Source organism: Lissotriton vulgaris, chromosome 8 (assembly GCF_964263255.1).
Source record: "Lissotriton vulgaris chromosome 8, aLisVul1.2, whole genome shotgun sequence".
Taxonomy (NCBI): Eukaryota; Metazoa; Chordata; class Amphibia; order Caudata; family Salamandridae; genus Lissotriton; species Lissotriton vulgaris.
Genome location: NC_141696.1, coordinates 885,163,920 through 885,236,008, shown reverse-complemented (window position 1 = coordinate 885,236,008; position 72,089 = coordinate 885,163,920).

Here is a 72,089-nt window from a genome sequence, read left to right as displayed (position 1 = left end):
CTTGCGAATGAATTTGTAGCCTTCCGGGATGGCTATGGCGATTTTGGGTGCTGAGGAGGAGTTCAGCCAGGTCTCGATCAGGAATGCGATGTCAGGGGTGTGAGTGTCGAGTAGGTCCCTGGGTTCGACGGCGTGTTTCATGGGGGAGCGGGGGTTTAGGAGGATGCAGTGAAGGTGTTTGGATTGATTGGAGGATGGGTTGGCGGGCTGGTGCTGGTGTAGCTGCAGTTATGGCAGGTGAAGGATCCGTGGGTGTGTTTCGGGGCGGCCAGGTAGCAGGTGCTTGATCGTCCGGTGTTGAGTGCTTGGAGGGTTCCGGTGGCGTAGTGGAGACGGGTGTTGTGGCGGTCGCGGGCCAGGGGCTCTGGTGCTGGGCGCGGTCCAGGAGTGTGTGGGCGCAGACGGGCTTGCCTTAGGCGCGCCTTCGGTGCACCAGCGGCGCGGCCGCTGCGTGGCCGCTTCTCGGTCTGCATAAGAGCATTGATGGTAGTGAGGAGCAGCTGGGTGGCGGGAGCGGGGCAGCGAATGGGCTGTCAGGGGGGCAGGGTCGCAGGGAGGCATGGCACGAAGAGTGCAGCGAAGGTGACCGGCTCAGCAGCAGCTGGAACCGGGGGCAGGCAGAGACAGCAAGTGGGCAGGCCAAGTCAACTGGCAGCAGGAGACAGCAGCAGGAGACCAGGGTGAGCAGGCGGCAGCGGGATGGGGGCGACCTAACCTGTAGGCAGTGTCAGAGGTCACCCGATGGTCGGTCCAGGAGAGTTCAGTGGTGTGGCTGTAGTTGATGTTCCCGCTGGCAGAGAAGGTGGTTCGAGCATGTCCGGCTGTGTGGTTCGGTGCAGTAACCAGCTGCTCAAGTCCAATGTTGACTAGGTTCTCCATGAGGGAGGCAGTGTTCTGGCACTGGGGTTGCCCAAGTGGAAGTTGAGTTTTCCGAGTAGGATGTAGTCAGTGGATGCCAGAGCCTGGGGTGCAATAAGGTCTATGATGGTGGTCAGGGGGCCTGTAGATGAGGGGGCCGCGGAGGGTGGTGTTGGGGTGGGTTTGGATCTGGATATGGAAGTGGAGGTGTTTCATGGTTGCCGTTGAGTTGTTAGAGTACCCATTTCAATCTACCCCACTCTACTCTACTCCAAACTACCCCACTCCTATCAATCTCGTTCAAATCTACTCTACCCCAATTACATCCAATCTACTCAAATTCATTCCAATTTACCATACCATAATCAATCCAAGCTATACCATTCTAATCTACCCCACTCCACCCTATTCTACCCTACTCCACTGCAATTTACCACCATCCATTCCTATCTACCCAACTCTACTCAAATCTACCCACTCCAATCTATCCCACTCTACTCCAAACTACCCCAATTCATGGCACTCCACTCTTCCCCAGTCTTCCCCACTCCACTCCAACCTAACCCAATTTATCCCACTCCACTCTACCCTGATTTACCCCACTCCAATCTACCTCACACCACCCCAATCTACTCCACTTCACCCCAATCTACCCCAATTGAATCTTTGCCAATTCTTGTTCAAAATACATTTGATCAAAAGACTCAAAACAGTAAATATGGGACCTGCAAACAGGAAGTCCCAGACAAATGCATCACTTGCTGATGTAGACATTCCTGGTATGAGTTCATTAATTTCAAATTTCAGTCCACAGAGTCAAAAAGTTGTGAAGAAACTAAAAGTGTCTTTAGTTAAGACCATCAATATTCTCAGATTCAACAATTATTTCCTGTTGATAGAAAAAAGATCCTGCCTTTGTGGATTGATACCATTGTGCTTTCAGGACGGAAAACTACAACATGTCACTGAGAGCTACCTTGGCTGAATTTGACCAGCAGGAGAACGTTGAGGCAGGAAAGAAGACAGTACGCACAGTAGAGACCTCAGTGTCAGAAACCAAAATATTTGTTGATATTAACATTGAGCACAGTTCAGAATATCAACCATCCAAGGAGTCATATATATGGAAATATCTCACCACTCCACTCAGAGAGAATGTGAATACTTACAGGGTGAGTAGTCAATTATGTAAACAACCTTTAAATTGGGGTCGTTTAGGTCACTAAGCATTTAGCATAACAAACCTGTTGGGCAACTTCTATCTATCTATCTATCTATCTATCTATCTATCTATCTATCTATCTATCTATCTATCTATCTATCTATCTATCTATCTCTCTCTCTCTCTCTCTCTCCATCCATCCATCCATCCATCCATCCATCCATCCATCCATCCATCCATCCATCCATCCATCCATCCATCCATCCATCCATCCATCCATCCATCCATCTATCTATCTATCTATCTATCTATCTATCTATCTATCTATCTATCTATCTATCTATCTATCTATCTATATATCTATCTATCTATCTATCTGTCTATCTATCGCTTCCAGATGTACTTAGTGCATCTGCTTAGATAACATTTCTTTTGTTCTTATACTATTGTATTTATTACTATTGTGTGTGGATGAGTCATGACTAACGAGAGGCAAATCATTGAGTGGAATATTATGCCCTTCCCCTCCCTCAACAATAGTAATAAATATAATATTGCACTCACATATGGGTTATGTCATGGTTATTTATTTGAACAAAAGGTATTTGGCCAAAATTAGGATTCAACTGGTTTAATTGGTACAGAAAAGTAAAATCACGCAGATGAAGCCTTCTGAGTATTAATAGAGCTGTTTCCTTATATAAAGCAATAGTTTAATGTCACTGTGAGTCAGTAAACAGTTTTTTTTTTAATATTGATGCTTCTGTACCCTGGTAAGAAACTGGAATTTGACATTTGCAAGGCAGTAATGCATGTGAAAATGAACGCTTATTAGTACAGTTACTCCAAATATCACGAGTTATTAGTCCACATGCAGTTCCACTAGAGAGAGAGAGAGAGTGTGTGTGTGTGTGGGGGGATGTCGGAGGTGTGGGGTGTATGGGTGTGTGGGCACGAGTGTGTGTGTGCGTTGAAAAGTAAAATGCTAAAATGAAATTATGGCTAGGTTTAGTATTTAGATATAACACACTAAAATTAGAAAAACACAGTGAAAATTATGGCTGTGAAATACACCACTGAAATCCACAAGTTATGGTCAGGGCCACTTGTCATGGCCAGCAGCAAGGCCCTAACTCTCAACTCACCATAAATGCAAAATTCATGATGTGCACACTCTTTGGTTCTCCTTCTGGCTGCCTTTTTTTCCTCTGCCTCTCTCTTTCTTCCTATCACTGTTTCACATAGTCCCTCTGTCTTTTCCCCTTTAAAAAAGATTTGAATCATAAGCTTTTTGTGATTTGTTTAATCAAATCCGTTACTTAACATGGTAGCTTGTGCAATCATGTTTTGACTAGCGAATCACATATTGTCGGGTTCCCATTGCTATGTCATGAGGGTGGAAAAAAATTCGAGAGAACCCACACTAACCAACCATATTTGTCTGAAAATCAAAATTTCATTGGCAAGAATAGTAAACCACTGAATCACTATATGAAGAGGCAGAAATTTGTAAAAGGGTTAATTAACCCTTTCAGCCCGCTTAGCAACTTGCAATGCATAAATGACCCATTTGCGAATGACACTGGAAAAAGGTGATCAAGAAGGGTTAAACATGATGGGCAACATAAGTTGCATCATGTATCATATAAGCTGCCAACCACAGCTCGCAAATTTTATGTTTGAGCCAGAACTAATTGAGTTTTTAACAGTATTTTTCTGGGAATTATTTTTATAATGAAAATATTTTTTAACTTCCGTGCCTCATGGCCAAATGCAATTAGGGTTGGGCTCATAGCATGCACTGCAACAAAGGCCCTTTGTCTAACTCACAGTTGGGCAGCATAAGGTCATGGACTGCATCCAGACTTGTGCTCAAAGTGTGATGGGTGCTAGCCCTCGAGTTGATTCACCTCACAATTTTTGAGAATACAAACAAGGGAGAACCTTTTGTTTGTATGGGTTATTTTATTTAAACCCTTTTTATAATTTTTTGATCATTTTTAGAAACATTTTTTCATGGGTGAGAAAAAACACTAATTACAAACATTTACAATATTTACAACTATCATACATACAGCTATCATACAATTAACCAACAACTGACATATATAGATATGAATCCACATTTATATACAAGCTTCTTTTACAAGGAAAATTAAGTAACAATTCGACCACCACAAATGACGCGTTTCGAATCTGGATACAATCTCAGATTCTCCTCAGGGCTCTTTCAATGTGGTACTCTTCTTATATGGATAACGCGGTCCCGCGGTCCATTTATTCAAGTGGAAATAGGGCTTTTGTTTTGGCAGTGGTTCTTGAGTTGTAAAAAACGGGGACGCTACTGTTTTCTTTCACGCTGTAAATTCTCTGCTCACAGGGCGGTATCACAACAGCCTGGGAATTTTTGGTTTAGGAGCAGGGGCGGGTGCTCTTGCGCCGAACCCGAAGGTCCTTTGCTGTCGAGCGGGGCGAAAAGCTGAAAGCTCCTCCACAGCGTGCCACAAGACGTGCTTCAATTGCGCTGATTTCTACAAGAATTTTTTTTTATATATTACCTAAAAAAAAAAAAAAACAATTCTTGTAGAAATCAGCGCAATTGAAGCACGTCTTGTGGCACGCTGCGGAGGAGCTTTCAGCTTTTCGCCCCGCTCGACAGCAAAGGACCTTCGGGTTCGGCGCAAGAGCACCCGCCCCTGCTCCTAAACCAAAAATTCCCAGGCTGTTGTGATACCGCCCTGTGAGCAGAGAATTTACAGCGTGAAAGAAAACAGTAGCGTCCCCGTTTTTTACAACTCAAGAACCACTGCCAAAACAAAAGCCCTATTTCCACTTGAATAAATGGACCGCGGGACCGCGTTATCCATCTAAGAAGAGTACCACATTGAAAGAGCCCTGAGGAGAATCTGAGATTGTATCCAGATTCGAAACGCGTCATTTGTGGTGGTCGAATTGTTACTTAATTTTCCTTGTAAAAGAAGCTTGTATATAAATGTGGATTCATTTGTATATATGTCAGTTGTTGGTTAATTGTATGATAGCTGTATGTATGATAGTTGTAAATATTGTAAATGTTTGTAATTAGTGTTTTTTCTCAACCATGAAAAAATGTTTCTAAAAATGATCAAAAATTTATAAAAAGGGTTTAAATAAAATAACCCATACAAACAAAAGGTTCTCCCTTGTTTGTATTCTCAAAAATTGTGAGGTGAATCAACTCGAGGGCTAGCACTTCTTCTCTTTTCTAGTTATATTAGGTCCAGCTGCCCCTTTGTCCCAGGACCAGACTCCGTTTTGTATACAAAGTGTGATGGGAGCCCATCCTCTGCATTTGACCCAGTGCAGCCGTGGCTGGGCGCAGGCCCAACCTGTCACAAGTGCACAATCAAAGCTGATTAACAGGGGTTAAGGAAAGGGCCACAAGGGGCAGTGATCCTCTGCTTTTCTAAACTTCAGGTAGGCTTGGATAGCATTGTACCAATCCAGAGATAAAATGCTGTGCTTGGAGTGGTAAAAGGCTTTTGTCATTTTTCAGCTTGGAATGGATGGCACCAACTAATTCTATGATTAAAGACATTGCTGTAAAAATGGCAAAAGGTTTTGCCACTTTCTAACTCAGCATTGATAGCACAGTTCTAAGCATATACTTAAAAACTCAGCTAGAAAAACAGCCATTTGAGGCGAGCAGATTCAGAGGGTCACTGGTATTGTAGGGTGCTCCATGTACACGAGCTGTTCGCTGTCTAAACTTGGGAACTACCCAGAATTCCCTGCTTCCTTTTTGCATCTATAAATAGCTCAGTCACCTATAACTGCTGTATTTCACTGTTGTTTTACTAGTGCAATTTGAGCTTTACTATAATGTCCTGTAACTTTAGTTTTTTTCAGCGAAATCATTGTAGAAATTCACTGGAAAAATGTTTTTTAAGTGAATTTCTAAGGTCTTCTAATTTTTATGTCCTAACTGTAACCTTTGAGAGTGATGTGTGAGTGAGGGCATGAGTATCTCAGTGGGTGTGTGAGTGAGTGCTTGAGCGAGCAAGTGTCTGTGTGGGTCTGGCGTTTTGGTAATGTGATTGTTCCTGGTGCATCTTTATCCAGAAATATGTGATAACATGAATCCTTCTATTGAGAAGATAGCGAGACTACAAAGAGGTAAATCTCCACCAAACAAATGTCTTTCCTTTTAACTATATTCAGTAAGGGATTCTTTTTTTGGTAGACAAGTCCACATATTCCTCGGCATTAACAACTCCTCTTCAAAATCAATGGGAAACGCACTGTGGGGCCACCTGTTAAGCTGTCCAACATCCTAGCAAAAAACAGGAAGACCTTTGCAAACTACTAAGGTGGGCGAAGTCAAACGGGCAAAGCTTCAAAGCGATTTGCACATTTTTATACTTGTTAGGATTTAAAGGGAGAATCATGGACTCTGCTCTCACCAGGCAAGGACAAGAATGAGCCCACTTGTCACAATCACATACAGATTGCGCTTCAATGACGCTTTTACCTCCATGTAGAATTTTAGATCCTTTTCAAGGTGAAATTGCCAAGAAAACGCACTTGCTTTGGGTTCATCAGGCCCAGGATTTACAATCATTTGTCCTTTGCAGAACTGGACCTTCAGCTGGGCCACCTGGTATGGTTATATTTGTAAGTGCCTCCTGTTCAGGTTTAATTTCTGTGAAAAAAGCATTAGAGCCAAAATGGCAGTCCAAAACATAATTGGGTAGGGGGCCACGTGGCACCTTCCCTCGGCCAATTTTGCCCCTGGGGACGGATTCCCTCAGTTGCGGCTGAAATTTAATGGGCGAAGGGGCCCCTCTCTCAGTGCCAATTTCAGCCCCGGGCCCCTGACCTTGGCTGACATTTAATTGGGGGGCAGGAAGCAACCCTCCCTGGGCCGATTTTGCCCCAAGGGACCCAAATTCCAAGGAACCCAAATTCCCTGGGGCCTGGCTATTATTCAATGGAGGCCACATGGCCAACCTACCCAGGCCGATTTTGGCCCCAGGTACCCCATCCTCCAGGGCCCCACCATTATTCAATGGGGAGGGAAGGTCACACGGCCCAACTCCCCAGCCCAAATATGGCTCAAGAACACCATTACCCGGGACCCAGCCATGTTTATCTGGATACCCTGGAGCCTACCCAAGGCACCCAGTGTGCATCTTGAGAACGGGGGGGGCGGAGCTTTAAGGCACTGCGGTCCAAGCAAGATCCCTATCTCCAGCAGGAGCCGGCATTGCTATTGCACACAGGGAGCTGCTGGAAATCCAGCTCCCAGTGTGCAAGATCAGTGGTTTCATCTCTTTACCTGCCCACATGTCTGCAGGCAGGGAAAGAGATGAAAACTCTGCTTTTTAGCAAGTGGGAGGAATTTGTCAGCTCCTGCTTGCCAAAAGTGGAGTGTTTGCTTTTGCTTGGAAAAAGCTGTTAGCTCCCACCAAGCAAAATCCAACAACTATGTTCTTGGGTGTGAGCAACTTGGGACATACCAGGAGCCGGCCCAGAGGGTGGTAGTCCCTAGAGCCATATATGGCTCCAGGAATGAGAACTGTGACCCCCTGCATGGGCTGGCCCAGGGGAGATGGTGGCACCAATAGACATAAATGGCTGGGAGAGGGTCGGTGCAGTCCCTTCCCTCTTTTAAAACCAGTAATTTCCCTGGGGAAGCTGTGGTCCTTGGGGCCCAGGGGTCCATTCGGGCCCCCCAGCCATTTTTTGATTCATAGTCCCAGGGAGGTGGTGATCCCTGTGGCCCATAGGGGTCCACAAGGTTCCCCATTTCCTTTTAGCAAGAGTCCTTGGGAGGTGGCTGTCCCCAGGTCATGAACAAGCCCTTGAAGGGGGCTCTGTGCTCCCCTCACCTTTTTTTTGGCATATAGGCGGTGACTACCAGTAAGTAATATAAATATCAGTGAAGAATTCATCCACAGAATTACTGACGCACCCACTCACACCCCATAGAACCATTCATACACCTACTCCCACACAACTATTCACAAACCCACAACAGTACTTGCACACTCACATACTGATTCATAGAACTAAACACATGTCACTCACTCACCCATACAGCCATTCATACACCCACTGAGTCACTGATACTGTCACTGGCATTTTTACTCACACACCCATGCAGCCACTCATACACTGAGCCAGTTACTTATAGAGCTACTCACACACCTAGTCACTCACCCTTACAGTCAATCACACATCCACTTACTCACCCATGTGGATACACACACACACTTCTTAAATGGATACTAACACATACTAATTCACGTATTGTATTGTATTGTATTGTATTGACATTTTTATAGCGCCTGAATACTCGGGGCATCCCAGCGCTGTTGAGTCACTGGCACAAGCACACACTCACCCATACATCCACTCTCACATAAATCCACTCAACCACTTAGTCACTCATATACTACATCCCTCACCTATACTTCCTTTCATATACACATATACTCACCCATATATCACTGACATCTACTTACTCAGCCACACACACACACTCACTCACCCATACAGACCCTCACACACGCACTCATACGCATACAGCTGATGACTCACCCACTCAGTCCTCCATACAGGCAGTCACACACACCTCATAAAATCACACACTAGGACAACCATACAGGTACACAGACAACCAAGCACTCACTAATACAGCCCCTCACTTACCTACACATACACCCATACATTTAACTGGACACCTAATCACTCACTTATACAGCAAGTCTCAGTTCCACTGAATTCATCATATAGGTACTCATACACCCACTGATTCACTAATATACCTTGGTATATATTTAATATAAGTGGTGTCATTTGAGATGTCATCAGTGATGTCATTAGTGATGTCACTGACCATGCCATGAATGATGTAATATGTGACGTCATCAGCAGTGCATTATGGGGGCGCGAGTTATAGTTAGCTCAACTAACTATAACTGGGGAATTTCTATTGTTTTGTATGAGTGAAATGTCCAACTAACTATAACGTCATTGAAACCTATGGTTTTTTCAGTACATTTCAAAGGTGTTTTTTAAATGCTAATTACTAACTATAACATGCCTGAAACCTATGGTTTTTCAGTGAATTTCAAAGGTTTTTTAAATGCTAATTTGTAACTATAACGTCCCAGAAACCTATGGTTTTTTAAGTGAAGTTCAAAGATTTTTTAAATACTCATTTCTAATTCTTTTCTTCTTTAAACCTATAGTTTTTTCAGTAATTTTAAATTATCACTTTATTGTCAACCTAGTGAAAATTGCCAATATCTCCAGTGTTCCAGCAATAGCTACCACAAAAAAGAATTCGTCATAAATGATAACAACAACTAACGGTAATAATATACAGAGTAGACGTCCCAGTTCAAAAATTAACACAAAAGCACCAGTTCCCGATATTTTCAACGAACAGCCAAATCTGGGGTGCGATCCAAAAACACGGAATAAGCCACGTTTGCAGTAGGAATCTAACATCTGCATTTTACTGGTGTAAACCAGGATGACTACCTACAATGTGAAAGGGATTGTCTCCTAGAATCACATCTGAAACTATTGTAACGCTCTATTCTTAAATGCTCAAGTCCGAGTGACAAATAAGATGCAGTCAATCCAAAATGCAGCCGCACGAATGCTGGCTGGGATCCCCAAGTTTGCACCAGTCACAAACATCATTAGGGATCTCCATTGGCTCCCGATACGCAGCCGTATCAAATTCAAATCGCTGTGTATTGTTTACAAGTCACTCAATAATCAAGGTCCCCACTTTCTCAAACAGAATCTTCTCCATCATGTTCCAACCCGATCTCTTCGTTCCTCTCATCAGAACTTCTTGGCTGTGCCTCGCACTAGAACAGTCACATGGGGCGACAGGCGTTTCCTGGTTGCCGCCCCGAAACTCTGGACATCCCTTCCTGCACATATTCGAGCAAGTCCCTCCCTGTTCATATTCCGCAAACAGCTAAAGACGTGGTTATTTGACCAATAGCCTTGTTGCTGATCTATGCCCTTAATTAGAGCTGAGACGCCCACGGGTATTCGCTGTGCTCTATAAATGTCAATAAATAAATAAATAAATAAATAAGCATAACATATGTCATAGAGCTACAGATCACGGAGCTCAAACACCCATGAAGGCCACAACATGCACTGCCACCAGCCTCAGGATGTACCCCCTGACCCCCCCCTCCCTACTACCACCGAGGCAGCACAGAACAGGACAGCGGACCTTCCACAAACGGCATGGTCCCTCAGTCACACTATACTTGAATGTTGCCAGATATGGCAAGCAAGTATGTGTGAAGGACGAAACTCATCCAATAATAATAATGCACACAATACTAACTGTAGCTATGATGTGCTGGACAGACCTCACTATACAGATCATAAACCTCTCCATCTGTATATATACTACTGGTGCTTGTAGTGTTGTGCACAATAGACGCAACAACGTTATCTCAGGCAGTGGGGAAGATCTCAGACATGTAGCTGTGTTGTCCACCCCTGGAAGCAGAAGTTCAGTGGGCTCATCCCATGTACGACACTCCAGCGTAGGAGTATAAATAAATAAGTTGGGGCTCTGGGTGTGGTTCACTTGTGAACTGTGAAGACCAACGAGTCCGCCAGAGTGGTGGGCCTCACCCTGCCAAGTGGCTGCCGCCATGACTGTGGGTCTCCTCGACACAGGTCCCCTGCGAACCCAGCGGCACAGCACCATAGACTTATGTCTGTACAGACTACTGCCTTCGATCTACACTGCGCACAGCAGGCCTCACAATTCAGATGGAGTAGCGATTGCAGATAAAGCAGTGAAGTACGCAAGACACACTGCTCCCAGTGCGGCCCTCTTGGACCACACATCATCGCAGGGTTCGCACACACAGAGTACTTCAGGTGCCACTAACTCACTGCACCACAAGTCATCGCCACGTGGCCTTATTAAGGCAGAATTCAAAACACATTGGTCTGAGTGCAGTCCCCCGGATCACGTATCATCGCTGGATACATACACGCTCAGTGCCAAAGGTACTACTAACTCAGTGCACCATAACTTATCGTCACATGGTCTTATTAAAGCAGAATTCAATAGACAAAAGACATTGGTCCGAGTGAGGCCCCCCTGGACCACGCATCATCGCAGGGTACGTACATGCTGAGCCCCAAAGGTACTACTAAATCAGTGCACCATAAGTCATCACAAGGAAGAGTGAACAGTTTTATGTCAGCAGTGAGGCATACTATCACTCGAAAACCAAATTGAGGCAGAATTCAATAGACAAAAGACATTGCTCTGAGTGCGGCCCCCGGACCACGCATCATCGCAGGGTATGTACACGCTGAGCGCCAAAGGTACTACTAACTCACTGCACCATAATACGTCGCCACATGGTCGTATTGAAGCAGAATTCAATAGACAAAACATAGCTCCGAGTGCGGCCCCTCTGGACAACGCTTCATCGCAGGATACGTACACGCTCGGTGACAAAGGTACTACTTACTCAGTGCACCATAACTCATCGCCACGTGGCCTTATTAAGGCAGAATTCAATAGACAAAAGACATTGGTCCGAGTGCATCCCCCCCTGGACCACGCATCATCGCAGGGTACGTACACGCTGAGCGCCAAAGGCACTACTAACTAAGTGCACCATAAGTCATCGCAAGGAAGAATGAACAGTTTTATGTCAGCAGTGAGGCATACTACCACTCAAAAATAACCCAAAAATACTTATATAATAAAAAGAACAGAACAATCGAATTACATTAATGATTACAATGTGGTGATTTTAAAGATGTGGATTGCAAATGTGGACATACAATATGTTTCAGATAACTGAATTGCTGTTTCTCGCTATGTCACGTCATATATTACCCAGTCTGAGAAGACAGAATTTAAAGAAATGTGGTAAAAAATTTCAGAGGAGAAGACACTTAGCAAAAAATTGTACAGCTTCAGCTTAAAGATGCTTTCACATCAAGAAAGTAGATCCTACGAATGTTCGCATTGATAGACACCTGCAAGTTTACATTCAAAGTCAAGTGGAATCATCTGGATAAGTCAAGGTCTTGCTGCGGCACGAAATTGAGTTTTAATATAAATCATATAAAATAAGTTTGTGATGATATATAGTTACGTTTATTTGGTAGTCAAGAGACGTACACAGAAAATAACAGTTTGATAAGTGTACATGTTGAAGAAAAAATGGAAGATAATAGTGATATAAAGTTTCAAATGAAAAAAGTTTAAAGTAGTTTCTGGTGAAAATCCCAACTAAGTGTAACGTCCCTCAAATCTACACAATCTCCTTTTAGTATCCTTGCTTCAAGAACTTGTTTTATTTTAGTTATAGCTTTACTACAATGACCAAATTCATCTTGCAAGCCCAAAGGAACATTGAATGGCAGTCTACACTGCAGACAGCAGAGCTCACAATTTGAACTATAACATCCTTGAAACCTACATATTTCAACACTGTATTTCATAAATGTTTCATCTTTTGTTCCATCCACCTACACTGGACATAGCAGGGCTCACAATTCACATTGAGTCACAATAGCAGATGACGCAGTCAAATAGGCAAGAGACATTGCTCCCATTGCGGCCCCCCGGACCACGCATCATCACTGACTGCGCACATGCTCAGTGCTTCTGATGCCCCTACCTCACTGCAGCTCAACTCATGCACCCTTTCTGATACAGTATTTTGTGTCTAATTTCACATCTGCTCTCCTACCTCAGTGTATCACAAGTCATGAACCCTTTACAATAGAATCTTTTCTGTATGTTTTCATTTCTAGTACCCATGCCTTAGTGCAGCACAAATCATTGACCCTTTATGATTGAATTTCTGTGTCTGATCTAATGATTACTGTTGTACTTGTTGCCACCACCAACCATTCACAGAGGGTTGGCTTACACTCACCCCACACTCATCCACCACAGACGTCACTGGACATGTGACCCTGGTAATAAAAAGGAGTTGAGCACACGTACCCGTACCCAATTCCACTATCTATCTGTGTCTGTGTGTTCATTATGTATGCAACATGCTGCCCCTAGGCCATACCACATTACATAGTACTCTGGACAGTGTATGCAACCATCCTACCTTTGACAGTGGGTAAAAACTTTAGTTATGTAATTTTGTCTCAGTCATTGTACAAGTACACATGTAGAGACTCCATCATTAGAGTACTGCAAGGAGAGTGTATACTGAATTTATAAGTGTGTGAGGATCGTCTGAGTGATTGTATAAATACATGTGTTGGCGCAGCCTAACTCCGACAACAACCTTGTCTCTAATTGGCTGCCCTGCTTGTGCCAAAAACTAAAACTTCAACTTTCCATGGCCCTGTATTGCTACAGCTGCAACACTCCACTTAATGTGCAATAAACATTCATATCTACACAGATATCTCATGTTCACCATCTTTCTTGTCTGGAACTATGGATGAATATAGGGTCAGTAATTCCCCGTACCTTCCATTTTGGCCATATTGTGGGACTTGGCTCACAGAGTGACACTTTGGCTTTTGCAACCCAGGTGACGGTAGCACTCCAACACGGACACTCGCATCCGGTGTTGACAGATTTTTTTAGCTTTCTATAGCCCAAAGCCAACTAAAAAGTAGCCCAAACTAGCTCAATATTGCTACTTTAGGGAAGGAGGGGCAGGGACAGCATCAAGCAGGCAGTGAATGCATTTGAATTGATGTTGCAGCTGTATGCCAAGTAAATATTTGTCTAATAAAGCGCTTTACCATACTACTTTGTTGGAGCGTTGTATTAATATTTATAACCTGGCAACTAGCACAAAACAAAAATGTTCCACACAACTGGAAAAATATAGCCAATTGTGCGTGATCTAGCCCAATCTGGCAACACTGATGCCACAGCCACTCCCTCATGGCTCGTATACACCCACACCACACCCATCCAGCACAGGCGTCACAGGACATGTGACCCTACTAATATAAAAAACCAGGCGCACATGCTCTACGCCATTTTAAAGTTTAGAGTGCATGCCCACACTTCTCACTGAGTTAGTAGCACCGGACGCAATGAGCAGTTGTACAACCTGCGATGATGATAGGTGCACTAGTATGTCATCTGCCATGGCGACATCAAGACTCAGTTCCAAATGTGAAACCTGTTACCTTGCAAAATGGAGCTGCATGATGTGGAGAGTGGCGTAACAGCGAAAAGGTGAGCAGTGAGGCCTGGGTGCGCAGCGGCGGCCAGATACCTCTGGGTGGCGGGAGTGTTTGGGGTGCAGCAGCCTGGATGCAGAAAGACGGCAGAGCGATTTAGGTGTATGCACTCCTATGTACTCTGCCACAGCGTCGGATTGGAAGCGCGAGCACTGGTGCTATGCCCAAGGGCCGGTGCTGAGTTCTAACTGTGGGCTGCTTTTTAGAACAGTCTGAGGGGCAGATTTGGGCAGTGTCGCTGTTGTTTGGATACAGCCAGGGGCTCAGTGGGTGTCTCAATGGCCTTTCTGGAGTCAGAAGGGCGTCATTACCTCACTTTTAACAACAGGCAGAAGTATCACTTCCTTTCTCTTGCAGGGCCGCCCATTAATGTATGCATACCTAGCAGGGTAGGGGGCCTAAGCAGAAGTGGCCTCACTTGTTTTTAAGACACCAGTGTACACATATCCGTGCAATTTTTGAATCTCCCTCAACCCCCTTTTTTTAATTAAAATTTCGCCGAAGCAGTCTTTTGACCAAGGACCATATGCAAATGAGGGCCACTTTTGTTTTATAGCGTTTCCAGGCTGATTTTGAATCCTAATCCAACTCTTCTCTTGCATTACTAATTCTATTCTATCTTTCAGATGTGGGAGCTTGAGAGTTACACTAAGTCGCGGCATGTGGTTGGAGACAGAGGTGGAGTAAAGGTAAGCTGTGACGGTTTTGTACACAGTTTAGGAACTCAGTGTCTCTCCTCATCTCTTCCTTTCTCTCCCTCACACTCTATCTATCTCCCTCTTCCTCTTCCACTGTTTGTCTCTTTCTCTCTCTCTCTTCCTCTCTCTCTGTTTCTCTCTCTCTCACTCTTCCTCTGTTTCCCTGTTCCTCTTTCTCACACTCTTTCTCTCTCTTCCTCTCTCAATCTTTCTCTCTCACTCTCTTCATCTTTCTCACTCTTTCTCTCTGTTGTCTTCTCACTTTCTTTCTTTTTCTCGCTCTCTTTCTCTCACTCTCACTGTTTCTCTCTGTCTTCTGCTCACTCTTTCTTTCTTTCTTTCTCGCTTTCTACCTCTCTCCTTTGATGGATGCATGACGCATAATCTTATCTTGGTTTTTATCTAACAGGTTGTGAATAACGAATCGACGTTCACCCCGTCCCCCCTACACCACCAAAGCTGAATGCGCAAATCTGCGATGATGCGTGGCCATCCTGGACGCATGATAAAGTTGCTTTGGCACGTGGTGGACCCTCTTACACACACGCCAGTGGCACAAGGTGAGCAGAGAGACTTCTTTCCGCAGCAGTAGGCAATCACCTCTGGGCGCTGGGAGTGGATATTGTGCAGCAGTCTGGGCACACAAGAGTGCACAGACACCTCTGAACAGTGGGAGTGGATGGGGTGCACCAGCCTCATTGAGCATTCGCGAAACAAAGAATTATGTGTGTGCAGTTGTATGTACTCTGTAATTACTAATTCTATAGTATCTTTCAGATCACTAAACTTGAGGGTTGCACTATCTCCCGGCACGTGGTTGGAGACACACCGGTGGCACAAAGGTGAGCTGCAAAGATTTTCTCCAGTGTCAACACTCCCTCTCCATCTCTTCCTTTCTCTCTCTCACGCTTTCTCTTTTTCTCTGTCTCATTATTTCTTTCTCGCTTCCTCTCTCTCACTCTTTATCTCTTTCTCTTCCTCTCTCTCACAGTTTCTCTCCTTATCTCTCTCTCTTCCTATCTCTCACACTGTTTCTCTCGTTGTCTTCCTCTCTGTCTTACTCTTTCGCTCTTTGGCTGACTTCCTCTCTCTCACTGTTTCTCTCTTCCTCTCTCACTCTTTCTCTCTGTCTTCCTCTCTCTCTCTCTCCCTTTTTCTCTCTCTCGCCCTCTCTCTCACTCTTTCTCTCTGTCTTCCACTCTCTCACACTGATTTTCTCTTTCTCTCTTTCTCGTATCTCACTCCTTTTACTTATTTCTCTTTTTTCCTCTCTCCCTCACACTGTTTCTCTCTTCCTTGTAGCTCATTCTGTCTCCCTTCCTCTCTCTCAATCTATCTTTGTCTGTCTTCCTCTCTCTCACACTGTTCTCTTTCTTGTATCTTACTATTTCTCTCTTTCTCTCTCTCACTGTTTCTCTCTTTCTATGTCTTCCTCTCTCTACCTCTTTCTCTCCCTCTCTCTCACTCTTTCTCTCTCTCTCTCCATCTCCTTTGCTAGACGCATGACGCACCATCTTATATTTCTTTTTATCTTGCAGGCTGTGAATCACAAATGGACCAGCGATGACACGCCACAACTGTGCATAGTTTTATTTGTTGTTGTTTCATTTAAATTAAATTTGTTATATTTAAATCTCTACATGACTAAGATTCATATTTGTCCAACTGCACAGGGACACTTCTGGATCCAAAAAGGTTGTTGGGTGTATGCTTGTGATGTGGGTAGAGGGTGTGTTCCCTGCTTATGTAGGGAGATGCAGTGTGAAAGGGGTATCTCTCAGAGAAAGAACTCTGGTATGTTTTCAGAAATGCCTAGGACAGATGCCAGCCACGGACTGAATCACAAAATGGCTTTTCAATACGCATGTAGTGTGACTTATGAACAGTTCGCACCCAGGCTTGCAGAGAGACAGCTGTGTCCCGTTGGCTCGACTTACAGAGTGAGATCTAGGGCCATCCGCTCCCAAAGGAATAGCAGCATAGTAGCTTGCAGAGGTAGAGGCACAGCAGCGTAGTAGCTCGTAAAGGTAGAGAGCTGCGAGACAATGCACTGGCTTCTAAAGGCATAGCTGCGAAGTGGTGATGTTGGGCAGAGGGAGCGTGAAGGGGGTATCTCGCAGAGAGAGACCTGCGGTATATTTCCAGCCTTGACTTCACAGATACAACTGCAGCCCCGAGAAGTCCCACCGGAAAAGCTGCAAGCCCACCACTAGTTCGCAGAGGCAGACTTGCGGGCCCAATATGGTTGTTGGGGGTATGCTGGTGATATGGGAACAGGGTGCGTTACTTACTGATGTGGGGAGAAGCAGTGTGAAAAGGGTTTCTCTCACAGACAGAGCTCCAGTATGTTTTCAGAGTTGCCTCGTACAGATGTGAGCCGACGGACTCAATCACAAAATGGCTTTTCAATGCTCATGTAGTGTGACTTATCAACTGCTTGCACCCAGTGTCGCAAAAGGACACCTGCGCCCCAGAGCAACGTACTAGCTTGAAAACATAGAAAGGTGGGAGCCGACGAACAGGCTTCTAAAGCCATAGCCACGACCTAGTGATATGAGGAGAGGCAGCATGAAAGGCATATCTCACACAGATGCCAGTGTTGCCTCGCAGAGCTAAAACTGCGGAACTGATGGCTTTAACACGGAGACATGCGAGCTAACGGAGTAAATCACAAAATGGCTGCCAACAATTCCTCTTTCTCAACAGTTCACAGCCAATGAGCTGCACGCTTGTGCTTGTAACGCCTCAGCCAATCACATGTCAGAATTCTCAAATATCAATATCTTTAAAATTTGATATTTCTTTAAAACTACTAAACAGATTTACACTATTTAAACAAAATTGTGCTTTCTGGACCATCACCTTTCTCTCTGCCAAATATGCCATAATTCAGTTCAGCAGATTCACCTGTAGTCTTCTGTAAAGTTTTGTATCAAAACTGCACGGAGAAAACACGTTTTGGGACCCCCTTTTTTCTCAGCCCCTCCTACACCATTCATCCCGAACGTTCAATATAGGACCTAATTAAAAAAAGAGAACCTTTTTAGATAATTTCATTCAAATCTGTCAAATGACGCCAAAGTTATAAGCACATACAGGCCTCTAGGAGGGGGTCCGCGCAACCCCCCTCCGGACATGAGTGAAGCCCTGGGGCTGCGCGGACCCCAGCGGGCCACCGCAACCCCTGCGAGCCCCCGCTATTATTTTTTAAGAAATGCCCCGGGAACCTAGCCAACCCAAGGGCCTTATTAAATTATAACGCGCAACCCCTGCACAAATTCCCCTGATTTTTTTTTTTAAATACTTTTTTGGGCCCTGGGGGTCCTTCTAGGAGCCCCTGAGCAGGCATAGGGGGGTCAGGGTGTTTCCACCCTGCCCCCTTCCCTTATTTAATACCTATGTTTCTCCGTTTTCGGGTGAATTGCTTCTACCAAGCCACAAAATGGATGCCAACACTTCCATGGTTTGGACCACTAGCAGCCAATCACAGTGAAGCGCGCGCACGTGACTTAGGCTCCGCCCAGATATCGAAACTTTTATTTTTCTAATTTCTCAAAAACTACTGAACGGATTTTCACCATTTAAAAAAAAAGGTTGCTTTCTGAACCAAGCTCTACCATTCTGCCAAATTTGGGGTAATTCCGTTCAGCAGTTCGGCCTGGAAATTAACGTGGGGAAAATGTGTTTTGTACCCCCTTTTTTTCTCAGCCTCCACTTGCCAAATCACCCCCAAACTTTCAGGATAGGAGCTGACCTGGATAGACTTTGTTGGGGGAGAATTTCGTGAAGGTTCGTCAAACAACGCAAAAGTTATTAGCAAATCAAAAAATTATTTTCCTATGGAAACTGGGTTGTAACTATAACTACCTACTGGCGACCGCCAGTAGGTAATATATATATAAACTAGGTTCTAATTATAATTACCTACATATATTTATATATATAAATATAGGTAATTTTAGTTAGGATCGAGTTTCCATAAGTAAAGCATTTTTTGACTTACTGATAACTTTGGCATCGTTTGACAAATCTTCATAAAATTTTCCCAAAAAGTGTATGCATATCAGTTACCACTGCAAAGCACACCATAACACAAATTCCTGTCATGGTTTGATCTTGGTAGACAGTTTTTTTTAACATTTTGTGGTAAAAGGGTTTAATGAGCATGGCTGGTGAGGCGTCATGATTTGCATTGCATCCCATAAAGGGTGAATTTGGGGGCTTTTTTTTAAATGTGTGCTCTTTGAACCATAACTGATCTAATTGTGTTTTAGTTTACCTTCAATTTGCACCGACTACCTTAACCAAACAATACAAATTTTGAGGAGAGTGAAAGGCGATCCTTTAGTACCTCATTCCGAATTATGCGGTAAGCATGTTTTTTTAATATATTTTTTTATTTGACAGAGTTTTACATAGCGCGAACTAGAGCACTTTACACAGCACCAGTTGCAGTACATGAGGACACATTCATTTTACCACACAAATCATGAAAAAAAACATGTGGAACTACTCTACCCACTCCATTACAAGTCAAAAACGCTTGTGCTTTTAATCACACGCTGGAAAATCGCCTTCTAGGCTGGGGTAAGAAGTTGAGTTGCAGATGGGCAGGGCGTTAGTTATATGCGTGTCTAAATAACCAGGGGGCATATTACCAACAACTAGCGATAATTATCGCTATGTTGGTTTAGCGGCGATATTTTTATCGCCGAGCTGCGGCGATTTTTATCGCTTAGGAACCTTGCTATTATCAAGGTTTATCTCCTAAGCGATAAAAATCGTCCGAAATGCATGAAAATCGCTGAAAAGTCAGCGATATTCATGAATTACCGAGCTAATGCTCTTAGCCATGTTATCCACCTACCATTGGATAACATGGCTAAGAACTGCTCACCGGCAGGTGTTAGCTTTTGGAGATATTCGCTCTTAGCGCGGATATCTCCAAAAGTTGGTAATACGAAATAGCGATGTTAGCGACTGTTTCCAGTCGCTAACATCTTGGCACGCCCACTTTGCATTTCATTAGTGATAAATATCACTGACATGCAAAACGGGGCCCAAGATGGTCGCTATCTCCTACTAGCTTTCGCTAACTGGTGTTAGCGACAGCTAGGTAATAGGGAGATAATTTTATCTCCGATTTCTAGGCTTTTAAAGCCAAAAGAGCGGAGATAAACCCCCTTGATAATATGCTGTCAGGTTTTTAATGATTCCCTAGATTTTTTATAGCACTTTTAGGATTGTGTGGGACTCGGTAAAAACTAACAGTGAGACAGATTTTACCCTGTGGAGTAAATGTCCTTCAGATTCAGTAGATATTCAACTCGCAACGTGTATTGAGGGCCTACATTTTAACGTCAGTGCAAAATTGCACCAAAACTCATACAATATCCCTTAATTTCATAAATCGTCGACCTGAAATGAGAGCTACCTTCGAAAAAGATTGTGAAAATATGGATGCGAATTCAAATTCTTCTTTACCCAACACGTGTGCGAAATCCCATGCGGAACCTGCCAAATGCTGCGGAGAAGGCATCTATGCGGTACTCGTTTTCAGTGACTCGTCGAGAGAAAATTATAAACATTAGCAAACATTTCGTGCTGTAAACACTGGTGCACACTATTCTGAAGCCAAAAGTCGACAAAGCCCTAACGCTGAAGTAAAAAATATGGCCCTCTTTGAGTCTGTCCTCCTGGTATAATTATTGCAGGTTCAGGGGAACTGGAGCTGGAGTGTTGTAAACTCAGCACAATGAACTTGACAGACAGCCAGATTTCTGTTCTCGGCTAGTTTAGGGTTACTATAATCTCATTATTATGCTTGAAAGACGACAAGTAATAGAATCTCGGGTAGCCGTTCTGTCTTTACTCAGCCGCATCTTCCCTTTTATGCCGATTTCCCTTGATTACCTGAACGAGAGGGGCTCGGTTTTCAGCCACTTATCCTCCAGAAATAATCATCTGATCAGCCCTGCGAGGTTCTCACTGCAGTCAGTGGTTTTAATGGGTCAAGCGTTAAATTAACCCTTACCGCACTCCGCCCATGAGAAGGCTAACTTATTAAGGAGTTTAGTTCTCAGTCATTGTTAAATTGTAGGTGCCAGCTTATGTATCCACTGTTCCATGTCCAGACATCATTATGCTATTTTGGGAAAAGTGTTGGCCCAATATAGTATTAGGGTTATGTCTGCACTTCAGCTGGCAAATGTGAAATGTTTTTAGGCTCTGTTTTGTAGACACTCCAATTATATTCTCTGACTGTCTCCATATAACCTTGCATGCACTTAGCCTGATAGTTAACTACAGGATTTCAAACAGACAGACAGACAGAGACAGATTAGATAGATAGATAGATAGATAGATAGATAGATAGATAGATAGATAGATAGATAGATAGATAGATAGATAGATAGATAGATAGATAGATAGATAGATATGTTTGTAAATAAACAATGTTATCGACCTAATTAATGTATTGATTCCTCAATATTGTGACTAATAGCTGAATATCAGTTGTGAATCATAGCCCCTCTTCACACTCAACAACTGAAATGAGTAGCAAGTTATATTGGGCCTCATTAGGATGGCGGACCGCATCGGTCGGAGGGCCCGACTGACTCTTTCAACGAGCTCAAGGAGCCTGTCGGGCCATCGGTCGGATCGTATTCCCTACACTAGGGGGGTCATTAGGATGAGGTAGAGGGACCGCCGCATGGGCAGCGGCGGTCCCTCCATGCAAATTAGGATGTGACCGCTACCCTGGCGGTCACATCCCGTATCTTTAACCTTGCGATGGGTGCTGCTTGAAGCAGCACCCGCCGCAAGGTTAAAAAGGCATGTATCGCATTTACATGCACAAAGCGGCAGGTACCGCGCGGTGCCTGACGCTTTGTTCATGTAAATGCATGGGGGTACCATAGGTACCCCCTATGTGCACCCCCACCCCCTGACACCCTGGGGGCCCACAACGGGCCCCCAAACTGAAAAGACCACATGCTTTTCCACAGCAGAAAAGCTGCAGTGGAAAAGCATGTTTCCTGCCCCATCCTAATATGGCTGGCGGTGTCTGATAGACACCGCCATCATAGTAGAGCTTTTCCGCGACGGTCGGAAGGCGACCGCGGCGGAAAAGCGGCGGACGGTTTTCCGTCCGCCGATGACCCCCCAGCCATCCTAATCTGGCGGAGTGTCTTTGGAGGCACTGCTACGGTGATTCCGCATCCTCCGGGCCGGCGGTGGCTTCCGCCGGCCCGGAGGATGCGGAATCACCGCAATCCTAATCGGCCCCAAAGTTCGGTACCTGCCCAGGCACCACTGGAGGGATTATAATGTCCCTTTCCAACAGCCTTTACATGGCGGTCTGACTGCCATGGAAAGGCTGTCAGAAAGGGACTTTGGGGGCTCCTAGAAGGGCCCCTCTTCCCCGTGGGCCTCCGCTATGAGGCCTGGGGGAATATTCATGCCCCGTGTTCCAGACACTACATGGTGCCTGGCACACAGTGTATAGATGTTTAAAATCATCCCTTTTTCCATTGTGACTTGTAATGTGGCCCTTTTCGGGAATGCAGCACAAGCCTCAATGGAAAAAGCCATAATTCTGACCACCTACATGGCGGTCGCATCATAATTTGGCGGGTGGGACTGCTGACTACCTGTCGGTCAGTCCAAATCCCACTATGATGGCGGTCAGGCGCTCATCCACCTGTCATCGTAATCAAGCCCATTCATTATATTTATTATGCTTGATTGCTTTGATTGAACCTAGAACCTATAAAATATGTTTTTTACCATTTTATACAGTTTTTTCACATGTAACTGGTCCCTATCTGCCCTTGAAAGTGGCCTCGCAGTTGTATAACCACCATACTCAAAGCAAATAATAAAAAAGGCGCGTTACTATAAGAATTATTTCGTGCATATAATTTAAATGTTATATTGATGTGTGTGTGTTTGTAAATGTGTGTATGTGTTTTATAGTCCTGTCATACAGTCCTGCGGTTCTGAGATGAAGAAAGGTATAAAAAGGCCATTGATATAGTAGTAGGAGTTAAAAGATCAATGGAAATCCGTTGACATTTACGTATCACTTGGCCTTAGCTGGTGCAGTGTTACAAGTCACCAGGCCCCTTGAGTGTGTTTAACGGCCTTTCCTCTGAGTATCTTAACACGGCGCAAACACTCGAGTCTGAAATTTTGGAGCCGGGAGGCTTTCAAGAGTGGTTTTAGACTCGGATGAAATGGCCTAGTCAGAACAAGAAGAAAAAAAATGACTTCACAGGGCTTCTAAACAATAGTTTGTAATTGTACCCAGTGTGCAGGAAACATCTCATTGTATTTCAGGAAACCGACGTGAAAAATGGGGCCATAGCCGCAGGCGCTGTATACAAATACAGCTGACGCCGTTTTTGTAAAATATTGGGCAGCCCAGGAGAAGAGATCTGTCAAAGGAAACATTTGGATTCACAACAAAAAGCTCCTTTCACACTGTTGGCAATATCATTACAAGGCCTGGACACGTTCCACCACAATGGTCGTAGCCAGAAAGGAAGGAGATCTTGGCTGAAACGAATCGTTTTACGGATCTTTTTTCATCGAATGCCCGCATAACAACACACACGGAAAAAAAACCTTTTTCATGGGAACAGAGACGCATGGCATGAGATCTCAACCTGCTAATATCAAGTATTGTCAATTAAGATAGATTTGTCACAATCTCTTTTCATTTGGAAAAATCAAGATTCACAACAAATATGGCAGAAGAAGCCACAAAGGATGAGTGGTCCAGTACTTGCCAACGATGGTTTCGAAGACTTCAGCCAGCCTCTTTAAGGTTTGTATGCCACAATATTTAAGTATACCAACCTGCAGATATATCATAACAATAAAATCAATAACCACGTTTTAGCAAGGTACCTGAAGTTTTATTATTCTTAACTCCACCATGATAATAGATTGAATGTCAATTGCTTTGCCAAGATATATGTGCAGGTCGATATTTTATACACAATGTTGTGGTACAACGCCTCTTAAAGATGGCATGGTGGTGTATCCGCTTTAGTGCAATGGATAACTCATTGGCGTCCACCCCACTACCTTCACAGTGTGGTGGACGTCAACATGTCGTCCGTCCACCATACTGGGAAAAAAAATTTGGGTGAAAAGATCAGAAACTTTTTCTTTTTTTCAAATCAAATTTGGTTACACCAGTGAGGAGCTTCCCTCGTGCCCTGAGTTTGATTTTTTTTGTTTTTCTGTGACGTACAATAAGTACAGCGCACTGACTTCACAGCATAACAAAAGTGAAAGAAGACTGTGCTAATGGCATGGTCACTTTCACAATTGACCAATGCCAAGGGGCATAATTTTGTCCCCGAGCAGCAATAAACATGGGTGTGGCGGCATTGTAAAGGGAATAACCTTCCCTTTCTAGAACTGTCTCTCTCTGGTGGATCCTGCATGGGGCTCAGCCTGGGTAAGCAATACCGAAGCAGGGATCCAGCCCACTGACGCCAGGGACACATTTACACACAACAAATAATAATTCAAGGCATTGCAGCAAGTAATGTTGCTGTGCTGTGTTGCATAAATGAGAGAGGGCAGAGCAGCACCACATCTGGTAAGATGTGGCTCTTTTCTATTCCAGTCCTGTGCTGTTGCGGTTTTGGCTGTTGTGTGCAACCTTGCACCATAACTCATGGGTTTCTGCTTTGTGGAAAGCATAGTTTTGTATAGGAAGGGGTATTGTCCTATGCAAAAATTATGCTTTAACGCATTTCCCACTTTGTGTGTGTGTGCTCTAGAACGCAACACATGCAAAGAGGGAAGACTGGAGAGAAATGAAAACATTTCTCCTAATTACATCTGCCAGCAGGGGGTGCACGATTTTGGTGTGCATCCCTGTTTACAATTATTTGTAGATGGGGATTTGCTTCAAAACCCCTGGTGGTTGCATGAGAATGCCCATACACCACTCCTAACATTTCCCTGACACAAAATAATGCAAGGCTGTGCATTGTGCAGCTTTGCGTCACTTATAGTTTCTTTAGTTAATTTAGAAAATTGTGGTTGTGTTCGATTGTAAATACCACCATTTCACTTTGCATTTGGTTTGCGTTAAAAAAGTAGAACAAACCGGATGAAAAGTGTTTGTAAATCTGGCCCCCCCCCTAGGCTAGGGCATGTGCTCCTCTTTCTGGCCCCTTAAAGAACAGCTAGGGCCTGTTTATCTCTAATCCTCCTTTTTAAGGGCAGAAAGCCCACAAGGCACCAAGGAACTGCAGATGTTACTGTTTTCGGGAGAACACCCTGCTGGGCATGAGCCTGTGCTTCCCCATACCCATGGATGTAAGAGTGTTTCTGTGCCCATGGGTGCAGATAGGTTTGTTACTTCAGTCTGCTTCTAGGGGAACCATCAGGAAATATTTTAGATTTATTGTTTGGATGGAGCAGTCCATTAGACATGGCCTATGCTCCTCCCGACCAGTAGACCACAAGGGACTATCTTTTAAAAAAATGTTGTTGGAGCAGCCTCCTTGGGCCTGTGCTACCCCCATAACGGGCACATATGTCTCTCTCCCCCTCCCAGGGTTGTAGAGGAGGAGTTTACGCCCATTCTGCCCCATTGAGGGCAGATAGCCCATTAGACCACCAGGTGATATATCTACTGTTTTTGGAGAGCGATCTTCCCAGTGCTTGGGACGATTCTCAACCCCAATGACAAGGCACAAGAATCTATTTGCCTGCCTGGGTTAGGAGGATTGACCCCAAATATGTTCCCCTAGGAGATGGGGGGCAGAACATCCACTAGACCACCAAGGAATATTTTAGACCTATTGTTTAGTGGGAGTGATCCCCTGGACATGAACCTGTGCTCTCCCCATCCTTGAAAGGGCCCAACAGTCTGACAAATTTGGTTTGATTGTAGGGCTTACCACAATTCGGCCTTTCAGGCCTGGGGCACAAGGCCCATTAGATGCCAAGGTTATTTGTTATTTCAGAAAAATAAATGGCTGTGGATGGGCCATTCTTGTGCTGGGAAAATCCCCAACACCTACAGCCCCGGCATTATTTATGACAATCTGCAGCAGAGTGAACACCTAGTCCTATGGCAAGTGAGAGGAAATGTGGATTTTTTTTTGCATTAGTTTTACTTATGCACCAGCAGAGTGGGTGTTAATATAAAGTTCATCTTGCTTGTAATGCTGAATGGCTGCACTATTCGGTCCTGGGCTGGGTCACCACCCCGTGAAACCTACTAAATCGAGAAATATCTGACAACTAGACGCCCCAGGAGTCCATGGTGGTGTGCCTTAAATCAATCCAACATAGTTTTCCTATCCACAATGGCATGGAAGCTTCATACTTTGATAAAAATCACACATTTCTTCTCAGCTCTCTAGTGGAAACCCCAGAAATATCTACAAATCTATGAAACTCCTAACGCCCAGCATTCCAGTACTCCTAATAAAATTGCTACCCCACTTGTGTGCCTGGGCCTAGTTTATGTAACAGGAATTGATCACTCAAGGAACAATGAGAGTCCTTCATGTACAATTTTGGCAAAGTTTGTGAGGCACTGTGGATAAGAAAACATCATGGGATTCATGCAAGGCCCACCACCTTGAACTCCCCCTGGTGTCTAGTTTTAAAAATGTCTGGGTATGGTAGGTTTCTCTGCGTAGCAGCCAAGCCCGGATCCAAATACTGCAGCCGCTCTCATGATTTAAATAGGTTGCAGCTTTTTGAAATGTTGACGTCCACATTTTGTGTTTTGTGGCCTTTTGCGTCACAGTTGCTAGGTCATCCACACAAGTGGAGTAGCATTTTCATTAGAAGTGGTGGGAATGCTAGGTGGTAGGAATATTGTGGATCTTTGCATATTCCAGAGGTTTCAGTCTCTGCAATGTGAGGAAAGTGCATTATTTTAAGGAAGTTTAAGGTTTGCATGTCATTGTGGGTAGGAAAATGTCATGGGATGCATGTAAGGCATATCACCTTTGATTCCCATGGGTATCTAGTTAAAAAAAATATCTGGGTTTGGTAAGTTTTGCCAGGTACTGGATACCACAGCTACCCTCTTGGTTAAAAAAAGTAATTTTGCTGGATATATTGATGTCTCCATGTTGAATTTTGGGGACTTTTGTGTCACGGGCACTAGGCAGAGCGACATAAGTGGGGTAACATGCTTATCAGAAGAGGGGTAGGAATGCTGAGTGGTAGGAATTCTCTTCACCCCCACATATTCAGTAAGTTTCTGTCGTGGACAAGAGGTTTGATGGGCACTGTGGGTAGCAAATTGTTGAGAGATCTATGCAAGGTACACTACCCTGGACTCCTCAGGGTGTCTAATTTATGACTGGTTTGGTAAGCTTTCCCTGGTGGTGACCAAGCCCTGTCCAATTCTCACAGTTAGCACGTTGGCCAAAACAGGTAGTTCTTTTACAGTAAATGTCTCCATGGTTGTACTTTGATGCTGTTTGTTAGACTGGCGCTAGGCAGAGCCTCACAAGGGGGGTAGATTTTTTATAAAGAGACATGTGATAATACAGAACCGTATAACATTTGTTAATATGACTTTTTTCTCTCCATTTCTTGCTTTCACATGTAAGCCAGTGTGCAAGAAAGATCACATTTTGTAAATTTCCCTCCGATTCACATGATAGTATGGATAATCCCAATTTCAGATTGCACATTTAAAAAACACACAGGTTTCCTTCATACCTACTTTTCATTCATTAGATTTTACTGTATGAATTGCTGAATGGTCTCTAAACAAAGAAAAAGCATTGCAAGCTGCCGCTCAGTTGTTGGCTCTCGGTTTGCATATTTTTTAAAAGCTAACAAACACTGTGGGTCCCTGCAACCGGAGGTGTCTGATGGATACTGTTGCAAATCAGCTAGTGAGGCAAAAAAATCAGAGATGAAAACATTGTCACCATTTCCTCCTACTTTTTTTCATTTTTTTATATCAACAGTTTGTTTCTAGATAACCATGAGCAATCTACAAAAATGATCACTTGCTGAACTCAAAATAATGTCTACTTTGAAGAAATCAATAGCTTTCTAGCTTACCAACTGGGTTTCACAGCTGTTTCCACCACAAACTGCAAGTACAAGCTAGAAAAATTAGGAAAAACCAGTAGAAAAAATGCAAAAAACAGGCTGTGATAAAAATGTTTTCTTTTACGAACCTGCTGATTTCTGAAAGATGGAAAGATGATGACCTTAGAAAAGGATACCATTTGTTGGTGCTTTTTCTTTAGGGACCAAGCCATACACTGTTTGTGCATCACTTTTCCAAATGTTTCCAACAAAAAAATACATTTTTGTTATATTTTATCTATTTTCTTGTTTTTTTTCAAGGAAATCCACAAATCCTGGGTACCTTTAGAGTCTCCAAGAAGTGGGGAAAATGACACAAATTTGGCCTGGAGGACATTTGTGAAACCAAAGTTACTATGGCCTGAGCATAACGTCCCCTAAACTTCAAGAATAGCTTATCGGTATGAGTGGTAAAGCCCAGCGACGGCTCGTGGAGGGAGTTACGGTGGGGCAGGAGGGTGGGGAGTGGGAGGGGCAGGGTGGAGGTTGCTAAAAACCGGCATATGGATAATTGCAGGTAAGTAAACAATTTAATTAATAAAACGAATTTCGTAGCTCGCACTGCATTGCATTTTGCGATGCAAGGCGCACTACGAAATTCGTTTTATTAATTAAATTGTTTACTTACCTGCAATTATCCATATGCCGGTTTTTAGCAACCTCCACCCTGCCCCTCCCCCTCCCCACCCTCCTGCCCCACCGTAACTCCCTCCACGAGCCGTCGCTGGTAAAGCCTCAGCAGTTAATAATTTAAAATAAAGTTATCAAATGAAAAATAATTTAAAAGATGCACAACAAAAACAGTCTTATAGGGTACCCTGGTCAGAAACAAATTTTATATGTGGTCACAGATAATTATGCAGTATAGCCTTCATTTCCCTATTCCTTCAAGGATATTAATTGGATACAAAATATTTTTGGTACAAATCACTCCGTGAGAATTTTCTTTGCAAACTTTTTACAGCAGGCTATTACGCTTGTGTTCTGAAATTAAATTACACAATGGATTCCTAGTGAAAATGTATTTTTGAATTGAGAATCCAGAGAAGAGTAAAGTGGAGCAGCATGTTTATGGAAAGTGGACACGCTGATCTTGTCTGTTCTGCAGAAATTATACTGATCTCCATGTTTTTTCCCAAAGTGTTAACCGAGCCTCCTGCATCCATTGCCTGCTTCCAAGAAAAATCCAACTCCTTATATGAATTACAGTTTGTGCATGGATTGGGCTCTGGGGGTGTGAGGCAAACTACACATATTCGGGCCAATTATGATGCAGGCTGCATCTCTGTTTAATTTCAGACCGCCGCATTACAAAGCTGGCGGTTGGAAAGTAAACCAGACGGTCATTTGTATATTTGTATGACTATAATATACTAGGTATTTATTTTGGATGGATATTTAAAACACACATCGGTACCGTTATTTTTATTGATAATTTGTATTAATTTATAATATACGATTTTTTAAATTCTAAAACATGCTTTAGGTTTTGAACAACATTATACATGTGTATATAATAAAACAAATATATAATAGCATTATAATGTCTGGCAAATATTTGGCATGTTTTTTAATAAAAAAATTAACTAGTCACAGCTTTTTCCATAAATGATATCATTATACATTTTACATTTCTTTATTATGTACTAATACATGTGTTTTACATGTTGATTTGTTACTATGCAAATATATTTAATTTGTTATTAAATTGCCATATAGTTATTAACTTATCCTAACATTTAGAATCTAATATTTAAAAATCAATATATATTGGAAAGTATAATTTTCTGTATTTATTTTGTTATTTAATAGTATTTAGGTCTGCATTTTATATACATATATATATTATTTATTTAAAAATGTAAAGGATTAGTTTATTAATAAACATATTTTGTAGAAGAAGGTGTATATTTTATGAATTGGTAACTATTCACCATATAAGATTTATGATTTTTTCAACATTTTTGTGCATTTCACAAATATATATTGTGGGTTTTTTTTTTACAATAAGTAGTATACAAATAGAAGAGTTTTACTGACAAACACCTTCTACAAAATGGTGCAGATTGGAATGGGAATAAAAAATGTAAACCATTTAGGGTCTAATTAAGAGTCTGGTGGTCCAAGGACTGCAAGACTCATGGGGGAGTGACAGTGGTGGTCAAGCCAACTGCCCCATTACAAGTTCGGAGCCAGGGAACTGCCATTTCCCAGTGGGGTGGCAGCAGTCAAGGCCTCAGTAATATGCTGGTGGTGCTGCTGCGGCACCCTCATGCATATTATGAGTTTTAGAAACACCAGAGGTGTCATGGAGGTCTTTTCTCCATGAAAAGACTGGTGGTCCTGAAACAAAGGGGGCTCTACAGGCCCCCTGTGGCCCATGTGCATGGGAATGCATGCAGGGGGGCACAACGTGCCCCCATGTGCACATGCACCCCAGTTCCTGCACACCATGGATTCATAGTCCATGTTGTGCAGGAACTTTTTTTGAGGTTCCCATTGCAGTGCACATTTTTAGAGACACAGCTGTGGGATTGCCAAAAGCAGCCCGCCAGACATGAGGAAACTTGTAATCTGGTGGGCGGTGCGACCATGGGCTTGGCAGTGTGGGAGCGGACCGCTGACATGAATGTTCGCTCCTGCACCGCAAAACCTGTAATCGGGCCCTTAGTAACACCTTCTGTAAAAGGCAGAGATTGGGGTGGGAATAGTAAATGTAACCCCTTTAGTGTTAAACATTTTTCCTAAAATGGTGTACACTGGAGTGAGAATAGTAAATGTAACCCTTTTAGTGTTCAACACCTTTCCTAAAATGGATTACTCTGGAGTGGGAATAATAAAATAAACAATTTCAGTGTCCAACTTCTTGCCCAAAATAGTCTAAATTGGAGTGGGAAAAGTAAAGGTAACCCCTTTAGTGTCCAGCACCTTCTTCAAATGGTTTAGACTTGAGTGGGAATAGTATATGTAACCTCTTTAGTGTCCAACACCTTCCCCAAAATAGTGTATATTTGAATAGGAAAAGTAAATGTAACCACTTTAGTGTTCAACTCTTTCTATATAATGGATTAGATTGGGGTGGGGATAATAAATGTAACCCCTTGAGTGCCCAACACTTTCCCCTAAATGGTTTAAACTGGAGTGGGAGTACTAAATGTAACCCCTTAGTGTCCAACACCTTCCCCAAAATGGTTTTACATTGAAGTGGGAATATTAAAGGTAGCCCCTTTAGTGTTGAATATGTTATCCAAAATTGTGTACATTGGAGTTAAGATTTTATTTTATAGTATGCATGGCTATAGTTTATACTTTTTATAATAATAAAGGCACATAACAAATCTTTTTATAATGTTTTCTTTATTTTGTGTAAATGCATATATTTTCATTGCATAACTATTCTTACATTAATACATTAGTACTTTTTCAAGAACAAAAACATATAAATAATATAGTCAGTGTTGTAAATTTGTAGTTTTTAAAAAACAAATCACTTTTGTATTTGTACCTTATCAAAGTTATTTCACATAAATGTTTACAAATATATTTTTACAATTTTTAAACATTATTGAATAAAACTATTGTTTTGATAATATTAATTATTTTAAAGTTCACATGAGTGGTACATATTTTTATAACGTTTACTATTACATGTTTTACATTTTTAATACAGTTTAGCATTTTCTATACATGTTATACAATGTTTTATATTTAACCCCCATTGTTTTCTATAGGAAAATAGTCTTTTATTTTTACTTAACAACATTTTTATTACAGTTAACTTATCTTTTCTAGTCTACTTGTCTGGTGTTTGGTTTACTTTACAGGAAGAAAGTCATGGTAAGGTGCTGAAGTTTGTCGAAGCAGGTAAGACCTCATTCAAGGTTTTTAAAAGGGTTTTGGGAGTGGGGTTCTAAGGATTAGCAGTAATTAGCAGTTAGAGTTATTTTTGTGTTTTTTTTAAAGTTTAATACAAATGTTATCATTTTTGTTGGTTTGTCATTTCCATTAGATATAAGTTGTATATGTTAGTGAGATATAATTGTTATATATTATATTTTGTTATACCATGTGTAATGTATAAATGAAAAAATATGTAATTTTTGTTTTGAAAGTACTGTTCTTTGTGGTGAGTATTGTCTCTTTCTTTACAGGTTTATCAATCTGAAGGTGTCTTATGGACATTTGACTTTTCTCTTTTTGTAAAGGAAATAATTTTTGGTTTCTGGTAAACCAATTTTTCTAATTATTATTTCCTTCATGTTTCGGTTTTCATGGAGCGTTTTTTCTTTTTGTAAGTTTTCATTTTTTCATGGTTCCATAAGATTTAGAATTACATCGATAGGTTACTAGTGGACTTATGTTATTTTTGCATTTTCCTTTGGGTTTATCTACATTTACTTTTGAATTTTTGGTGGATTATATTTTGGAGTAAATCAGAATGAAGAAAGATCTGCAGCTATTGAACTGTAAGCTGCGCTTAAGTGTTTTATTGTTGGGTGGGAAATTATGAGTTTAAGAATGAAATTGTATTTAATGCCATTGTAGTGTGTTAACTTCTATTTTATGTGTTGAATTAAGGAGGTTTTATGTCATTTTATTGGTAATATTCATTGTGATAGGTGGTGTTTTTGGTTTTTTAAATGTATAAATATACATATTAATTTTACTCATCAGTTAGATTTTTTTCTGTTTAATATTCTGCAAAACGGATGTGTGAAAAGTACGTATTAATTAGTTTGAAAATATTTTTTGGGTAATGGTTTGGATTTTTATTTTGGTTTATTGGGTGTTGTGTAGTCAACTTGATTTTTTTACAATAGAGTTTTGACTATTGATTCCAGGTAGTGTAGCACGTTGTTGTTGACAAAGAGTTTTATTTCACATTGTAGCATGTCATACATTATATTGTTTTTTTGGTTGCTTTAGTTTTATTTTGGGTTACTGAGTGTTCCATTTCTGGTTCTTGGTAGCCATTTACTGCGTTGTTAGTTTTGGCTTCCTGTGCTATGGTACTATGGTATTTGGAATTTGGGTGGGCGTCTGTGAGTTGACCGATACAGTCTGCCAACCCAGCTGTCTTCAAAACAGTCAATTAGGGGACTTCGTTTTGTTTGCTTTTGCTGGTGGAAAGGTCTTTTTATCAGTAAGTTGTAGTGCTTAGCTACTTCTGTGATAAGTACATAGGCTAGTGCTATACTTTTTTTAATTTCATAGGAAAATTGGCTGTATGTTGCATACTCTACACCTAGACCCTAATCACAAAATGTTAGCTGGGCAGTGGCATGACAGAGCAAACCATAGCACCATCGCTCCGCCAAAGCTCACGTTGCCTGTCCACCAGATTATGACTTTTTCGTAGTCTGATAGACTGGCAGGCTGGCAGGCTGGCAGCGCGGCGGTCCCATGGTGGGGCCTCTTTGAAAGGCACCGCTGCCATTAAAAAAGACACTACAATGGGACCGCACTACAAGGTTCCTGCACGGCATGGACTAGAAAGTCCATGCCGTGCAGGAACCTATGTGCATGCACACAGGGGGGCACATGTTATGCCCCATATATGTTTGAGGCACAGGTCGAACCACCATGAAAAGTCTGGCTGAGAGGAAACTAGTAATATGCTTGGCGGGACTGTGGCGGTCCCAACCAATCAAAATGCAGCCTCCGACAGCCACTCCTACTCCAGGGAATGGCAGTTTCCTGGTGGAGCAGGCAGTCCCAGGGTGGTCTGACTGCCCGAGTTGTAATCGGGTGGACGTACTGCAGGTGCAGCGGTGGCTGAATCCGCCACCTCCGCACCACCACGAGTCTTGCTGTCCTTGGACCGTCAGACTTATAATGGGACTCTTACTGTACATTTTAAAGCTGTCTCCAAATGCTTTTATTAAAGTGATAGTAACAGCATTGTATGGCTGAGTGAGGGTACATTTTTAGGATGGTCTGAATAATGGCTTGTTTGAAATCTAATATTATTTTAAGTGGGGTGTAGTTGTTTGTTTTACTTTTAATTTTTGTTTAATACTTTGAAATAGGTCCTACTTTGCTTATTAGGTAGTAGGGCATATACAAATGGTACATTAATATTTTGGTGCTCATCATGTAGGGAGTAGATTTGAGTGAATGGTTAGGGGCCCAATTTGAATGTGCCATCCATCATTCATGGTTGACATTTCTTTAGTTTTAGTAAAGTGTTTGTGATAGAAAAGATTACGGCACTTTTTTCATTGTTTAGGTCATCTATAAAAAGAAAGGTTCCCTGTTATGTAAAATGGTTAAGTGTGCAGGCATTTGGATATCTTGGTGTCTTCTAGGGGCAGGAGAGGTTTCAGTGGGGGCTTTTTAAGCTTGTTCTACTTAGCATTTTAGGTGAGTAAAGGTGGTATCTGGCCTCTAATGTTTGGGGACTTTGGGATGTATATCTTTTAATATTTTAGTTGTGGGCTCTGGCGAACTGGTACTTGCTTCTCTTATATCTTGTAATACATGCCTTACTTCAATTTCTGTGAAATTTTGGGGATGGTTATGTTCCTTTACATTAATATTAACAAATGTTTTTGTTGTGGCCCTTCCATAGCATATATTAGAGTAATATTTAGTACATTTTCAGTTCACTGTTTCTGTACTTGTACTTTCTTCGCTGTAAGTGTAGCCAATGTGAGAGAGTAATTATTTACCTTTCAGTGAGGTGATGTATCTGGTTTAATGTGAGTGCTAATCACAGTTGTGCAATACAAAGTCTTTACAGGAATGCAGAAGCTACGAATGCTGATTGGCAATGCAAAGTCTCATGCTGCTTTCTCTCGCTGCATTATATGAATAACTACAACTTATGTACAAAAATCAATTTTGCAATTCTCAAACTTTCTGCCTGTCAACTAGGATGTCCTTGAATCCTTGGCACTCACTGTACTTCCTCAGGTATAACACATTTTAAAGTTTTGCTCTAACCATGGTTCTGCTGACTTATGCCAGCAACTTCTGAATCCTTGGGTGCTGCAGCTCTCTGGATAGCTCGAATTGAAAGTGTCCAGTGAATTGTACGGACAGTATTTATTGCATGGCATTCTGGCTACTGCAGAGTCATTCAGCGCATTCTGCTGATAAAATAAAAACTTGAAATATCATAATATAACAACTAGTTTCCTAATAAACAAGCATGCACCACAAAACAGGAATTTAGTCAATATCTGGAAGTATCTTTATACATTACGACATGCATAATTAGCAATATATCTTTATGCAATGTTTCTATACTGTCCAGCACTTGAAACATGTTTGATATGACCTATAAGGTTCAATAGGTATGAATGCACAAGTGGTATTGATTCATAGTTTTTTTAATTGTAAACTATGTCATTACTTTGTAGAGTGGTTTAATAGTAGAAAAAATTTTTATTGGAAAATTTGTGCTATGAAAATGTGATATTGCAACGTTGTATGGACTAATAGTAAATAATTTTTTCTGGGGGTTCTATTTACTGTTTATTGCATTCAGATAAATTCTTTCTTTTTATTGATCTTTTTGTACTCGTGAGATTAAAAAAATGGATGTTAAAAAAAAGGATGTTACTTGGGGGTCATTCTGATGGCTGTCCAACCCCATCCGATGGATCATCGGATGTGGTCTGATCGCCATCTGTTGCTGTGGTCTGACCGACGCATTACAATGTGTGCTGTCGGAAGCAGCAGGAGGAGGGTCAGTATGATGCTTTCAGCCAATCAGAGGGTCAGTAATTCCTACAATAGGGGCGGTGCCTTTCTGTGCACCGCCATAGGGGTTATAATGTCCTTTCCACCGCCCTTTCATGGCAGTGTGTCCGCCTTGAAGGCAGGTGAAAAGTGACTTTGGCAGGCCCCTCTCCCTCATAGCCCCGTGCTATGGGGCCTAGGGGACACCTATGGTGCCCCCCAAAAAATCCCTGCATTGTGTGGCTGGCTCCACACGGGGCCTGCCACACGGTGCAGGAATGTTTTTAAAGTGTATATTTTCTACTGCAGTTTGTACTGCAGCCCAAGCCACAACTGGAAATGTACACTTTGTAACCGCCAGGAAGGCGGCTGCATTGTAATGAGGGCAGGGGGACCGTCGGCTCCTTGTCAGACAGTCCCTCTTCCACTACGGTGCTGGTCGAACGAGAATCCGACTGGCATGGTAATGATGCCCTTAATGTTGGTGATCCTGGTGCAGTATCATAAATAGACATAACCATGGATTCAGTTTTTTTCGGTTATACTCTAATCAAGGTAAGTGAGGGTGTAAAATGTCCGGGCCTAGGTGAGCTCAAAATCATCAATTACCTCTGGTGTGTCAGATAGCAGCATAATATTAGTTTGGTGAGCTTGCTTTTAGGAGTTGGACTGACTAGCTAGGAATCACTATCAGGTAGGTTACTTTCTAAAATAATCATTTACAAGTAGATAGACATTTGTAAGTGGTGAGTGTTGGTGTTATGTGTGAGGCCCAGAGAGTGAGCTCTGTACTTGGATTTCCAGCATGTATAAGCTTCTAAAACATATGTTGCAAGCAAAAAGGTGAATATAAGGTCACAAGCAGCTTATAAAATCAGTCAAACATTGTAGTCTAAGATACAGCGCGTTCTATATTTGGGAAAAGCCTGGTCTATATTTGCTTTCTGCAGCAGAATCCTGAGAGAAACCCTCACTGTCCAATAATGAGAAAAGCTTTGGCTCACAGTGACCAAGTCTGCCCCTCCCAGTTTTGTGCAAGCCTGCACAACCTATGATTGTGGTAAACATGTCAGCTCTTGCCCAGTGTACTTTTCAGGTTCAGAGTTATCTTCCATTTCTTCTATTAGATGCAAAGGGCAGACGTCATTGTATTGCAATAATCCTGCAATACACCACCGAAAGGTATTTATATAACTGTTGTCTTAACCCAAGAAGAAAGGCATGTGCCTGTGCTTGGAAAAATGGTACACTTTCTCAGTGGCAGCTCGCAAAGGGCATGCTGCAGGGGGGTGGGGCAGGGTGTGTGGGGGGGGGGCAGGGTAGGGTAGCAAACTCAGACATACGATGAAACGGAGGAAAGTAATTATTATGTTCCTCCGTTCCATCGTATGTCCAAGTTTACTACCCTTCCATCCTACCCCTCTCCCACCTCCCAACTGCACCGCAGCACACCCTATGCGAGCCGTCACTGCACTTACTACACTCTGAGATGGAGCTGTTACTACATTAAGGCCACTGTAGATAGTTGATTTATTGCACGAAAGTAAAATGTCATAAGAGGGCACAAGAATACAGCAAATGCCCCCAAAATATCGGTCTTATTAGGAAAAAGGAAGTGCCAAAATTCCAAATCCCTTCTTTTGCTTTGAGCATCCACATCCTTGCATGGGACCTGTGTGAAGAGTGAATGGGCATACTTTCATAGTCCCTTTTTGAGTTTGCTTGCCTCTGTTAAATGTGTATATCATTCAACCATAACTCTCAGATAATATCTTTGACAGTTATGACTTTTGGGTTTTCATTAAATAAACCATCTGCATTTGAAAACATATAATGTCATGATTTTCTTAGTAAATCAATAATAATTATCTTGAAAACTCTTCAGTTGCTTCATACTGAATTGAGGTACGAAATGTTAATAATTTTAAATATGTAGCATGTATCTTAAATTGGTCGTATCAATTGTTTTGTTAAAAAAAGCAGGGCCACAGAGGCACTCATTCAGTAGTGGGAGTATACAGTCCATGCCGTACAGGAACAGGGGTGCATGCACACAGGGGGTTACATTACAGCCAGAAACCGGTTTGAGCTAAAAAACGGTGATGGATCAAGCCCTGATCTGTTGACTGGGTACGAGTGTTCTGCTTAATTCAGATACTCTGTCCATCACCACCCCTTTTTCTGAATCGTTTTGTCCACCATAAGCGTGGAAGGGTACACTCAGACATGAGTCCCTTGCTCACTGCACCATCAGGATTCAAGCAAGCCGGGCCGAAGATGGCTGTAATGCCAGAAACCGGTCCCCGGAAGCTTGTTTCCTTTCCAGTAAAAGAATTGGCTTGGTAGTTTGGTCTGCCCTGTTCCCATGATGCACTGGGCCAGGGACAGACTAATTTGCATGTAGCCAGGTTCTGAGCTGGGATGGTGCAGTGAACTAAAAAACGGTGATGGATCAAGCCCTGATCTGTTGACTGGGTACGAGTGTTCTGCTTAATTCAGATACTCCGTCCATCACCACCCCCTTTTCTGAATCGTTTTGTCCACCATAAGAGTGGAAGGGTATGCTCAGACATGAGTCCCTTGCTCACTGCACCATCAGGATTCAAGCAAGCCGGGCCGAAGACGGCTGTAATGCCAGAAACCGGTCCCCGGAAGCTTGTTTCTTTTCCAGTAAAAGAATTGGCTTGGTAGTTTGGTCTGCCCTGTTCCCATGATGGACTGGGCCAGGGACAGACTAATTTGCATGTAGCCAGGTTCTGAGCTGGGATGGTGCAGTGAGCTAAAAAACGGTGATGGATCAAGCCCTGATCTGTTGACTGGGTACGAGTGTTCTGCCTAATTCAAATACTCTGTCCATCACCACCCCCTTTTCTGAATCGCTAAGCCAACATAGCGATAATATTCGCTAGTTGTTGGTAATATGCCCCAATGTTCACAGGGAACTCATTCATCTAGTTCAGTATAGAATTTGCAACTCAAGTAGTTGCTCAGATTAAATCATAGTTGGAAGTTATTGTAAACAGTCATGTATACAATAACTTCCTATCGAGTCCAAGTATTATTTGCATTAATATTGTCTTCATATAAACTAATTGAAAAGCCCATACACTTTGTTCATCGTGACTACCTGTCTTCAGCCGAAGTAGGTCATTTTATTATGCAATTCCAGTCTGTGACACAGACGTATTCCTTATATATAAGTGAATAAAATATTTCAATATTATTACACATTAAAAATATTCTTCTGAGCCCCTGTTAGGTGACCTTAACCTATTTCGTGAGTATTATGTGACATAGTGAACAAAACAAGGGGGAACAGGTTATTGGTGAAGTACAAAAGGATGAGCTTAATAGAGTAATAATTAATTAAATATTTCGGCTCTCTCTTTTGTCTGTAGTCAACAGTGTTTTGACCATCTCTAGATACGGGGTCTCTTCAGGACCAGGTTTCAGGGAGCTGCAGAGGTGGAAAGGTGTGTATAAGTAGATGTAAGGGAATATAGATAGTCATGAAGTGCTTTATCATTACCGTGCAAGTGGTTTCAAGTAATTTCCTCAATGTCATATTGGATGTAATGTACAGGAACTGTATTAATCCAGACCTGTGTCCAGTGAACACTCTTTTAATAGTGCCAATCTTATTAGTGGATGCATATTACAGGGTGCTCTAATAAGGTACTTACTTGCTGTGTCGACCAGTGTACCGAGAGTACATCCGGTGCGGTGCCTACAGCGGGGACTCTAGGCGTCTCTGCGTTGTGGTAATATTAACATCAGGGGTATATTACAAATGGAACCCACTGTTTGGCTCCATCTGTATCAATAGACGGTACTAGCACCTGTGCGGGTAAAACGTGATTTTTAGTTCAGAAGCTGGATTCTAATTACAAAGAAAGTAGAATTTAAGCAGAGCGGAGCTCTTACTTAGTTTCATGCTGCTCTTTTCAATATATATGTGCTCCGATTACGGGTAGGCTGGTCTGCTATAATTAATAGTAGCGGTGTATGTGGAGCCATCCATAAAGCTCCTATGATAATTACACGGAGCTGACGATGACTTGAACGGAGGAAACGGGGCATTTTTAATTAAATGGCATAATAGTTCTAGTAGGAAGTCCACCTAACAAGTGCAAAACTTACTTGCTATCTCGCCGCATTCACATTCACAATCGACTTCAGTGAGCGGGTCGGTGCAGGTACCGAAGAATAGGCAACGCCGACTGGAAGTGGGAAAGGCCAAGCTTCACGTTGCTAGGATACCTAGTATTCGTGGTTGCAGCGGCCATAGTAGGATGGTGGATGTTAATATTGCGATTAGTGGGACACCTTCTCCGTAATTAGAAGTATACATAATATTTCAAGGGCGTTAGTGTATTATTAAAAAGTCATGGGACTAGTGTTGTCACGACGGTTCATGTGTGACACCGTCTTCATAGACAGGTTTATCTCTTATGGATGTATGACATCACAACGCATGCTTTTACCACGCATGCTTTTACATCACAACTTTTACAACGCATGCCTTTACAACACATAGTGTTGAGGGGTGCTGGATAGTGAATAGTTTAATTTACTATTCCAACTCCAGTCCCTGTGGATAGTAGGGAAGGTGTTGGATAGTAAATTAAATCTATTCCCTATCCTAGAGCGCCCCCCAGCCAATGCGTTGTAATGGTTTGCGTTGTAAAAGTTGCAATGTAAAAGCACTGCGTGGTAAAAGTTGCGTTGTAAAGGATTTTTCCTATCTCTTATTGTCATATTACAAAAGTCTCATAGAGCGGTTGCCCAAATCCAGAATATGGGAACATACTATAGCTATGTGATCATTTATATACAGTGAATGACAAAAAAACAAAAACAATAAAAACAACATTGCAATATATACAGGTAGCGTGATACATGGTTCTAGTTTCATCTTCATAAATTTATTACTGCAGACAGTGATGGAGTAATATAGGCATATGTTTCAGTTTTGTTATATTGTATTTCAAACGCCATAGATTACTATAATAGATACACTGTGGGATGTATGATGTTACAACGCGTACTTTTGGCACGCATACTGTAACAACGCATTTATTACAACGCAGGTCATGTTACAACGGAAACCTATACAACGCAATACACTACAACGCAGATACTATTACAATGCATACCACGTAAGTATAGGTAAGTATATACTATTAATATATAATGTAAATAATTAATTTTGTATAATTTAATTTTTATTATTAATAATTAAATTAGTAAATATTTTTATTTATAAAATTAATTTTAATTTTATTATTAGTAAATATATGTAAAAAATACCCCTGTACCCCAAAACCCAAACCCAACCCTAAAACTTAAAAATACCCCTGTACCCCAAAACCCAAACCCAGCCCTAAAACCTAAAAATACCCCTGTACCCCAAAACCCAAACCCAGCCCTAAAACCTAAAAATACCCCTGTACCCCAAAACCCAAACCCAGCCCTAAAACCTAAAGATACCCCTTTACCCCAAAACCCAAACCCAGCCCTAAAACCTAAAAATACGCCTGTACCCCAAAACCCAAACCCAGCCCTAAAACCTAAAAATACCCCTGTACCCCAAAACCCAAACCCAGCCCTAAAACCTAAAAATACCCCTGTACCCCAAAACCCAAACCCAGCCCTAAAACCTAAAAATACCCCTGTACCCCAAAACCCAAACCCAGCCCTAAAACCTAAAAATACCCCTGTACCCCAAAACCCAAACCCAGCCCTAAAACCTAAAAATACCCCTGTACCCCAAAACCCAAACCCAGCCCTAAAACCTAAAAATACCCCTGTACCCCAAAACCCAAACCCAGCCCTAAAACCTAAAAATACCCCTGTACCCCAAAACCCAAACCCAACCCTAAAACCTAAAAATACCCCTGTACCCCAAAACCCAAACCCAGCCCTAAAACCTAAAAATACCCCTGTACCCCAAAACCCAAACCCAGCCCTAAAACCTAAAAATACCCCTGTACCCCAAAACCCAAACCCAGCCCTAAAACCTAAAAATACCCCTGTACCCCAAAACCCAAACCCAGCCCTAAAACCTAAAAATACCCCTGTACCCCAAAACCCAAACCCAGCCCTAAAACCTAAAAATACCCCTGTACCCCAAAACCCAAACCCAATACCCCTAATAAATGTAAATTAGAAAAGATAAACTTACCTATAAAGTAACCTAAACTTACGATGTAATGGTATGCGTTGTAATAGTACCTCCGTTGTAGAGTAATGCGTTGTAAAGGTATCCGTGGTAATGGATCCTGCGTGGTAATGGATCCGTGGTAACGGTACTTTGTGCTAAAAGTTGCGTTCTAACAGTAACATACCTACGCTGTGTGCAGGGTTACACTCTTTGTGTCTTAAGCAAAATATATTTGAATCTCTTTCTCAACTTTGTGTATGTACTGTGGTGCATAGACAGAGCCCCTTCTACCCCAAATTCAGGTCAATTAATCTGTCTACCAGGGTTCAGTGTAAGCTGATATACCTGCACCATTCTTCAAGACTATTCAGTCCATTTCTGATTGACCCACACTTATCTTTCCACTTACATTCTAAAGACTGTAGGATGAGTGTCATGTCTCCACCCCTCAGTGGTATTTTGACTTTCTCAGTCACTTGCTATTTAAGGTCATTGGCCGAATGTCTTTTGTCTTTGTAGTGATCTACCAGTGGTGCATTCGCTACCTGACAGCGGATTCTGCTGCGGTGTTGGCGGATGCGTGCTTTCACAGGTTGTGTGGTTTGTCCTATGTTTATCAGGCCACAAGGACACCAGATATAGTAAATCACATTGGCCGTGGAACAGTTAGTTAGTGCCCTGAGTTTCAGTCTTATTTCACCGTGCATGAATTCTTTAGTCTCTACTGTAAAGTTTCACGCGACACAGTTCCCACATTTGTAATGTCCTGTAAGTGGAGGTACTGACCATAGATCATGGATGGTGCTCTTACCATGGTTCACACTAGTATCCGAGTGAACCAAATGGTCTCTGATATTTTTGCCTTTGTTAAAGGAAAACATGGGTAGTTCCTGGCATGAGTTCAGAGTACTTAAGATGGGCCAGTGTCTCTTGACTGTCTTATGTATCTGGGTGCTTAGTGGGCAGAAGGTGGTGACGCACACACTTCGTTTCATGCTCTGTTTTGTGGTTTCGTTGAGCAGTACCTCACGGGTGCTGAACCACACTCTTTTCATTGAGGTTTTTATGAATCTCTTAGGAAATCCTCTCTCGCATACTCTGGTACTTACTTCTTTAAAGAAATCTTCCTTCTCTGAACAAATGCGACGCAGTCTTAAAAATTGGCATATGGTAGGCCATCTTTCAGTGATCTGGGTGGAAACTCTTGTATTGTAGATGTGTGTTCCTGTTAGTGGGCTTTCGATATAGAGTATTATTCAGATGGTTGTCACTGCATCTTATTTTCAGGTCTAGAAACGGGGCCATTTGTCTATTTTTGTTGTAGGTAAACCTCAATAATGATTGACATATGTGAAGATATGTGACAAATGAATCCAAACTGTCTTCAGTACCCACACAAATGAAGAAAATATCGTAGATGTAGTGTTTTAAGCATTTCATATTCATCAAGAAAGGGTTGTTGATTTTGTTAATATACTTCTCTTCCATTTCACCTATGATGAGATTAGCTAGATTTGGAGCAAAAAAATAGCTCCCATCGATGTATCCGAACATTGCTGGTAATAGCTTGAGTTAAATCTGAAGTAATTCTTGGTGAGGGGATATTTCTAGGAAATCTGTAATGAACTCAGTGGTAACCTCCACTAGTGCTGGACGGTTATCCAGGATGGTTTTGATAACAGTGATACTGTCCATTTGTGGAATATTCGTGTACAACAAATTTATATCCATAGTGACTAGGATCTCCTCAATGGGGTTGTATTTCATACCTTCCACCATATTTATCATATATGTACTATTCCTTATGTATGTGGGTAGGTCAGGGACATACTTTTTGATAACACTGTTGATATAATATCCTAGTGGTTCAATAACTGATTCACATCCAGACAGGAGGGGTCTTCCAGGTGGATTCACAGTGTCTTTATGTACCTTAGGTACGGTGTACAGGACCGGTGTCCTTGGGTATCCTTTGTTCAGATAATCAAACTCTTGTTTGGTTAGGAAACCTTCATCAAGTCCATTCTTGGTGACTGATTCTATCAGTTTTTGTATGTCTGTGAGGGGATCTCGAGGCAGTTTTATATAATGTACTGCGTTGTTTACTTGTCTCATTATTTCAGCTTCATATTTTGTTCTTTCCTGTATCACAATTCCGGTCCCCTTATCTGCAGGTTTCAAAATTATATTTTCATTGTTTTCCAAGGAGATTAAGGCTTCACGTTCAGGTTTGGTTATATTGTACGGGGTGAAAAATTTTTGTTCTTTCAGTCAGTCAGTCAGAATATCTTTATTCGACTTATTGCAAGTCATACAAAGAACGGATCCATAAAAAACAATTACATTACATACAATACATACAATACTACTATCTACATATTCTAAAAAAGGAACCAACTAAGCATTTAAAAAGGTTATGTACATGCTTAAAAAGTTTTACATTTCATGTAAAGAATACAAAAACCATTGTTTTCAGGGTAAAATTTGGCCAGCAGATTTCGCCCTTGCGGCGGCTACCAAAAAATTTGCCATGCAAAAAGTAATGCGTGGATTAGGTAGAAGTTGTAAAAAGAGCAAAGCTGGACGCACTTGTACAAAGCCTGCTTCTTTCAGGATAGGAAGCAAGTATTTCTTTCTCTGCTCGTGAAACAGGCTGCAAAACATGACAAAGTGCAAGGTGTCCGGCACCGAAAAATTATCGCAGCTACACGGTGGGGCCAACTCAGGCTTCTGCCAGTTTTTAAAAGAACCCAAATAAAAATGTAGCAAATTAAATCTAAACTTTGTTAATAAAAACCTGTGATAGGGGAATGTGACAAAGCTCAGGTAAGGGGCGAGTGAGGATGAGCAAACCAGAAGGCTATGGGCCCTTACCGCTGGTTTCAGCAATTCATATTCCTCCCGCCGTGCTTCTTGCCTATCCCTAAATAGCTTTTTGATAATAACTATATCCTGTCCCCTAATTTTTTCCGGGGATGAAAAGAGTTCTGGGCGACCTAAATCTGTAAATGTTTTCGCTATATAGGCCAACCATGGGATGCTATTATGTTTGTCAGGGATAGGACATCAAGCAGAATTTTATGGTTCAAAGGGAGATCTTCGTTCGTCCACATTTTCAACCACAAAATCAGCGGTGCTAGGCTCAGGATATCAGACAGATAGGGCAAGCCCACCTCTTTGTGGATAGAATACGTTGGGGTTGATTGTGGGACTGAGAGCAGAGATCTGATAAATCTGTTCTCTGCTCTCTGAATTGGGTCAAGGTTTACATACCCCCACAAAGGGGAACCGTATGACGCTATGGCCACCGGTTTGCTCGTATAGATTTTCAAAAGAGCTTCCATGGGCCTAGCCCCTAACTTACCAGCAAAACCCAGTACTGCTGAAGACGATCTTATTACTGCCAGCCTTTTTGCTCTTATCTGCGGGCCCCAAGTTCCTTTCTGGTCAAACATTACCCCCAAATAGGGAAATGTGGTTACATTGGTGACGGGAACTCCCCTACAAAAAAATGTTTTATGTCTTTTTTTGTTACACTCACGTCCCATTACCATCGTGTGTGATTTGGAGGCGTTGACCTTGAGGTCCAGACTCTCCATAAAAGAACCAAAGGCGTCCAAGAGATGCTGTAAACCTACACCAGTGCGGGCTATCAACACTGCGTCGTCCGCATACAGGAGTGCCGGTATTTTAACGCCTCCTGCATGCGGAACGTCGGCTTCCTGGCCCCGCAGGTGGCCGCCCAGCCCATTGATATAAATGGTGAATAGTATGGGGGCTAAAATGCAGCCTTGCCGCAACCCCTTTAGAGATTTAAACAAAGGGGTGCGTCTACCCTCATTTGTAACTCGGACTGCTGCAAAAAGCTCCTGATGCAGGGTGGCCATGAACGCAACCAATGACTCATCGATACCCATCTCCAACAATATCAGCCACAATTTCGTCCTGTTCACCAGATCGAAGGCCGAGGAGAGGTCCATGAATGCAAGAAACACGGAACCCTCCTTTGCCACTGTATATTTAGAGATCAGTAAGTGCAGATTTATGCATTGTTCGATAGTCCCTTTTCTTTCCCTGAATCCATATTGTAATTCAGACAGCCCACCACAGCTCTCAACATTCTCCCTGAGTCTGGCCAGAAGTACTCTACCTAAGATTTTAATGGTTGAGTCCAAGAGAGATATAGGCCTATAGGAGGCAGGATCATCCCTCCGGCCTTTATTTTTATAAATAGGGACGATGGTAGATGTGGCCCAAGAACTAGGGGCTTGATTATCGTTGGCTGCGTTAAACACTTTTGACAAAACCTCCGCCCACAATTTAGGTGAGTACATAAAAAAGTCAGCAGGGACGCCGTCAGGACCAGGTGCCTTGTGTCTTGTTGTAGCCAGTAATGCTTTTTCCACTTCTTCGGGATTAAAAATAATAGGATGTTCAGCTGCCACTGGCAATAAGGCGTCTTTAGGTCCTTCGTCCTCACCCTCGTAGACGTTTTTGAAATGATTCAGCCATTTTTCATCCGTGATCACGCAGTCCGTGGAAACATTTTTATCATCAGAAAATAAAGGCTGTTTAATGATCTCCCAGAATCTCCTACTGTCCTTCAACACTGCTGCTGAAAGGAGATTTTCCCATGATTCGTGTTTGATGGTATCCTTGCGTTTCTTGATGGCTGCCTTATAATTTTTCCTTAGTCTAACAATGTCATCTCCAACCCTGGGGGAGATTTTTAAGGCTGCCATCAATGCTCTGTGGGCTTTTGAGCATGCAGAGTCGAACCAGCGCTTAATTCCAGGGATTCCTTTTTTTGGTTTGGCTAGAAGGTCCTTAGCCACCTGTCCACAAATTGCCTCATAAGCCGCTATTACATCTTTACCTTGGGCACCGGTTTTTTGACAGATGTCCCCTTTATCTTTTATTTTAGGGAAGTTTTTTTCATAAAAATTTTCCGGGATCACTTTAGCCCATTTCAATCGTCTATCTTGGTCGTAGGGCCTCAGGGGATGTTCCGGTTTTAGCTCTATTGGCGGTACTCCCATCTCGCCTCCCCAGGCCACTTCGAGTAGTACGGGGTTGTGATCACTATAAGGTGTTATGACTGTACGATAGTCCATAGTCCGGGTTAGGATACCTTGTGAGACGAAAATGTAGTCTATCACTGAACCATGATGGATGCCAGTGAAGGTTGGCGCCCTCCGGCCCCTGTCAGGTTCATACAAATCATGGTTAGCAAGAAGTTCTTCTAACTCGTACCCCTCTGTGGAATGTTCAAAGTGAGGTCCCACAGGGGCCTCCTCATCTTCCTCCTTAGCTTTGTCACTACCTCCCTTACAGGCTAGTTCACATAAATGAATATTAAAATCGCCTAATAAAATAAACTCATAAGCAAACTTGATATTCTGCGACACTGAGTATAAAATACCGTCTAGGTTAGCGACATTACTACCTCTGTGTTCACTATTCCCAGAATTATAAAAGTTAACAAAGATGGTCCTGCTATTATTATTAATCACCCTTTCTACCATTAGGATGTTGACGGAGTCAGTATTGATCTGCCTGTAGCTTCCCTTCAAGTCTAATGAAAACATAATTACCAGGCCACCTTTGGCTCTACCCATACGACTGGGGACGGCAGGTTTTGTGAAACTAGTGAATCCATCCCACCAAAAATTGACGGATGTATCCCACGTTTCTTGCAAAGCGATTATATGATAATTAGAGATAAAACTCAGACAAGCGTTATCCAGTCGTTTTGCATTTGAGCCTGCAATGTTCCAACTTATAATTTTACAGGAATCAGTTGGTATCCTAGGCTCTATTACCCCCACCAAGCACCCTTCAGCTAGGCGTGAGGATATAACCCCCTTATTTAGTTCCGTTTCGGAAAGGCTCAGTATTAGGTCAGTGTTCAGGATCGGCTTTGCACGGGCCTCCCCCTGATGAGATAACCGAGGGTGGTCGCGATCTCGCAATTCATTTCTCTCTGATGCTTTGTTAAAAGTAGGCTCGCTGGGGTCTTCACCGATATAGCATTGGCCACTGTTTAACAGGGGCATATTGCTAGACTCGCTTTCTAGAACAATTCCAGGTTTATGTCAATCACAATTATTTAGGTCAGATAAAGGGCCATACCTGTTCCCTATTCCACATCCCCAATCAAAGGGGGTAGCTACCTGGCCTTGACCAATAACTGAGTTATTCCACATGGGTTGTGGCATGTTTGGATGTAGCAGGAACTGGTCATTTCTCATCCGTGGTATAAACCTATTGCTCCGGCCAATAAAGTCTAGACCCGGGAAGCCAGGTCCCCATCCATTAATGGCTGGATCAAATGGCATGGCGGGCCTGAAATTTAGCTCTTGCGGGTAATTAAATCTTCCAGGCTCAAGGTTAGACATGGGCCAAAAACGATCGTTTGGATGTCGGGGTCTTGAACCCCCTTCCCAGCTGGCGGCATTGTTAACTCTCTTGGCTCTAGGAGTGTTAGAGAAGGTAGCAAGCTGGGCCTCGCTAAAGAAAATTTTTAGAGTCAGGGTGATTATAGAGCCGCTACGCCGTTGTGGTGGAAAGATGTTAATCAGAATATTTGGGAGAACGTCCGCATTAGCAAAGTTTATGATCACACAGTCCCCCTTAAATTTTTTAGGCTTAGGCCCGATCCAGGGTACCCTCCTAGTCATAACGATGTCCCTTGCTAAGCTATCCAACCCTTGATGTGCCATATGCATGTTAGTGGTGAGCCAATGAAGCGCTTTATCTTTCAAGTCCTGTTTAGATTCTGTTTTATCTTGTGGTAAAACGGGAACATTTGCTAATACAAGCACTACTGGGGATGCTTCCAAAATGAATTGGGCTGAAACGTCCTCATGTTTTGACCCTCCTGTATCGCCAGATGAAGAGGACGAAAAGACTCCTGCTGCGGCTTCCTGGCTCGGTGCCGATACTGAAGATGATGGTAGTGGCTGCTCTAGTGGGGTGGGCTGTGATGCGTTCTCAATAGGTATGACCTCCGCGTCTCCGGCCACCAATTTAGTTACAAGGGAGGATACATTCTCCACCTCTTCAACCAACTTATTATGCACTACACCCGCCTTTTTGACCTCCGATGTTAATTTGTCAAGTTTCCCAATCAGAGGCTTAATGATTGTCCTGATTTTAATATCAATCATGTCTTGTATCCGATTGAATAAATCGTCGTCAATAATACGTCTTGACTCTGCTTCAACATCAAGCTCCACGTATTGCACTTCACGTCTTGGGGGTGGTGTGGCCACCTTTTTCCTACATTGTTGTTTCCCCCCTCGCTTTGGGTGGGATTTTCTACAGGCTCTCACGGCCCGTGGTGCGGCCTGGTCCAGTGATAATGTTTCTTCCACTGTAATGATCTGATGATTGGGGTCAGAGTCAATATTAGCGGACAAGTTTACCATGACGTCGGGATCTTCTTCGTCGCTGGCATGATCTTGTGGGATATGGTCTGAACCATTTGTTAGGGGAATCTGTAGCGGTGTAGCCAACGACTCTGTAGATGCAGCACTTGAAGACGGGCTTACTGGGGGCAAGACTGGGGATTGACTCAGGCCTAGAGATTGCCTCCTCTCATTGTTGATCATACTGACCTTTTGTATAACATATGAGTACATAGTATTGGCTGGCTCAGTAGCAACGGGTGCCGGTTTCTTTTTCCCCATGTCGCCTACTTCCTGTGGCGATAAGCCAAGGTGGGTGAACAATATCACAGGATAGAGGTCAGAGGCGACGGGCAAATGGCAGTTAGGAAGAGTGTTCTAGGCAGCCTTGGATAATGCCTTATGGGTACCAAACAATGGGCATCAGGGGGGTGGCCTCGCCTAGCCTTCTCGGGCCTCTGAGGGCCACAGAGGGCCCGCCCTTTGCCCGGGCTTAGCCCCGGGCGTCCCGCTCGCGTCCCGCGACGCTGGGGGCTCGTTGCTTTAATGGCCCCTCCCGGCGCGTGTGACACATCGGGGAACGCGCCGCCGCTGAGGCTGTCGGGATATGCAGTCCTGAGGTGGCGGCGCGGCTGGTGGCGGTGTTGGTGCTTGTGTCCGGCTTTTTGCTGCTCCTGTGGCCGTCAGCAACCTCTTACAAACTCCGGCGCTCTCACAGGTAATGCTCCGCTATTTTGGTCGTTTCCCCCGCTCCACCGAGGGCTCGTTGCTTTAATGGCCCCTCCCGGCACGTGTGACGCGTCGGGGAACGCGCCGCCGCTGAGGCTGTCGGGATATGCAGTCCCGAGGCGGCGGCGCGGCTGGTGGCGGTGTTGGTGCTTGTGTCCGGCTTTTTGGTGCTCCTGTGGCCGTCAGCAACCTCTCACAAACTCCGGCGCTCTCACAGGTAATGCTCCGCTATTTGTGGCGCGTTTATCTTTCTCCTGCAAACTGGTGCCACACTCTCCCTCTCCTCTGGTGTCAGTTGGTTTCTCTGCCCATCTGTGCCTGTCCTAAAAAGGCTGCTGTTGTTTTCTTTGTAATCCACTTGTGTATTTGCCTCCATTGTCAGATGAATCACTACCTGCTGAAGATTCCAAGAACCCTACTAAATTGTTGTTTTTATACCAGCCCCAGGTGACGCTCTTCTGAAACTGTTGGGGTTGAGTGTAGAAATCATCTTGTAGATATGTAAATGCTTTTTCTTTACTGTATTTACAACAAGGGGTGGTGAGGGACAGAGTTTCTGAATTAAGCAGAAAGCTCTCACCCAGTCAAGAGATCAGGGCTAGATCCAACACCGTTTTTTAGCTCACTGCACCATCCCAGTTTCAGAACCTGGCTGTATGCAAATTAGTCTGTTCCTGTCCCAGTGCATGATGGGAACAGGGCAAACCAAACTACAAAAGCCAATTCTTACACTGGGAAGGAAACAAGCTCCCGGGGACCGGTTTCTGGCATTACAGCCGTCTTCGGCCCCGTTTGCTTGAATCCTGATGGTGCAATGAGCAAGGGTCTCACATCTGAGAATACCCTTCCATGCTTAGGGTGGACAAAAATATTTACAACAAGGGGTGGTGGGGGACAGAGTCTCTGAATTAAGCAGAAAGCTCTCACCCAGTCAAGAGATCAGGGCTAGATCCAACACCGTTGGACCAGGGACAGACTGATTTGCATATAGCCATGTTCTGAGCTGGGATGGGGCAGTGAGATAAATAACGGTGATGGATCAAGCCCTGATCTTTGGACTGGGTAAGAGTGGTCTGTTTAACTCAGACACTCTGTTCATCACCACCCCCTTTTTGTAAATCGTTTTTGGCCACTATAGGTGTGGCAGGGTATTCTCAGACATGAGTCCCTTTCTCACTGCTCCATCAGGATTCAAGCAAGCCGGGCCGAAGAAGGCTGAAATGCCAGAAACCGGTCCCCGGTAGCTTGTCTCCTTTCTGGTGAAGAATTGGCTTGGTAGTTTAGTCTGCCCTGTTCCCATGATGCACTGGGCCAGGGACAGACTGATTTGCATATAGCCATGTTCTGAGCTGGGATGGGGCAGTGAGATAAATAACGGTGATGGATCAAGCCCTGATCTTTGGACTGGGTAAGAGTGGTCTGTTTAACTCAGACACTCTGTTCATCACCACCCCCTTTTTGTAAATCATTTTTGGCCACTATAGGTGTGGCAGGGTATACTCAGACATGAGTCCCTTTCTCACTGCTCCATCAGGATTCAAGCAAGCCGGGCCGAAGAAGGCTGAAATGCCAGAAACCGGTCCCCGGTAGCTTGTCTCCTTTCTGGTGAAGAATTGGCTTGGTAGTTTAGTCTGCCCTGTTCCCATGATGCACTGGGCCAGGGACAGACTGATTTGCATATAGCCATGTTCTGAGCTGGGATGGGGCAGTGAGATAAATAACGGTGATGGATCAAGCCCTGATCTTTAGACTGGGTAAGAGTGGTCTGTTTAACTCAGACACTCTGTTCATCACCACCCCCTATTTGTAAATCGTTTTTGGCCACTATAGGTGTGGCAGGGTATACTCAGACATGAGTCCCTTTCTCACTGCTCCATCAGGATTCAAGCAAGCCGGGCCGAAGAAGGCTGAAATGCCAGAAACCGGTCCCCGGTAGCTTGTCTCCTTTCTGGTGAAGAATTGGCTTGGTAGTTTAGTCTGCCCTGTTCCCATGATGCACTGGGCCAGGGACAGACTGATTTGCATATAGCCATGTTCTGAGCTGGGATAGGGCAGTGAGATAAATAACGGTGATGGATCAAGCCCTGATCTTTAGACTGGGTAAGAGTGGTCTGTTTAACTCAGACACTCTGTTCATCACCACCCCCTTTTTGTAAATCGTTTTTGGCCACTATAGGTGTGGCAGGGTATACTCAGACATGAGTCCCTTTCTCACTGCTCCATCAGGATTCAAGCAAGCCGGGCCGAAGAAGGCTGAAATGCCAGAAACCGGTCCCCGGTAGCTTGTCTCCTTTCTGGTGAAGAATTGGCTTGGTAGTTTAGTCTGCCCTGTTCCCATGATGCACTGGGCCAGGGACATCCTGATTTGCATATAGCCATGTTCTGAGCTGGGATGGGGCAGTGAGATAAATAACGGTGATGGATCAAGCCCTGATCTTTGGACTGGGTAAGAGTGGTCTGTTTAACTCAGACACTCTGTTCATCACCACCCCCTTTTTGTAAATCGTTTTTGGCCACTATAGGTGTGGCAGGGTATACTCAGACATGAGTCCCTTTCTCACTGCTCCATCAGGATTCAAGCAAGCCGGGCCGAAGAAGGCTGAAATGCCAGAAACCGGTCCCCGGTAGCTTGTCTCCTTTCTGGTGAAGAATTGGCTTGGTAGTTTAGTCTGCCCTGTTCCCATGATGCACTGGGCCAGGGACAGACTGATTTGCATATAGCCATGTTCTGAGCTGGGATGGGGCAGTGAGATAAATAACGGTGATGGATCAAGCCCTGATCTTTGGACTGGGTAAGAGTGGTCTGTTTAACTCAGACACTCTGTTCATCACCACCCCCTTTTTGTAAATCGTTTTTGGCCACTATAGGTGTGGCAGGGTATACTCAGACATGAGTCCCTTTCTCACTGCTCCATCAGGATTCAAGCAAGCCGGGCCGAAGAAGGCTGAAATGCCAGAAACCGGTCCCCGGTAGCTTGTCTCCTTTCTGGTGAAGAATTGGCTTGGTAGTTTAGTCTGCCCTGTTCCCATGATGCACTGGGCCAGGGACAGACTGATTTGCATATAGCCATGTTCTGAGCTGGGATGGGGCAGTGAGATAAATAACGGTGATGGATCAAGCCCTGATCTTTGGACTGGGTAAGAGTGGTCTGTTTAACTCAGACACTCTGTTCATCACCACCCCCTTTTTGTAAATCGTTTTTGGCCACTATAGGTGTGGCAGGGTATACTCAGACATGAGTCCCTTTCTCACTGCTCCATCAGGATTCAAGCAAGCCGGGCCGAAGTAGGCTGAAATGCCAGAAACCGGTCCCCGGTAGCTTGTCTCCTTTCTGGTGAAGAATTGGCTTGGTAGTTTAGTCTGCCCTGTTCCCATGATGCACTGGGCCAGGGACAGACTGATTTGCATATAGCCATGTTCTGAGCTGGGATGGGGCAGTGAGATAAATAACGGTGATGGATCAAGCCCTGATCTTTGGACTGGGTAAGAGTGGTCTGTTTAACTCAGACACTCTGTTCATCACCACCCCCTTTTTGTAAATCGTTTTCTTTACTGTAGGCGGCAATATCTTTCTGTACTTTATCACCTTTTTTCTTCATTTCAAAGGAGTTAAATTCCTGTATGGTTTTATTGAGTTTGTCGAGGGCCAGCTTTGCTGCTTCAACGTGGTCACATCCGAATAGCTCCTTTTCTAAGTTCACTATTTCAATCAATTCTTGTTTGCTGTGTTGAAATGCCGTTTCTATGCCAAAGACCATCCAGTGTCTTGAGCATGTGGTGGAAATGTGTGAGAAGCCTCCTTTGAACTTCTTATCTTCTCAAGTCAAGCCAATGATTCTTTTATTTGATTTCGTTAAAAAAATCGTAAAAGATTGTGAAAACACGTTATACACAGTGATTAAAAGCAATGATTTGAAAGATGCAAAGAGGTGAAAAAACACTGTTGGGGGGCGTGGCCAAGATGGCGACAGAGTAAGACGCTTTCTCGTGTTCCTCCGGCGCCAAACCCGTCTTAGCATTGTACAGCATGGTTAGCGGCGTCCTGATCGGCTTTCGGAGCCTGGCGGTGGACCCCTGAGTGGAGGGGTATAGCCCGGTACTGCCAGCGGAGCCGGAGATCGCCTGGAGCGGTTTGTGGAGTGGCGGTGGACTGAGGCCTGGTGTGCCTCGTGGTGAGCCTCGGCCTTACGTGAGGGAGGGGCCGTATCTCCTGCTCCGAGACGGCACAGGCTGGACGTCAGCAGGGGACCGCGACGGTCTCGGGCCCCGCGGCTCCCGACCTGCCGCTTGCTTGGACTAGCACACTTCTCCAGGGGCAAACAGCTGCCTTGTACCTCGCGACTGTTGGAAGACGAGCACTGGTGGTCGGGCGGACTGAACCTGCGAGCACGGCGGCCGCGGCGCTGCTCCCACGCCACCCGGCCGAACCGCCTCACCGGACCGGGTCCTGTTGGGGCCCTTTGAGCAAAACGGGAGGGGTGAGAGACACTGCTGGCCACTGGGGGCATTAGAAGGAGCTATGGTTTCCGCGACCCAAGGCCTAGGAATCCCCAACCTGTGGTGACTGCCGGGCCCGGGCTCGGGCTCCCTGCTTGGAGGTGGCGGTGGGGATACATCAGAGGAGGGTTGCAACGGACTAAGCTTTTGGAGCTCTGCAATCTCGGACTATCTTCTGCCGGGGCAGCTGCACGGTGAGGAGCGGGAGTGCCCTCCTGCCGGGAGGCCACAACTACGGTGCCGCCCGGACATTTGGTGGCCGCCACATCGAACAGCCCGGACTAAGCTTTTGAAGCTCTGCAATCTCGGACTATCTTCTGCCGGGGGAGCTGCACGGTGAGGAGCGGGAGCGCCCTCCTGCCGGGAGGCCACATCTGCGGTGCCGCCTGGCCATTTGGTGGCCGCCACATCGCACAGCCGGATCCAGCTAGGGCGGTATTTGCCCTTTCCATTCCCCCCTGTCTCCGATCTGATTGGGTGCTTGCACGGCCCTACAGCATTTCTGGCTCTAATTGAACTGGCCTTGTGGGCCCACGGCACTCACCCCCCCCTCCGGGAATAGCAGGAGGTCTGGCGGTGGCATACGACAGGTGGAACGAGCAGGGCCGCCCTTCCTCCCCGCCAAAGTGGGTGTCCCAAGATGTCCAACACGCTGCACAAGGGGAGGCCTGGGAAAGATGGCGCATCGAAATCCTCTCAGCAGCCGGCTTCTTCCAGTGCCAGCGGGTCATCCAAGCAGTCGGATGATGAGGCCCCCGCAACCAAGGCCTTTATGACTGAGCTCTTCGCCTCTATTAAAGAAGATATCTCCGAGCTTCGTGCTCAGTTGGCGTTGGATCTCCGGGAAGTGCGGAGGGATGTAGATGGCATTGGAGAGAGGGTCGCAACGCTGGAGGATCATGATCTGAGCGTGGCGAACGATGTCCACCAGTTGCAGCAAGACATCGTCCGCCTCACGCAACAGAATCTGGACCTCCAGGTAGGCATGAGTGGATTTTGCGGATTGGCAATCCGCGAATTTGCGGATTTGCGAATTGCGAAAATCCGCAAAATCCGCGAATCCGCGAGGATATATTTTTTTTTTGTTCGCACGGGTTTCTGCAAGTTCGCGAGGGTTTTGTACAATTTCGCAAATTGCGAAATTGTACAAAACACGTGCGAACTTGCAGAAACCCGTGCGAATACAATGTGCCCAGTAGGGTATGTGCCTCTTGTGTGAATAAAAGGTCAGAGAAAGATCAGTTCAGCAGATGAAGAGAAAAGAAGCTCCTGGTCACAGGAACAGCACGGGTATTGCGCTCGTGAAAGTCAAGGATGCAAAGCCTATCCAGCATCACAGCTGATTTTCCACGGTAGATTTGGGAAGAAGGCACACCTGTCCAGCCTCGACGACGCTCACGATTGTTTTTGGGCTAATGAATGAGTCACTGAATTTGAGCATCAACTAGTTCGAGCGACCATGTGTGTGTTACTATGCAATCGCCCCGAAGGGCGCAGGGGTCCCTTGAGTGAGCTGCAGACCTGTGCCCAGCCATGCAACTATTTTACAATGGCGCCAGCAAGCTGCCAGCGCCGTTGTAAAATAGTTACAAAGTTAGCTTGCACAGGAAGCACTTAGATAAAATAAAGCAGCGCCTGCTTCGTTTTATCTAGTGGTTCCTGTGCAAGCTAACTTTGTAACTATTTTACAACGGCGCTGGCAGCTTGCTGCGCCATTGTAAAATAGTTGCATGAGTGGGGGTTCAACTTTTGAACCCGTTACGTTCGCGGATTTTTTTTTGCGGATTTTGCGGGAAATCCGCAAAATTCGCGGATTGCGGACTTCCCAAAAATCCGCAAAATCCGCAAGCGTAACGGATTTCCCGCTCACACCTACCTCCAGGTCCACTCAGGAGATCTGGAGAACCGTTCCCGACGGAACAACATCTGCATCCGCGCGGTACCATGGGACGGTGAGGCAGGGGACTTGCGTGGATATGTCCAGGCGCTCTTCCTACAGATCTTGGACGAGGAGGAGGTGCAGGACATTAGGATGGATAGAGTGCATAGAGTAGGCCTGCCCAGGCGAGGAGGGGGGCCCCCTCCGGACATTCTTGTGTGTTTACACGACTTCCAGTTGAAGGAACGCATCCTGCGGAAGGCCAGAGCCATCCCGCCTTCACAGTTTAGAGAGCACAGTCCGCAACTCTACCAGGACCTGGCGGCGTCGACTCTCCAGAAGAGGCGTGAGTTCCGACCTGTGACCTCCTTCCTGCGGGAACACAATATCTCCTACTCGTGGGGTCATCCCTTCTGCATCATATTTAGGTGGCAAAAGAGACTGGCACAGATTCATTCTCTTCAAGTGGCAAAGGATCTTTTAGGTTTGGATGACACCACGCCTTCGCAGGAGGCGAACACTTCACCGTTGCGGAGGCGTCGCCGGTCCTCATCATGGCATAGAGTGGTTCCGTCCCCAGACCGGAGGCAGCCGGACCGTACTGCCAGTCTGCAGGAGAGGGGGGAAGCGGTGGCATCGGTGGCATCGGCCACGTTGGCAGATTCCCAACAAAGCTCTGGAGCGGCCTGAGCCTTAAGCCGCTGATGGTTTGGTGCCGGAGGGGCACGAGTTCATGGGTCCTGTGGGTTTGATTGTACTTTTGGAGGAGACACCCCTGACCGTGGCCCTGGAGGACACTACGTTGGTGCCCCAACCCCATCCCCAGTCCAGGGGGGCCCTTACGGACTATGGTCTACTGGAACTGCTGGGTGCAATGTTCAGGTTCAGTGCACTGTGTTCTTTTTTCATGTTTTCCCTGTTCTTCTGTTTGCAAGGGGGGTGGGGGGATATCGGGGGGGGGATTGCGCATGGGGGACAATGGTTACCAGGGGAGGGGGGATGACGGGGTGGTGGCGACCGATGAATGTTTGGGATGTGTGCTGTTACCTCTGGAAGGTTACTGGGCGGGTCATTGATGATGGTATTTCTATTTAGGTGATGTCAATGTGCTGTGCTCTGCTGGAGATCCTATGCCTTGTGTTGAGTGTCGGGCCTTTGGGAGGCCTTGGAGCGTGGGACATGTGGGGGGGAGAAGGATTGGAAGTCGGACGGGGGTCCTTCAGGATGGGGCTGGCCTTGGGAGGGTGGAGTGGATTTTCGGGAAGGTCAGGGGGCGGGCTCTGATCAATCTATTGGGCACACAGCTAGGGGGTTTCATGTTTCAGTATGCCTGTTAATGTGGGCACTTGGAATGTGAAAGGTCTCAACTCCCCGCAGAAGCACCAGAAGCTATGGAAGTATCTGTCGGATCATCATCTTGATGTAGTGGGTCTCCAGGAGACTCACTTAGCTAAGAAAGATGAACTTAGACTCCGGCACAGACACTTTCCCCTCATCTATAGGGCATCTGCGTTCACCAAGCATAGGGGGATGTCCCTCCTGTTTAGGGCGTCCCTTCACTTTCAGCCTATGGGGGTGAGTGACGATAAGGAGGGCCGTTGGTTGATGGTGAAGGGGTCGTTGTATGGTCGACAATGTACTTTTGTGGTAGTGTATGCTCCCAATGCTAGACAGAATAGCTTTCTACAGGAATTGCTGGACAAGGTGGGGGATTTTGTGGAGGGGCACTTGTTCCTTTTGGGGGACTTTAACATGGTGTGGGACAAGGACATGGATAGCTCAGGCTCTCAGAGGGCGGAGTCTGGGGTCTTCTCAGATGAAACGCAGCAGCAGGTGGGTGACCTGGGGTTGGTGGATGGCTGGCGTTCTTTGCACCCCCAGACTAAGGATTACACCTTCTTCTCCCACGTCCATCGCTCTTACTCTCGCATAGACCATATTTTTGTAAGTCAGGCCCTTAGGGGGGATATTCGGGTCTCCAGCGTTTTTCCACTATCTGTATCGGATCATAGCCTGGTGGTTCTTGGGTTGCATTGGTCGTGGGGGGGGGGCGGTTGGCGGAAGTGGTACTTCCCGGCAGCGCTGGTACGGGACGATGTTTCCTGCAAGGAGCTGCGGAAGGCCATGGGAGAATTCCTGGCTCTCAACCCACCGTCGGACACCTCGGTGTACAACACTTGGGACGCCTGCAAGGCCTCGCAACGGGGCACATGCTTGGGCCTCAATGCGAATCTCAACAAACTAAGGAGGAAGGAGAGGGAAGACCTGGAGGCGGAACTCGCCGTATTGGAACATGCGCACAAATCAAACCCACCTAGAGTGACCCTCCGGCCTCTAACGGCGGTGAGGGGGAAATTGAGAGCCCACTACAACAATCGGGCCGAATTCACTCTCTTGCACCTCAGACGTGTCTCCTACTCTCAGGGGAACAAAGTGGGGCGGCACTTAGCCCGGCAACTCCGGGATAAAAGGGAGAAGGACTACATTGGGGGTATTCAGGATCCCACAGGATCAGTGCAGCACCGGGATGCGGGCAAGGCGGCTATTTTCGGCCGCTTTTATGCCGATCTTTATAAAGGCGACACCCTTGATCCAGATGCCCAGTTTGCATTCCTGGACGGCCTCCCTATACCGCAGGTCTCCAGAGAATGGAATGAATTGCTGTCTGCCCCTATCACTAGGGAGGAGGTGCTAGACGCTATCAAGGCTCTGAAGCTCCACAAAGCTCCGGGCCCGGATGGCTATACTGCCCTGTTTTACAAAACGTTCGCGTCCGAGTTGTGCGACTGCCTGGTCTCCCTCTGTAATGGGATGGCATCCGACGGACGGACCTCTGAGACCATGGCCGAGGCCATGATTACCGTTCTCCCCAAACCGGGGAAAGATCTTACCAAATGCTCGTCGTATCACCCAATAGCTCTCCTCAATCTGGACGCTAAATTGTACTCTTCTATCATCGCGAGTAGGCTCCAGGATTTGATGCCGGCCCTCATTCATTTGGACCAGTCTGGATTCATAAAAGGGCGGCAAACTCACGATAATTTAGGACGAGTGATCCATCTGATTGAGAAGGCCAACAGGTTTCGTATACCGGCGGTGTTAGTAGGGCTCGACGCGGAAAAAGCCTTTGACCGCGTCGACTGGGGATTCTTACATCGTACCCTGGAAGCCTTCGGGTTCTCTCCCCATTTCATAAAAATGATACGTGCTAATTACAACAACCCCACGTCTAGGGTGATGGTTAACGGGCACAGATCCAGAGGCTTCCCTCATTCGCGTGGAACGCGGCAGGGGTGTCCTCTCTCCCCACTCCTCTTCGCTTTAAGTATTGAGTATTGAGCCGTTGGCCCTCGCGATTCGGGAGAAGGAGCAAATCATAGGTCTCCCCTTTATGGGTAAACAGCACAAGATTTCGCTGTTCGCGGATGATGTGCTGCTGTCGGTGGGAGACCCGGCACAATCGTTGCCCCACATTCACACTGTACTCTCTGACTTTGAAGCGGTAGCAGGGTTCAGGGTCACTTTCGACAAGTCGTATATATTGAACCTGACTCTTCCCCCTGAGGAGGTACACCGGGTACCCGCGCTTACGCCACTATCGTGGTCAGCTACATCTTTGTTGTATCTGGGCGTCCGGTTGACCTCTACCCTGGGCTCGCTCTTCTCGGCTAACTTCCCGCTGATGTTGACAGCGATATGCGCTGAGCTGGAGAGATGGAAGCCGAAGTACATTTCGTGGCTGGGTAGGGTCCACGCTATCAAGATGGTCCTCCTTCCTAAGTTTTTGTATCTCTTCCAGGTGCTACCTATACCAGTGGAGTTAGACTTTTTTCGCCGGCTTAAAACCTTGATGCTGAAGTTTGTGTGGCAGGGAGGCAGGGCGCGACTCTCATATGCAACGATGCGGCGACCGCGGACGGAGGGTGGGGTGGGATTCTTGGACATGCACTTGTATTATAAAGCTGCGCAGCTGAGGGTACTGGTGGAATGGTCCCAGCAGCTTTCAGAGATGGATCGGAGTGTGGCCGGGAGGTCCATTTGGGACTTGGCCTGAAAGCCCTAGGCTGACCGACCCAGGAATGCATATATCAGCACTCCCACCAGCACGGTCTTAAAAGTCTGGGACACGGTCAGTGGCGATGACCGTTGGACCACCTTCCCGTCCCCGTTTACGCCTATTCATTTTAATCTGGCTTTTCCTCCGGCCCTGAGCGACGGACCTTTCGGAATATGGAGAGAGGGAGGATGTAGAGCCCTCACCCACTTGTTCCACGGTGTGACACCTCTCACCTTTCAAAATTGTATGCAAGACTATGGTGTTCCGCCCACTGAACGCTTCCGACACATTCAGCTCTTGCATTGGGCAACATCGGCTGGTGTGGTGGACGCCGCTACAAGACCGTTGTCGAGGTTTGAGGCCTTTATCCTTCGCACGTCCACTATGAAGGGGACGATCTCTTTCCTTTATGGGTTGCTATTAGACACTGTGGTATCCCCTCGTCCTCAATACATGGAACATTGGGAAACCACCCTGGGCAGGGACATCTCCGACTGCGAGTGGAAGAGCCTTTGGAGGGATGTGGCAGCGCATAATCATTCAGTAGACCTTAGAGAAGCTCATTTGAAGCTTATGTTTGACTGGTACCTCTACCCATCCAAGTTGCATCGGATAATCCCAACTGCCTCGGATAGGTGCTGGAGGGGCTGCGGTATGTTGGGTGACTTCCGCCATATCTGTTGGGACTGCCCTACCATCCGACCGTTCTGGTCTGAGATTTTATCTCACATCAGGGAGGTGGTGGGCTATCCGATTCCAGAATCGATGGATTATGTCCTGTTGGGGCTTCGAGACCCACTGTTGGAACATCAGACTAGGGCCGACAAACGTATTAAATGGCTGTGCATGGGGGCGGCCAAGTGAACTCTAGCAGCCGCTTGGAAAAAAACGACTGCCCCGGCTATCTCTTTATGGCACGCGAGGTTATGGCGACTGCTGAGTATGGAAAGAATGTCCGACATATTTTTGGGTAATTTTAAAAATTTCTTGTTCCGCTGGGGCCCTTTGGTCAGATGTTTATCTCGAGGTCTACCATCTGCGGTTTGTACCTCCGCACTCCGTGCTCTCCACCTCTTCCAAATCTAACCATCTGTTCTGTATGAAAGTTGCTGTGAATGAGTGCATGGTCGCCACCACCGGGGAAGGGGGAGGGGGTTGGGGGGAAGGGGAGTGTGTGGGGTGTTGGGTTGGGGTTGTTAATTTATCTTTGTTGCGACACTACTTCGCTTATGGAGACGGACTAGATTGACTTTTTATACAGCTGTGATCCCTGGATGGAGACATCGTCCTTCATGACATGCTTTTTGGATCATCTGCTGAGGGGTTTGAGCTTATTTCCTCTGCTGCATCTGACAAACAATGCCTCTTCCACCTGCACTTAACAATCGTATATGCTGTCTCCCCTTATTTTTCTAAAAAGAAGCGTTCTCCAGCACCCCCTGTGTGGGGATATTTGGCGGATTGTCGCCTGTACTTTTCCTTTTGCTCCTTCTTCTTCTTCTTGTTTTTTCCTTTCTACACTTCTGCTCAAAAGAAAAAAATAAATAAAAAAAAAAAAAAAACACTGTTGTCATTACGCAATCCCCATTAACATTTAAAATAAGAAATGTTATGTTTATAATCAGTGCAGTATTAAAGTGCTAGGATATTTCGTTGAGAAACGATCAAGAATTAGTGCATGAAAAGGTGCGGTCCAGTCAGTCTGTCTTGTGAGGCCACTCACGTTGATTTTTGTGATTTATCTAGTTCTTTGCTGGCCATTTCCAAAAACGTAATAGCTTTACAGGACCGTTGCACTGACAGGCCTCCCAGACTTTCTATGACAGCAGCTCTGCATGTCCTTAATTGTTTTTTCCTAAAAAACTCCCGAAGGATGATTTTCCGGCTTTCTAAAAGCGAGGGGCAGATGCATAGGAGGTGAAGTATTGTCTCATCTCCCTGTTCGCACAGTCTGCATTCTTTTGTTGGCCATGTGCCTTTCCATTTCGGGAAATGATGATAAACCAAGAACAGGTTCCAATATTGCCACGTTATTCTACACTGGATCCCGGGTGATCACTCGAATAACTGAATGAAGCAGTAATTCTCAACGAACCAGATTTCAGAATAAATCATTTCTGTTTTATTATTTGATTCAAATGCATGTGTCTATTTTCTATGCAATTTTTTGTATTTTATGATCAAGGAACATTTCCTTAGTTCCACTCTATTCAACTGAACACAAATTCTAAACAAATAACATTAGGCAAAAACGGTAATTGGACAGACAAATATCAACTCACACTCGTCAGTCATACCACACAAGACAATCAGGATATATTTACAGTTATTTACAAACAATATAGTATCACAGTGGAAAAATAAAGCATTGGAAAACAGCAGATCAACAAACTAATTATTTTCTGAAATGATCAGGGGTTCCTAATGCTGAGTAGAAGAGGTCTACGCGTTTCGATAACCCCTGGTTTCGGGGAAATCTCATCAGGACCAAGTGCCTGTAAATGGAGAACGAGATTGAATCAACACGGGGGGGACAAAACCAAACTCCTCACAACGCTGCAGTGTGGGGAACAAATGAACTAATCATACCTCTCAATGGACGACTTTACTTTTGTGGATGTCACTGTAGGCAAAAAATGAGGTGGGGTTAAGCCTCTCTGGTGAAAGCGCCCAAGGGGCAGAAATTCAATCATGACCAGAACATTCATTCGTGTCTACTTACATCTTGTTACGCCTAATGCGGCTGTTAATGCAAATGTTGAGCAGCTTGGGTAGTTGCGGGTTGCTGGGGGGGGGGCAAAGGAAATGGTTTTAGTAAGTTTGCGGGAAGCGATTGGAGTCCTTATTTCTCATTTCAGACAATGACCACTTACTGTTTTGTAGGTAGCGCAGGGAGTTCACGTTTATCTATGTCGGGGTTGAACGAATCTGTAACGTGCTCCAGAAGCCTGAAAGTGGAATGGAGCTGGAATCAGATAACCAAACAAATTGAAGCGATCGCCTAGTTTGCGGGGATGTCCTGGCTTAGGTCAGCGTCTTACCTGGAAGCATCGTGTCCGCTGTCTGCTACAGGGGGTCTGCGCTCCTCGGTCTCTGTGCAATTGTGTCCAGTGACCGGCACCTTCCAGTCGGTAAACCGACTCTCGCGTTCGGTTGAGTTAAAACTCACTTCCTGGTTGCCCGAGGATTCTGGGGATTGTAGTTTAGCCCGTTGCCATGGGGACGGGCCGCGTTCAGACGTCTAAAGTGTAGTAGCCGTCACTCACGGTCTAGTGGGGAAACAGCAGTCTGGGTCTCAGTCAAGTCAGCTAATTAAAGGCGATAAAGTTCAGAGAGTTTGTTGAGACCATTTATGGCGGAGTTGAATTTCACTATCAGCATTGCTTCAGTGTGTGACAATTTCTCCTCCATGTCACCACCTCTTGGGTCCTTTTCAATTTTTGCAATTACTGTCCATCTTAATTCCTCAACGGTGTGTTTGTGGTTGATCCAATGGTTCACTAATGGGGCTGTTAGCACATTCTTTTTTATGCGTGATTTGTGCTGGGTAATGCGACAACGCACTTCTTGACTGGTTTTACCGATGTAAATTTTGTCACAGGGGCATTTGATACCATATATGACGAACTTAGATTTACAATTAGTAAATTTGTCATGTTTCCACGATATTTGTTTGTGCTGGAAAAGATTTCCTTCCTCAGTACTGGCACAGCAGATGCAAGAGCCACATCTATGATGTCCTTGGACCGGTGGTAATCCAAGCATAGTGGTGATTGTAGTTATATTTGGTTTAAGTGCTGCTCGGACCAGATGATTAGCTGACATGCTTTTTGGATCATCTGCTGAGGGGTTTGAGCTTATTTCCTCTGCTGCATCTGACAAACAATGCCTCTTCCACCTGCACTTAACAATCGTATATGCTGTCTCCCCTTATTTTTCTAAAAAGAAGCGTTCTCCAGCACCCCCTGTGTGGGGATATTTGGCGGATTGTCGCCTGTACTTTTCCTTTTGCTCCTTCTTCTTCTTCTTGTTTTTTCCTTTCTACACTTCTGCTCAAAAGAAAAAAATAAATAAAAAAAAAAAAAAAAAAACACTGTTGTCATTACGCAATCCCCGTTAACATTTAAAATAAGAAATGTTATGTTTATAATCAGTGCAGTATTAAAGTGCTAGGATATTTCGTTGAGAAACGATCAAGAATTAGTGCATGAAAAGGTGCGGTCCAGTCAGTCTGTCTTGTGAGGCCACTCACGTTGATTTTTGTGATTTATCTAGTTCTTTGGCTGCCATTTCCAAAAACGTAATAGCTTTACAGGACCGTTGCACTGACAGGCCTCCCAGACTTTCTATGACAGCAGCTCTGCATGTCCTTAATTGTTTTTTCCTAAAAAACTCCCGAAGGATGATTTTCCGGCTTTCTAAAAGCGAGGGGCAGATGCATAGGAGGTGAAGTATTGTCTCATCTCCCTGTTCGCACAGTCTGCATTCTTTTGTTGGCCATGTGCCTTTCCATTTCGGGGTCAGATCCTTCGTAGGGAAGTGCCCCAACCGTAGCATCGTCAGGTATTGCTTTTTGTGGTGTGAGAAGTGTTCTGACAAGTATTGTTGTGGTTTCAGCGTCTGGTTCGATTGAATCACTGCCCATGCATGTTTTTTTGTTGCAAATGCAGTTTTATCCATTAACAAAGACCTTTGTTTCGCTGCCGTGTTTGCCACTTTTTTGAACACGGAATAGGAGGTGATTGTATGCCAGGCCTCTTCAAGGTGTAGGTCTGCAAGTGATTCTTTTAGTATGCTGACAATGGAATTATTTTGTCTCGCTTGCTGTTCAATTTCTGCCTAGCAAGAGTGGGCTAAGGTGTTTTCTTCTGCTTGCCTCATCCGCCAGTAATATTTGACCACCACTTCTTGTCGGGCTGGTTTCTGTTTTTTGAGCCCGTATTCCTATCGAATCTGTGGCTGAGAGATGTATTGTGGAATTCAAAATAGATTCTTAAAGAGACTCGACTGGGATTGGTTTAACACGGCTGCATCTTTTGTATTCATCAGTTCTGAGCCATAAGAAATAGTTGGAATGAATTTTGCTGCAATTACCTTCAACAGGTGACCCATTGAGCAGCCTTTTAACTTCCTCTTTAGAATTTTAAAGGCGTAGTGGAGTTGTTTTGCCTTCATTTTTCCTTGGTTCAGCTGGTTGTTAAAGTTGAGGTTGTGTTCGAGTTGAAACCCAAGGTATTTGTATGAATTCACCTGAGATATTGGTTTGCCATCTAGATTCCAGATCAATTTACCTTTTGACTCTTCTCTAAAAATGTCAGGTATGTTCCTAACTATCAAACCCTGGGGGGTGATATTGGCTCTTAAATACTCTGTTAGCATTCGGGCATGTAATTCTGTGTGAACATGTTTTTTCTTTGCCCTCTCTAGTTTATCAAGGAGGACTACCCTAGGATTAGTGTTAACTAACTCTGTGGTAGATGAGAAAAGTGAGGGCCCACTAATGACTTTAGCGATGTACTCTTCAGTATACAGTGGGGCCTCACTGTCTGACATACTCAGTGCTATTTCAGCATTTATTGTAGAGAGTAGAAATTTAAAGACACAAAACAAACAACAAAAAACACAATAAACACATGACCCAATAGTTGAGTTGAGCAATAATTAACCAAAGCTCTTGCAGAGCAACCTGCACAATCAATATTTTAGAAAACAAGAGCAACCCATACGTCCTTTTGAGCTGGGTAAGTACATTAGAACAAAAAACAATGTTCACAAGAAACTCGTTTATCTAGGTCAGCATAGAATATGCAACTCACGTAGTTGCTCAGATTAAATCATAACTGGAAGTCATTTTATACAGTCCTGACTCCCTATTGAGTCCAAGTATTATTTGCATTAACATTTTCTTCATACAAACTAATTGAAAAGCCCATACACTTTGTTCATCATGACTACCTGACTTCAGCCGAAGTAGGTAATTTTATTATGCAATTCCAGTCTGTGACACAGACGTATTCCTTAGGTATAAGTCAATAAAATATTTACATATTATTACACATTGAAAATATTTTTGTGAGCCCCACAGACACCTCCCACCCCAGCTGTAACACCTCAGCTAACCGAAGCCTCCACTTCTTGTGATCCTACCACTGTAACACTGATTGTGTGCACCCTAGTACTGGATAATGTTGAGACCATAGTACTACCAGCTCCAGCTCAGACAAGACCCAGTAGTATGGTACACACTGGGCTAAGGACTCAGGGTAGTGGCAGTAGGGGTCGTGGGAGAGATTCTGTAGGCCAACATAATGAAGACGCTGTGGTCCCTCTCACCTAGACCACCATCAACCAATTCTTGTGAGGCTATCATCATTCCCAAGACATGATGGTTCAGGTACTCACCGAGCTCTGAGAGATTGCAGAAGGAGCTCAATTATCAGATGGAAACTCTCAACTCTAATATGGGCTCCCTAACTGGTGTTCTGCAGGACATTTACACCCATCTCTGCAGCGGTTTCCCAGCACTATCTACATCTTCCTTTAGTCCCACAACATCTGGCCCATCTCCATCTGCCAATCTGCCACAGCCACAGGAAGTGAAGCCATGCCACAGGAAGAACCACCTGCAGCTACCCCAAGCCCTGCAACTGTGCACCCCCCCTTCATAGTAGGGGACATCCATCCAGATTATCAGTATCCTGGCCCTAATTTCCCCTAGTGTGTGACTACCATTCACTCTGTTAACTATTTCCGCATATATTTACCTTACTGAGTTCAGTCGTATTTTGGACATTGAACTTCAAACAATTCTGGCTCTTCAACTATGGTTTCATTCCCCATGACTGACTTCTTAACTTTTTGGTTTGCTTTTTCATTTTCACCCTGTTTAATTTCTTCATGTTTAGTTCAATAAATTTACAACTAAAAAAACTCATAGACTGGTGTTGTATATCTCAACTCAATCAATGTATTTACTTCCATCATACCTTTACAATGACAATGACAAAAATCAAATGATTATGTAATATAGATACATAGATAATTTGCAAATAGGTAATGTTTTTCTCAAGTTCTCAACCATGACTCCCCAAAAAAATATGTTAATTCCGTTTGACAAATAATTGTCTATCAACATTTTCAATAATATAACAATCCATACATGACACTAAAACCTTGCCAACATGGAAGAAGGGGATATATCCAAAATAATCAGACTGACTAGGCAAATTATCAATGACGCAAGTCATCAACTGGAGCCAGATTTTATGGCTCACATAAGGAATCCAACAACAATAACACCAATAGACAAAAACAAGGCAGTACTACGTGTTGTAGACAGAGGATCATGCCAATCCACTGTTTCAGTATCTGGTGGAATGTCACAACCAAGTTTCAGTAGTCTGCCACAAGAAGTGTGTGCTACAATGATGAGTCAATTTAACAGCTACATACACTTCACACAAAAGGAGGATTTTGCCAATATGAAGGGAGATTAGCAGGTTTTGGCTCCACTCCCACATGCGGTTTAAACTAATTATGGCACACATATTGCGTTAGTGACAGAAAATGGCAGTAAAGAAGTCCAATATATTCTTCAAATCTTTCTTTCAATCACTGAGCAAATTGTCTTGGTACAAGATTTATAAACCCAAAGTCTGTCACTGTCTTTCTCAGGATCAACCCTTATTCTCCTTGTACTTCGAAACAGCACCATGTACCTGTAAATGTCAGAACTCTGAAATGTCCAAATGAAGATGAAATGGTGAAGGACCCTAAAACAAAACAAAAAGATTACCAATCAAACATAACACAATAGACACATCACAGAGTCAACTTTTGGAGGACTCAGTTTCACAAAACACTCAGAGAAAAACAATTGAACTGAACGCAGTAGTCAATGTGTCAAAACTTTGACCAGCAAACACATTTGGCTTGAATTTCCCTGCACTTGCCCTTCCTAACAAATTACCACCACATACATTCATCATCACATCAATATTTGGTGTAATGGTAAAAGTGATAAAATATAAAGATACTTACACTGATGAGAAGTTGTTGTCAATGACATCTTGATGTTAGTCAACTCCTTTCTTTTCACCACTATCATCTTCATTTGGCATTTCAGGATCCTCACCCGGTGGGTCTTCATGGTCTCCATCCTCTGAGCTGTGAGGGATGTTCCGTCGCGGGGCGATGTTGTGGAGCAGGCCACTGTGATTTTGCACAGCTCACCGGATGAGTAGAGGAGGGCTCCACCAGTTTGTCCAGACAACAAAATCTTGCCTTCAGGAGGCTGGATTCCCTCTCCACTGGCTGCCGTGTTCTTCCTTGGGCCTCATTGAAGCAGACTTCCTTTGGCATTGTTGGACTCCTCAGCGAAGCCAACAACCATGGTCGGTTGGGATAAGCTGAGTCTCCTAGATAAAAGATGAAAATAGTTCTGAAAAATTTAACACAATTTCAGATTATGCTGCTAGAACTTCCTCAGACAATATTATGGGAGATTGTACTGACCAACAAGCCAGGTCCTATTAGGTACAAATTGTGACATTTCACATTTGCAGTGCTATAGAGTTGTTCTGTAGTACAAAGGAATCATGAGCCGAGCCAGGCAAATACGCACAGATGCATGTTAGGTACAAACCTGGTAAGCAGACAACTTGCACGTTGATTGAATGGAAGTGTTTTCGATTCCAATAGACCTGTTCTCTGGCGTGTGATGACACTACAGCAATATGTGTGCCATCATTTGCTCCAACCACATGTGGTAGGCACCTAAACCATAAATGTCAAGCTTCACAGCTAAATCCTGCTGTGGTGGAAACTCAATGAAGCTGTTTATGTTTCTCATCATTGAAGATATAGCTTCTTGTAGCACACCACTGACAGTTGGTTATGGCATTCCACTAGATAATTCCACAGTGTATTGGAAGGATCCTGTGGCCACAAAATGAAGTACTTCCATGAGTTTGGCAATGTAATAGATGTTGGAATTCTGTTGACAGGCTGAAGATCTGGCTCCAGTCGATGACATAAATCCAGCATAGTTTGCCTATTCAATCTGAACTTTTTGATTACATCCCTTTCCTCCATGGTGGCAAGGTCTGTAAATGGGCGGTACACCTGAGGTTTTCGTCTCCTTATTCTCCCAGGATTCATATGTCTACACTGGAAACACATTTGAGCATTTTTCAGTTTTTCTACAGCAACCTATTCGATAATTAATATTAAAGTCATGCAGTTCCACAAAATATATATAGTTTTTCACAAATTTGAATGAAACATTTGCTTTTCATCCTTAATTCTTCAAAAATTACATTTATACCATACAATAATTGTAAAATAAAAATATGTGTGAATAATACAGTTCAATTGTATCATTTACACATTTTTTTTTGTCCTCCAAAAATACAATCAAAGGAGGTGTAAGCAGCACTGCTCAAATAGCGTATTTCAGTACAATAGTGCACTATATATGAATGTTTTTTTATTTTTTATTCCATCTATCGGAGTTTGAACATGTAAACAACCTAGCCCCCATTTTGAGTGGTGGTGGTGCACTTATCAGTCACATGCACACTATTTTGAACTTCTAAGATGGTAGGTACCTGACCTCACTGATAGGACATTAGAAATCAGGCACAGCGGAATTTGGCCACGCAGTGGGCAGCAAACTCCATGACAGACACAGCCGTAGTTTAATGATGGTAAAAGTAACATAGGAGGTCAATGGCTATGTCTGTCTCCGCTGACGATCATGTAGGTTGAATACATGTACAAGGCGGTTGGAAAAAAAGCTCACTTGCCGCCTAACACTGCTGCTATCAAGACCTCCTCCACTTTTCCTTGCTGTTTGTCACCTCTGGGAGCTACCATGCCAGGTTGAGCAGGTGAAAAGCCCCCTGCCTTAATGTCAGAACTCTGAAATGTCCAAATGAAGATGAAATGGTGAAGGAACCTAAAACAAAACAAAAATATTACCAATCAAACATAACTGGATAGACAGATTACAGAGTCAACTTTTGGAGGACTAAGTTTCAAAAAACACTCAGAGTAAACAATCGAACTGAACGCAGTAGTCAATGTGTCGAAACTTCGATCAGCAAACACCTTTGGCCTGAATTTCCCTGCACTTGCCCTTCCTAACAAATTACCACCCCATACATTCATCATCACATCAATAGTTGGTGTAATGGTGAAAGTGATAAAATATAAAGATATACTTACAATGATGAGAAGTTGTTGTCAGTGACATCTTGATGTAAGTCAACTCCTTCCTTTTCACCACTATCATCTTCATTTGGCATTTCAGGATCCTCACCCGGTGTGTCTTCATGGTCTCCATCCTCTGAGCTATGAGGGATGTTCAGTCGCAGGGCGATGTTGTGGAGCAGGCCACTGTGATTTTGCACAGCTCACCGGATGAGTAGAGGAGGGCTCCTACAGTTTTGTCCAGACAACAAAATCTTGCCTTTGGGAGGCTGAATTCCCTCTCCACTGGCTGCCGTGTTCTTCCTTGGGCCTCATTGAAGCAGACTTCCCTTGGCATTGTTGAATTCCTCAGCGAAGCCAACAACCATGGTCGGTTGGGATAAGCTGAATCTCCTAGATAAAAGATGAAAAAAGGTCTGAAAAATGTAACACAATTTCAGATTATGCTGCTAGAACTTCCTCAAACAATTTTATGGGAGATTGTACTGACCAACAAGCCAGGTCCTATTAGGTACAAATTGTGACATTTCACATTTGCAGTGCTATAGAGTTGTTCTGTAGTACAAAGGAATCATGAGCCGAGCCAGGCAAATACGCACAGATGCATGTTAGGTACAAACCTGGTAAGCAGACAACTTGCACGTTGATTGAATGGAAGTGTTTTCGATTCCAATAGACTGTTCTCTGGCGTGTGATGACACTACAGCAATATGTGTGCCATAATTTGCTCCAACCACATGTGGTAGGCACCTAAACCATAAATGTCAAGCTTCACAGCTAAATCCTGCTGTGGTGGAAACTCAATGAAGCTGTTTATGTTTCTCATCATTGAAGATATAGCTTCTTGTAGCACACCACTGACAGTTGGTTATGGCATTCCACTAGATAATTCCACAGTGTATTGGAAGGATCCTGTGGCCACAAAATGAAGTACTTCCATGAGTTTGGCAATGTAATAGATGTTGGAATTCTGTTGACAGGCTGAAGATCTAGCTCCAGCCGATGACATAAATCCAGCATAGTTTGCCTATTCAATCTGAACTTTTTGATTACACCCCTTTCCTCCATGGTGGCAAGGTCTGTAAATGGGCGGTACACCTGAGGTTTTCGTCTCCTTATTCTCCCAGGATTCATATGTCTACACTGGAAACACATTTGAGCATTTTTCAGTTTTTCTACAGCAACCTATTCGATAATTAATATTAAAGTCATGCAGTTCCACAAAATATATATAGTTTTTCACAAATTTCAATCAAACATTTGCTTTTCATCCTTAATTCTTCAAAAATTACATTTATAGCATACAATAATTGTAAAATAAAAATATGTGTGAATAATACAGTTCAATTGTATCATTTACACGTTTTTTTTCTCCTCCAAAAATACAATCAAAGGAGGTGTAA